We start from the raw sequence: 72,089 nt of genomic DNA, 5'->3' as shown, positions 1-72,089 counted from the left end.
TATAACATTATTATAACATAATTAAACTTAAGCCGGTCACTCCCTGGTTGACTATCACGTGACAAGATGAATACACTACCCATATGTAGGTCGTTGGTCGTCTTAATTATACATCGCCACGGCGCCAACTGTTTTATATTTTATACAGTTTATGACGAAACTTTATATATTATATTGTTATAGATACTTTAACGACTATTGCAACTATATAATTTCCACACTCCCTATTGAAACGTTTGAGCCACAATGACTCGCATGGCACCCTCGCATAAACCTTCATATCCATTAATATCTCAACCATTGCCTCTAATACGCTCTCCACCTTCTCACGGGAATGACCGTCACAGAGTCGGTAGATAAGAATTGTGTTGAGACCTGTCAAAAAGCTAATAATAAAGCTTATAATTTAGAAAAAACAAAATTATAAAACTCAATATGTGAAACGTACATACTATTATTTAGCCAAAAACCACTGATTTTATGTATTAAAATAGATAAATGATAATTATTGGAGTCGGAAAAGTTATTTACAGTGAGCATCGCAAGATTTATAGCGTCACAGTGTGAATCCATTTTAAAACAACTTTAGGGCGATGTGTTGAGTAAAAATTATATTTATTTTCTAGATCAATATATTTCAGTATAATTATAACGATATTGAGATACGCTTAAATGTATAATAAATTAATGCAATACATTTTAGCAATTAAAACGTAGAATGTTACACAAGCGTACTAAAAATGTTAACAGTTCATGTTATGCACACTATACGATGTATATATAGTATACAGAGTGATTCACCAAACATATTGTCAACCCTTTTTTGTACTTAAAATATAATGGAGTAGAGCAAATTAAAGTTTAATAACAGAGAAACAATTATTCATTCAAATGTTGGTGTTCACATCAATATTTAAAAAAAAAATAAACAATTATGTTCTCAACAAATAATAGTTTGTATCGGCACACGACACTCCTTAAATTGAATAGAAAATATAAGTGATATATGAAAATAAGTTTTTAATAACTTAAAAATTTCAAAACTTAGAATTTGAATAACTTATTCACTGTTGCAGTAAGGAAAAAATTAGGGTGATCATGCTGGGGCGAATCACCCTGTAGTCTGCGTGTGTATACGTCATAATATTATATAAATATTAAAATATAAGCATCAGTATATGCACAGAATCGGTGTTATTGGCCCCAAGCGAAATGTCGACGCGCCACAGTTCAAATAATGACTCGTTCAGAAGATAGCTGCTGCCTGGTAGGCAGGTGAAAGCTATAATATATGTATTTAATATTTAAACATAATATACAAAGTGAGTGCTTTAAAGGTACGCGCGAGATATGTTCAGAAGAACGTTGGGAGGAAAACTTTGAGGTGTGTGCAGTCTATTTTCCGGCGGTATGGATGACAGTTTTTTTTTTCAATAATAATATTCATTTTCTGGTCCTATACCGCAAGTATTGTAATATTAGTACGGATTGTCACCATATTAATATCATTGTGTGTGTTATAATATTATTATTTTGTTTTAATGAAAAATAAAATTTATTATACTAGAAATATTGCACGGACGGAAATTGCATAGTTTTTGCGGGGTGAGATGAATTTATATAATCGAAACCGTTCTCAAGTACACAAAGCTCCCGGAAAAAAAAATCGCTAGACCTTTGTTGTATATGCAGCCAACAACAATATTTTAGCACTGTACGTCACACGCAGTCACATGTACGACTTATGCTTGCACGTAGAATAGGTATACAAAACGTTTCCGTAAAAATTAAAAAAAAAAAATTGAACATTATAAGAAACTTGCATGAGTATAATATCATCTGAAAATGAAATTATACTTTTAAAGCATCGCCACAGCGACGTTAATTAATATCAAAGAAACCGCCGCGATAACACTATGACGGTATTATGCTCTCGGCAGTGTTGAAGCAGACGTTTTTGTCTTTTTGATTATAATAATTTATATTTGTCGATATTTAATGATTATACATTCTAAAATCTATAGTTTTTTATATAATTATTATTTTTATTTTTATAAACTAAATCGAAGAAAACTAATTTAAAAGTGAAACATGTATACAACAGACAGTCACAAGACCGTCAAAAGTTTCCGTTATAGACAAGCCCATTGGAATACCTATCTTTTTTCCGGGACTTTATCATATTTGTCCGTTCGAGAGAGGTTTCCGATATAATATACAGGTTCTGCTGTATTTCCAATGACATATTTATTTTCAATTTACCTACCTTCTTCAAACAATAAGCTTCTATTAAAGGGAATTAATATTATCAACTAAAATATATTCCATGCTGCGTTTACATCTTGCAGTAACAAGTTTATTAAAACATATTTAGTAATTTAGTATATTAGTACAATTATTTGATATTATTATTCAACGTTCAGATTACAACTTAGCCCCTGTGAATATTAACAGACATCGATCCAACCCATCGAAAGAATGTGTTGGTAAATTGTTGGACAACATTTGTTGTAACACTTGTGTGCAATGCCTTCCTACAATTTATGTGTATGTGTAACAAGAATATTAGACTTGTAGGAGGTCGCATATGTATTTAAATAAATAAATATTATTATATTACTATGTAGATATTTATACTGTAGGTAGGTATGAGTTTAGGGTGCACGACGAAAGGTCTGATACATTCGCATTGTTCTATTGAATTCATTGTACACAAACCTTCTACGACTCGTAGATGACTTTGCACGCAGCTAATGAAAATTGCCTTGATTTATGAATTTCATACAAATTATTTTTTTTTAACGATCTACAATACGTTAATATAATATAATAATTTAAATGCGCATATCGTTGGCGGTCTTCAATGTGCGTGAGCGTTTAAATTTTCTGGAATATTTCATGCGAGCTCGTTTACAGCGTAAACGTATAGTACAACTATTGTTATAGCACAAAACAGCCGTTTTTAATATAAAAAAAAGACACATATACAAACACAATAAAAACAGGATTTATGTTTTTTATTCGGAAATAAAAACAATATCTATAAGTAGTATTATTATCATGTATTTTACGCACTTGGACCGTATGACATAATATTAGGGGTGTATATTTTATTTTATATATATTTTTATTAATATCAAGTTTTCCTGACATGTCATCTAAACTTAATGTTATTTAAAATAAATTTCTCTGACGTTTTATAACGATAGACAACAACAATAATTAGGTAACAAAGATTGGGGAAACTTAAAATGAATACCGATGTCAAGATATTATATTATATTGATTACAATAAAATTGGTGTATAGGTACCTAATAATATAATATTATATCACCACTTACACAAGACTCGTACGTGATTTTATTTTAACATACCTATACTCGCGTATTGTATTATATTATTGTATTCCTCTCTCTCTCCCCCCCCCCCCACCACGTACGGTACTCGCCACGAATGAAATATCTGAAATCGTTTTGCGAAATCCAGCGAGCGCGGTGGGTTGTGTGACGTAAGCATTTATTATGGGTCGTAGTTAAATCCTCGCGGTGAACGTCTGGATACGCCGCGGACAAGCAGATGGGTGGGCAGCCAAGGCAGGTGGGTGGTGTATAGGTGGACTCATGGAGACGATTTCGTCGGGACGACCCATCAATTGTGCACGCACGTCTTGCGGACGACAAGGCTATTGAGACAGACTACGTAACATTTGTCAGGATTAGAGAGGAAATGCGAGTGAATTTGTATCCTGATAAATCTCAACGATGACCACCAACTACGTCGACGACGACTCGTATGCGTTTACGTGTGGGAGCTTCTCGAATAGATTAGGTATACGGAAAAGAGGACACTACCGTGCGAGGCGCGTTTTACTTATGAAAACTCTAACAATGATCGATGTAGTGCCCGTGGCCTCGGTCGTATATTATTATGATCACGTCAAAAGCGGTGACTCTCGCCCTGCAGCCACCCACCCTCCGCTTGTGCACCCGCAAACGCCCATACGGCCATACTACTACAGCATGGTATACGTCGCGGGCACGTTCAAATATCGTTTACGCTCTCCGCGTAGTCATACGACATTATTTATTACTCATTATCTCGCTCAAACGTGACGCAGGCGAAAAATCACGTCGGGTCAAGAAAGGATGATTATGTCAGTGGTCGTGGTGAAGTGGCGGTGTAGGCGCCCACCACACGCCACGAATAACAATACAGTCATAAATTGATAAACATTATAATATATTATTAAACATTATGTAATTCGTATGAAATATAATGGGCGGCGAGAAAACATAATATAGTACGCTTCCGACACTCCGTCGTCGTCCAGTTTGCATTTTTCGTACGGTGTTATTCATGGGAAAATGATCTATTATTCATTATCGTCACGAGTGGTAATGTACCGCGGCGAATCGTCAATCCGTAGAACTCGTACCGCGGTTACCCGAACGTTTACAACGCGGTATCGTTCTATTTTTTTTTCAATGTATCATGTACATTTGGGTTGTATTGTAGTAGTTGTCATTGCGATGTGCACGTAAAAAAAATGAATATAGAATTAAAATATAAAAACGTTACAATATTATTATTGTCATAAACAACAGTTTTCGAGGAACCGAGTTTTGTCGAGTGCTCACTTGTATTATCAGCTATTATTATAAACATGAATGGATGATACATATCGCGTGTGTATGGTACATATTGCACTGTGTAACTACTATTCACCCCCCACGGTCATCGCTCTTTCCGACATCACACTTTGATTAGGTAACTTGACCCTCGAACCGTTATTTCTCGGGTATTTTGAAAATATATAAGTTATTAATCAATATTTTTGGTGGTTTTTGTTTACTACAGCAAAGACAACATTTGTATACATTTTTTTTTTTTAATACACAATATTATTGGAACATATATAAATATATTCACGCTGTTGTATGGCTGTGGAGAATGATTAGAGAATGTAATGTTAAAAAATAAAATAAAAGGCACCGAGTTAGCGATCTTTGTATAAGTACAACCCTCCTACACTATGTACATTGTACAAGGGTCACTCATAAATATTGTTATGTGCATATTGATATGGATCATACGTGAGCTCGGTCCTTGGGATGAATAAGAGGATAATATTATAATTATGGATATTCAGTAAAATTCCCGATACAGTAATAATGATTAAAAAAAATACGGAATAAAGTAGAACAATAATATTTTTTTTTATGTACACTTCAATGTGCGACGATTAAAATATTTAACTCTAAGAGCAGTTCATTTTAGTTGTGTTCGTAATTCACAGGTATTGTCATTTTAAAACTAAAAGCTATGTAGTTATTTTTATAAAATAAGAAGAATGCAATCTTAGACTTAGATTAGGTTACGCCAAGAATTTAATTAAAAATTGATATTGCTAAAATCAATTATGTTTGTTTTAAAATCTATTTAAACAACCTTAAAATAACCGCAAATCACTAACCCCATTCACTGGCCTAAATATGATTTTTAAAAATAATAAAAATATATCAAATAAATTCAATTTTAACATAGTACATTATTATAAAAAAAAACATGCTACATTTGGAATATAAAATTACATACATTTAAATGTGTACGTTCTACAATATTAACAAATAGCTTTCAATTTGATTACAAAAACAAGTACCATTATTAATGATGTAATTAAATTGGTTTTAAAAATTCGACTAAACATTGTTATACAACATCGTTACACTAATATATTATATTATAATTAAAAAAACCTGTTAAGCATAATTATATTAGTTTTTACTACCTAACGTAAAGTTGTTGCTTATAGTTCTTAGCTCGGCTAAACAAAACTATATAATATTACAAAATAATTTTATTAAAACTGTTTTATAATCTTAAAAATTAATAATAGCAAAATCAGTGACAGCCATTAATTCTATGTAAATAAAATAATACGTAATAATAACACTATAATAATTAATAATGCCAATATTTTTTATAAGACGGCGCATTGTATATGCAATTTTAATACAATATGTGCTAAAAAATAAATACGATGTCATTGTTAAAAACCAAAGCTCCGAAATAGATTACAGGTTCAGAACCTAACACCTCGCTTTAAATAAATAATACATATAATACATTATTTAAATACATTACTGAATACTGAATGACTGTTAACAAAATTAAGTTATTAATTTATTTACAAATTCATACATTCAAATTTCAACACAGGTACACTAATTTTGTATCACACCCAACTCTAACACCTAAATAATTACTGACTGATTTTTAATCGTATTATCATGTTTCTGAATTATTTTAATATTCTGATATTTATCAAATCGTGTAACGTTTAATGGCATGAATTCATTAAAAAAAAATATTAATTTATTCTCACTGCTACATAAAACTCAAATACTTTTAAGTTTTTCGAGATAAAATAAAAAACAAAAATGAACAAGTCAAAACTAATTGACTAATACTGATCAACATCAGGTAAATTGTATGAAAATATATTGTTATTACATCCCTTTAAAGTTGTAATTTTTTTTTTTTTAAATGTTCTGAGTGTATTTTTTAATGATTTTTGTGATTTTAAACATCTAAAAAAATGTATGTGACCTGAATTATTTTCTAATGTAACTATTTTTATTAGAATCATAATAATATATAATATTATGATTGAATTTGGAGTAAAATCGAAAATTTTAACTTAACATTATCGTCACGTTTACAATGAATGAATAAAAATAAAAAAAAAATGCAAAACTTCAAGTTACTAGAATAAAAAATTATTTTTTAAAAAAATTGTAACATAATAAAAGACCTTTTCTTCGAAATAGGGTTTTGTCCGTGACATAAAATGTTATTTGTTGTTCTTTTTTTTTTCAGTTTTTATAAAAAAAAAAAAGTTCTAGACACTTCACCGACAATACCGTGACGTCTATCTAAAGTTTAAGCTCCTTACTATAAATATTTAATCTACAGAGATACTATTTTATGAAACACTGAGAATTTTTTTACCCACAAAAGTATTGACATGAAATTCATCTTTCCACAAAAATGTAGACATGATATTGATCTTCGTAAATTGATCTTTGTAACCCTACATCAGTTCATATGTTCATAATTTAAGATATAAAAAAGAAATCTTAATATAATCTAAAACTATTATTCGATGTCGTCCATACGTAAATAAATAGTAAGCCGGGTATGAATTAAACTGACTGGTGGGTGATACGGGAGTTGTTTTTCGATAAATAATTAATATTTTATAAAATGTTTCTTAGAGATTTCCCTTAGCGTTTAGAATACCTAACAACTGAGATACAACTACAGATACATAATACTATAAAATTACAGTCTATGAATAAAATTAAAAAACAATATTATACCATCGTTGAAAAAAATATCATCAGATAGCTTCGATGTCTCACCGAGCATGTAAAAAATGCACTATTATACTTCGTACTGCAACACAACAGTGAAGAATATTGTACAATTTCCGAGAGCATGAAAAATAAATTCACGACAAAGCCATAAAAAAAAAAGCTCGTCAGATATCCGGGACAATATACTATCAGAGTTGATGGTTTTAACCAGCAGCGACGAGACGTGGGGCGCCCGACAATTGTATAACCACAACCGAAGTGAGCCTGCAAGACTGACGCCTCAACAGACTGCACGGCTGCAGTAGTATCAATAATAATATAAATATAATGACAATTATTATAATAATATTATAATAAATTGTATAAATTATATTATAATATATAAATTCTCATATTTTTTCGTCGGGCACGTCGCATCGCGTACAATCCGTAATCGTACCTACAGATCCGCAAAGCACGTCTTCACAACGATTTGGTTCGCTCGTTTTTATTTTCACAAGTCGTCGTCTCTCAGCAGCACACCAGTCTGCAGTCACCGCGGGTGGTCTCTCTCCACTCCCAGCGGACGCGTATCAATCGATGTCTCCTCGCGCTGCTGTATGATATACACACTGGCCCGACCTCGTCATAGCGTCTAGAGCGTTATCTCGACACACCGTAATATATTATAACGTAATAATATACACCATATATTTTACGAAATGGTATAATGTACGGTGTATTATACGCAGGTAGTCCGTCAACGACGTTTCACCGGTCGTCCCGGCGGGCATAACCCCGTTTTCCTTCGCTATCTATTATTACTATATTATTATAATACAAAGTCGTCTAAATAACATTATAGTAAGGCAACGCGGCGTATCGAAGAGCATTCGTGTGTGTGTGTGTGTGTGTGTGTGTGTGTGTGTGTGTGTGTGTGTGTGTGTGTGTGTGCGTGCGTAATATGCAGTCCGTCGACTCAATCGACTTAGGCCTACCTGTAAGCCGAGGATTTCTCGATGGGCAAACTTCCATATTTGGGTAATGATGGGGACCTTTTTTTTTACTGAATTTTAGTCGTATCAAAGTCTTATGTATAGAAATTCGGCTGCTCCGAATTGGTTCCCAAACCTGTAAATTGACATCTGAATTGGTTACCGACAATCCAAGCAACACACATCCGAATAGGTTCGCGGTATTCTAGGTAGGCGGTACACATCAGAATTGGTTCCCGATAAACACTTTCGAAAAAGGCGAAATACAATCTAATAATATTATGTAATATAATTATAACATTATGCTACACTATTATAGGAAAAAGTTGGCAGACAATGTGTGAAAAGAAAATGTAAGTCGTCGTATTTGAAAATGAATAATTTAAATACAATTGTTCATAAAAGTATAGTACATAACCATGAAAATGACAATGAAAAAAAACTTAACAGACAGAAACTAAGCAAAGTTTCAAAACGTAAAGCTCAAAAAGTATTACATGACAATTACAAATACAAAAACAATGAAATAAATAGATTAGAGTTTATAAAAATGTTTTGTTCTACATTTTTACCTCAATAATACACAAAACTTAGAAAAAAAATGGACGAATTAAAAAGATATTTTATTATTATATTACATTTATTTTATATTTTGAATTAAAAAAAAAAAACCATTATTTTTATTATTATTAGTCAACCCGCGGCAACTTAGGCCATTGGGTGATTTTTAAACTGTGGGAGAAGGAACAGTAGGTGTAAACACGTGTGTGTAGTTTTTAGCAGATTTTAAAGTTGGCACCCGTAGGTATCTGCCATGCCCGGGTGGGGGATGGCGACACTTGTTCTCCGGACACCGTGACTTTCCCAAAGAAAACTGCCGCCCGTGGACCGAGGTTTGAACCAGCGCCGGTATGCGTCACAGCCGACGCCTTAGTTCCCCTATTATAATATTATTCATTCTTCTACCATGACTATTTAAAAATTCTAAGATATTTAATTTAAAATAAAAGTAGCTTTATAACAAAAAGCATAATTTTTAACAATACCTGCATAAGATTATGTGGACAGTCTTAAGTCTGTATAAAATGAAAAGGAAAATTTAAAATGCTTTGACCCTGAAACTCGGGACCAACTAGGATATACCCTTAGTAATAACCCGGAAACCAATTCGGATACACCCTTTGTAACAAACCGGGAACCAATTCGGACGTTTCGGAACCAATTCGGATACACCGAGAAATTCGTTTTAAGGCAACCGGTTTCGGCATAACACAAAGTTTTATTTTTATGTTTTGAAATTACCCTCATAATGTTTTGTCACCATCATGCATTTTTTCAAAGAGCGTTTAACATTAATTTAAGCTCTATAAAGTTTTAAGATTTTGTTTACACATTGTTAGTATAGTGTTTAATATATAGGTAGGTACACCGTATTTTTAAGTCCATCAAATAAAAAAAAGACATACAAATAGTATTGTCTGCGTTTTATAATAGGTATAAATGTATAATCAATAAATAGTCGGCTAAATAACAGAAAATAATTTCAAATCCTCATGTCCAGTAAAAACGATTATAAAGCAATGCACGAAACAAAAAAATGTATTTATTCATGCAAATTTATAATCAAAAATATTAGGATGATAATATTAGTACGTTCTGTTTATAAATAATAAAAAATGTGGGCAATTTTTTATCTGCGTATTTATCAGTTTTATCGCTAGGTTCAATGTTTTTTTCTGCATATTTTAGCATTTTTAAGAGCACCGTTACATCCAAGCGTTTTTTTAGTACACGAACTACGAGCCCTCCAAATTATTAACTTACACAAATATAACGATTTAAATATTCAAATGCATCTTTGCAGCTATTAACATTTCAACGTGTCACATCTGTTTATTTTTATTATTTGCACTTCTGACGAATAATAATTTGTAACAAGTCGTCCAACAGTGCACTTCATATCGATCCAAACATCAGTCGTGTAAAAAATGTATTAATATTTTTAAATTTTTTAATGAACATTTAAACGGGTTAACAAGAATTTCCATCTAGCTCGGTTATAAGTAATCCACGACGCATTTTACAGCGCACTACTGAGGTAAAAATCTCCGTAACTGTGTACAATATTGTGTACAAATACATAATATTATGTAGGTCAGTGGCGCAATAACTCCGTCGCTGCACTCCATGTTTCAAAAACAATAATATTATGATATACGGTAGAATCACAATTTTATTATGGAACATCTAATGTATTTGTATTACTGTAATCGAAATATGCTATGTAAGTAATAGATACAAAATCAGCTCGAGGATGATAGTATATATTGGAATAAATATGTCAACAAATTACTATGGGTAGGTCGGTAGTTATCGACCGAACGTCTTTTTTTTCTGGTTTATATTGTCAATACACGAGCTCCCGGTGGATCACATCGTACTTATACGCACATATTGTACGTATACAATGTATGAGAATGTGTAGGAGTCCTAACTCCTAGACATAATTCACATTCCATTTTCAGTTAAATGAATAATCGATTTTTTTTTTTTTTACTTTTATTCTTCTCATGTTTTTGATCATTTTATTGAAATATCCTTAGTTGCTGATCGCAATATAAAATGTATCGTTCAAAACAACCGACGTAAAAAAAAAGTTTTATTCATTGGACTATTAAATCCGAAACACGCAGATATAAAACTATTATATTGAAAACTTGAACAAAAAAATTACTTGTAATAGTTTATAGGTAAAAATAAAAATAAAATTTCATAAAATAAAAATAAAGTTTAAGTGAAAAAATCTCATTTTTTTTAATCAAAACGTAAAATAGAATTCATTCGTAGTATTAAAATATCCACGTAATATTTAATTTAAAAACGTAATATTATAATGTAATAACTTCTATATTAAATTAAATTAAATTATGCATAAAGTGTTTCAATAATTATTATAATGAGTCTATATTTTTAGAAATGTTTAATATAGGTACTAAATTTATATATTATAATATATCTGACTTTTTTTTTAATAACTAAAATAATGTATTGTTAAATGACGTATTCATTTATTTGTTCCTATTTTTTTTCGTTGACAACCAAAATGATTGATTGTGAGGATAAATGTTTTTACTATAATTGATAACTCGGACAGGGTTAAAAAAAATAAAATAAATTTCGTACACAAGAAATATTTAGGTTTATTTTGATAAATTGGTTTTGTTTCTTAAGCATACCAATAAATGGTTGATTTTTATTAACAAAATGTCAGAAAGAATTTCATATGTCTTCATAACTAATCTATTAATGGATCGTTAGAATGAGTGTTTTTATATTTTCATTTTGATCGCTATGTCGTTACTCAAAAATGGTAAATATTTTATATTAGCAGATGCCTACCTACTTGTTTAAAATTATTTTATTCTTTGTTATCCTGTTCTTATCAACTTTATAAACAATCAAAGATACAATTTTAAATATAACGTGTATGATATGAATGGTCGTTAAATTGTTTATATTTTAGTGGTGCTGCATGAAACGTATTAATCATTTTTTTCCTACCCCGAAAACTGTTAACCCGAAAATTGCGCTAAGACACGTCATTGTAAATCCATAAAAGCTCCTTTGACCCACTCAAAATCTAAAAAAAATAAACAATGTTAAAAAAATGTTCAAAAATGTTATTTACTAACTTGGTATTTATGACTCTTCTATTATTGCTAAATATCTTACTATTCCATAATGTGTGTTATGAATATCAAACATTTTAACAGCATATAAATTATAATAATATTTTATACTAACACGTGTACATTTTTAGAACTTGAAAAATATCAACTAAAGTATTTTTGAATTAAAAACGTATACAATTATAAAATTTAACACATAATAAATACTTGATATTATGAAATTTATAAATGTATAACTAATTGTTCTCTGCGATTATTTCTGTAATAAAAAAAATATCAATACGCCGACATGCATTTAGTGTCATGTCTTTTTTTAAACGATAATAATTATAGCCTAATGGAAAAACAATTAATTTTTAATACCATTTTGATAAACTACAATTTATATAACTTATATAGAGGGTAGTCACCTATAGAACAGCGAGTGAACAGGATCTTAAATATTTTGTCTTGTCACTCTCGGTTTTATAGCTAGGAGATTAGTTGTATGCGAATTATACCGCACCCGTATAATACGTACAACTACATACCGATGTACAATATAAATTATAATGAGCCATATCTCAAACGGAGTGGAAGTAAGTCGGCTCTTAGGTATACTATTATACACAACACTAATCGATTATTAAACCAGGTCATTAGATCAATATTACATAAAAGTTTCCCATTTTGTTAAATCAAACACGTCCAAATAACAAATGGCTGCTATTGCATTCAAACGCTAAGTGAACAGAAATTTAGCAACTAAGCTTAATACACATTTAAGGCAAGTAGTAATTATTTTATTAAACACACTAAACAAGAGGGTGATTATGGTGTGTCGAGCAAACCGGAAGTACGGTGAGTATACGGAAAATCGAGAACAGTGAGTGTTGATATAAAACCAATAGTCGTAAGTTATATAACAATCAACTCAATCATCGCCGAATTATAATAGTTGTGTGTTTAGTTCGCTCACGTCATAATGTCTTTCGCTTGATTTCGTCTTATAATTATTTATTTATGCTGAACTTAAAATTAGTTTGCGAGCACAATAATATTGAAAAGCCAAGCTCCCATTATTGTGCACCAAAGTGTGAAGTAAAAATAACGCGTTAAGTACATAATATTATCATAACTTTTTTAACATCTTGTGACCAAGATGTGACCAAGATGCACTAAAATCCACTCATTTAAACATTATACAACGCAATAATAAAAGTAACGCTATGGTTAAAAATCGTAAATAATTCATGAGCTTTTGAATCAATTAAACTATACATTTAAAACAAAATTGATATTACACTATAACAAGACCATGCTGCAATTACAACTTTTGGTAGACATGTAAAATTAAATTGCATAGGTACAATATAGGTAGGTATTTACATGTTAGATTAAAAATGTATATAAATACCTGAAAATTGAATAAAGTTGAAGGTTTTTTGTTTAAACTTGTTAATTTAGAATACGTAGTTTACTAAATTACTAAAAATGAGTTTTTTTTAATGTTCTGAAAAATAAATCATCTATATTATCTATACTATATTATATATATGAATATATGGCGAATTTACAATAATTTCTGGGCGTTGTATAGTTTTGAAAATTTAAGTCATGATTGAATATATTTTTATCTTATAAAATACTGAACACGATAATTATTATATGGATAACACGTTCAAGTTCAAAATTGATTGATCAATCATAATATTGAAAATATAATCTACAAATGCAAATATCTTTCGTAAAATAATTTCAAAAATTACACAAATGAATAACAACTTGTAAGTTACAACCACTTTATACATATAAGTTAGGACTGAAAGCTTTGATTGTGTACGACTCGCAAAACTAGGCTATTTTTGAGTGTTCATTAAGTTCGTTTTGGAACTTTCGAAACTTGTCGTCGTATTCCTACCCTCCGCCAATTATTAACAAACTGTCATGGAGCCGACGGCCATGTTCTTCAAATGATCTGTTCTTTTTTTTGGTTATATTCTTACGGATGTACATTAGGCCGTATCTTTTACTTCAGGGATATTTGTGTGAAAAAAATATACACATTTTGTTATAATTTTTAGAATAAATAATCTTTATCAGGATTTCTTAAACTGGAGTATGTGAGTATACTCAAATAGTTCTAATAAATTGTCTTTATATGTATATTAAAATAATAAAATAATAATATATTAATATTGATAATGATATTTTATATTACACTATAAAATATACTTTTATAAAAGTTATTGATCGTCGCCGTCGTCAAAATTATCGAAAAAGTAATTTAGAAAATTAAGCAATACAATTATTGTTATTTACTTTTGTTATGCAAAGTATTTTTCTAGAGGGAATGGCTGGAAGACCGTTGGTAGAAAAGTTTGGAAAACACTGGTTCAACTTTATATATAAATATATCAAATTTAAATATTATTGAAAAAAGTATTACGACGGTAATGCTTCCTGGTAATAAATCTAGTGCGCCGTACGCATAGCCAAAACAGTCATCGATATAATTAAATACACTTATTAATTAATTTGATGTATCATAAATTAAATTATCTTTAACGACTTATACATTTAGATCTATTGTCCAAAGCGTACAGTACATGCTCTATAGGATTTGCAAGACAAACGTTTTAACTAAATATTTTTTTTTTTAGTCAAATTAAAAAATGAGAAATGTACAATATAATTTATATTCATGTAGCAATATATGAAGTACTTATATTATAATATAAGCAGTATTTAATATATACCTCCACAATGACCAAATTTGATGTTCAATGGTCGGGCGTTGTAGAGTGAAAAAGACTCCCTCAAATATTCAGAGGGAAGTGGTTTATTATTTTAAAACCTGGGAATGACTAATGAGATTGTGTTGCCAATTTCTGTAAAGACTTTAAGCTGGAAATTGTCAGGTCACGTATACTAGAAACTACTTTGGAAATAAGAGGATTTGAGTAATTGCAGGGGACATTTTTATGGAATTTCGTGTAGTAATGGGATGCGAGTATAATATGTAGTGTCTGTATGTTGAATTTATGGTGTAACGCGTGATTGTTAAAGTCCCAATAGGGAATGTTTACTATGAATCGAAGATTTAAAGAACAGAAAGGTTGGAATAACTTTAAGTTAGATATTTTGAGAGATCCCCAGAGTTGAATGCTTAAATCAGGTCGTTAAAGGACGAATCAATTGTTTATAAATTAGGAATTTGCTTTCTGGAGGGATCAATAAGCTTTACCCCATTTTCTTTTATCAGTGTGTGGTACTATTACACCAACAATTTGTTCACGTAATTAAATAAGACATAGATATAATAAATAATAAATAAATAAATAATATTGCAATAACTAGTACAACTAATACAACAATAACTATTACATTTCAAATATTAAAATAGAAAAAAAATAAACTATTCAAATTTGAATTATTTATATTTTGAATAGTTTTAATAGTTAATATAGGTAGTAGGTATATAAATAACAAAGACACTTATTACTTACTTGGATTGTACTCTTTAGCACGCGATACCATTAGATAGCTAAACTGTGGCGAAAAAGTAATTGAGGGGTGGAAATCCAAAATGTACTATTGCCAAAATACTGATTTTTCAGAAGAAACGATTTTCTGTATCTTAACATTTCGAATAAAACAAACCATTTACAACCAGACAAATCAATTTGAAAAAAAGGTTTTTTAAATTATTTAATAATATATTATTATTTATATTTAAAACGATTCAAATGTGTTAAATATTCCAGAGTTATATTTTTAATTTAATTTAAAACTTGATTAAAATTTTTAAAATTAAATTTTAGTACGTTTTAGAATAACAATTTTACGTGCTATAGTGCGTTTTGGCATGACATAAAAAAGTACGTTTTGGAAATAGTTCGTTTTGATATAGTTAATGATTTGTTCCTATTCTTTTAAAATGAGCAATAGAACGTTTTGGCGTAAAACTGGAAAAAGTACGTTTTGATTTTCTAAATATCATTTGTATGTATGGAAAAGGTTCGTTTTGGATTAACCAGTCGTTTTGAATCGCAGATTTGACCAGGAAATAGTACGTTTTGGATTTTCATTAAAACCGACGTGCTCAATACGCATTAACTACAAATTAAATCAAATAAAGTAATAATAATGTAGTATTGTCTTATTCTGTGTAGTAACCTCGTTAAAGGGGAGTACTAAATTGTATTTTCTACCTATGTAAGAAAATCATTCGAAGGCTCATATTAGTCATATTGGTCTGAAAAGTACGAACTTTGCTTAATGTTAATCCAACGATACTTGTCAGCAGGCATAATCCAACCTAACAAATTATTATCGCCATGCGATATACATTTTGTAGCACCGCTCAACAACGACAAAACTCATTATTATTTTAAACTTTATTTAACGACGACGAATGTAATGATGATAATAATCTCTAAAGGAAATAAATATCAAATAAAATACAAATAATACAATAATATTTTAATAATATTCCAAAACAAATTAATATCATATATCATATGTATGCTATTATTTTAATAAGTAATTTATTATAACCATATGTATTGTTAATTATTATTATTATTTTATTCTACTATAGTTAATTAATATTGAACACATAAAAACGAATATAATAATAGTGTGGTTGGCCTGAGTCACTAACGTGTTCTGAAGTCAAGCATCAACCGGTGTCGCTAGTTCCCGGATAGGTGACAATCCGAGTTCTGGTGACAAATTCTCACCACACATACACCCCGTGTTCTAACCACAGTTAAATAACATACTAAATATAGCCTTAACTCAATAAAAAAAAATATATATATAAACCTATATAACAATATGTTGAGGTTAAGATTCAAAGTTAAATACCTGTATTATGCACATGGATACGTTGTTGTTATCATAGTAATATGATATGTCAGGTTATAGAATATCACCGACTACATTCGCTTAGGGTGATGTACACGAAACAATACGTCACGTCAGAATGTCCGAGAAAACAGAGGACATTCTATCTGAAAAACGACCTGAACTATGAGCTTTACGGAGTACGGTTATTCACCTATTAAACTATTCTCGTATCGAGGTGGTAAAATAAAACCTAAAGTCTTTAGTGAGATTAAAACGGCTTTATAGCTATAGCAAAAATAAACCCACCCAGTTTCGAATTTGTAAATCTATACGGTTTATACATTCTATAATAGTATGTAGATTTTTGCCATACGAATAAATAAATATTATGTAGGTTCATAATGGTCTATTAAGCTTTAATTTAATCTATGAACCAGTCTCAAACTGCTTGGTAACTTTAAATTTAAAAAAAATCAAAAACTTTAATTCATGGTAAGTGGCGTTTTTATTATTATTATTATTATTATTATAGATTTTATTTTCAAGAACTCCAAATAGCTTGAAGCTTATATAACCGGGTACACTAATTCTACAATTAACTATCCAGAATATTTCACTTATAGTTTAATATAGGTAAGTGAAAAGGCAAATTGCAATATACCTAAACATTACAGTAAAAATAAAATAGCAAATACTTTTGTGAGTTTCGCCCATAAAAATCTAACTGAATCCTGTTGAGAATTTCCTGATAAGTCCCTTGCATCTTCGAAGACACTTATTTTAGTCCAGCAAAATTATTTTCTGGAAATAACTCACCAGAAGCAGTACTATGGCCATATTATGAAATTATACGTACCAATATTTCCTAGAGGAATTAATAGACCTTCGATTAAAATGTTTAAAAGTAAAAAGTTTACTCTTACAAATATTTTCTATATTATATCGTAATAAGGTTAATGGTAACAAATAATAATAAATAAAAAATACTCAATACTACCATTTATTATTATTGTATGATATATATTATATATATGTTACGGGCAATGTGGAATACTAGGAAATGTACACATTGTCCGGTCAATATGGTTCTGCCCGGGCAATGTGAGCCACAATGTTTTTTTTACCAACTAACATAAACGAATATTTTAAAACAATTATAATAATAATAATAATTGTTAAAAAATATTGACTGACATTATTTTTATTTTTATTATAAATTATAATTTTATTATTCCTCATTTATAATTATAATAATAATAAGGAATTTTTTATTTTTTTAAACAATCATTATTAATTTTATTGAATCTTATCATATAACGAATATTTTAAAACAATAATTTCAACTATGAAATTTTGGAAACACTGTGTATAAACTTGTTTTTGTTCTCTATCGTACTGCCTATTTAAGAATCATAGATTTTCCATATGGATATGGCCATATCGGAATGATAAAATTAATAACTGTCTTGTTAAATAATTCAACGATATATTATGAAAAATAACTGATATTTATAATAACTAGTCGAGTTTTTGAACTTTACACGACACTATACTTCATTACATTGTATGTGTTTTAAAAATGGAATCTAAATTTTACGAACATTTGAACAAAGTTATCGAAACGAAAAAAACTAACAGTACTTTTATTAGCTAGAGAAGAAAACAAATTCAAAATTAATGAAGAAATATGACGTAATGACAGTACTAGGAAAAGAAAAATTAATCATGCCAATAACTGCAGAAGGTAATTGTGTAAAATTATAAGCTTTTAATGAAGAGTTATTTAAAATTGTACATGAAATACATTTACCTATTGAGCCATGGTAGAAATCACATGGAATACGAAATAAATAAAAACATTTAAAATATGACTAGGGAAACAATAACGTCATATTTAAATTTTTGCGAGACATGTAAGAGAAAAGGAAATACAGCGAAAAAAGGATTGGTAGTTAAACCAATGATTTCTTCGGAAATGAATTCGAGGTTTCAAATAGACCTTATTAATATGCAAACTCAACCAGATGGAGATTATAAACTTATATGTGTTTACCAAGATCATTTGACAAAATTTGTCATACTTAGGCCTCTAAGACATAAAAGTGCCGAAGCAGTTGCTAATGTTTTGTTGGATATATTTACCCTTTTTGGGACACCTGATATATTACAAAGCGAAAACGGACGTGAATTTGTAAATAAAATAATATCTGAACTTTGTACCATGTGGAAGAATTTAAAAATAGTTCACGGTAAGCCAAGACACTCCCAAAACCAAGGTTCAGTTGAATGAGCAAACCAAGATGTCGAAAATATGCTTGCATCATGGATTCAAGATAATAAAACAAAAAAATGGAATAATGGCTTAAAAATCGTACAATCAATTAAAAATCGTGCTTACCACCATGGTACAAAACATTCACCATATGAAGCGATGTTTGGAAGACCCCCTAAAGTTGGTTTAACGTCTTCATTACTTCCTGCGAACATGATTGCGTAATTAAAAACCAAAGAACTTCAGGTTGCCTTAGAGTCAATACAGATCCTTTCTAACGACAACAAACCTAATGAAGTAGAAGTAGAAGAAGAAGATGATGAAGATCAAATAATTGAAAAACAAACAAAAATAAGACGAACGTCAACTAACCAAAACAGGAAAGAGTCATTAAATAATCTGAAAATTCAAGCCAAAAAAATGACGGAAATGTCCGAAAAACGATTTTTCCAAGGAAATATTGGGGAGTCAGTTAGACTAGTTAGAGTAAAAATTCCTGATGTAGATAGAGCACGGAGTGATCTCAGATGTGTTCTCGGAGTGATTATGTCAAGTAATAATAATATTAAACTATATATTATCTCACTATTAACATTTTAAAATATCTATATTTCAGTGAAAGCTAACTTCTACGAAATCGGTACGACTGAAGGAAAACTGCAACAACTGTACAGCAGGAACCAATTTACGATTTGTAAAAAGAAATTTGTACAAATCGAAGACGTACCGGCAAATTCAATTTCATTGCGAGAAGCAGCCCGCTCCTTTTCTAATTTGGGAGGACAGGGATATGATCGGTGTACTTGTACACAGGGTTGCAAAACAAATAAATGTAAGTGTAGAAAAGCAGACAAACTATGTAATTCCAAGTGCCATGCTTCTATATCTTGTGCAAATAAATAGGTAATAATAAATGTATAATTTATAATAAAAATAAAATGATAATATTTATTATTATTTTTTTTTTGTTATTTTATCAAAATATTCGTAATATTAATATGATATATGAACATAATTAATTATTGTTTCAATTCCGTCAATATTATTTAACAATTATTATTATTATTATTATAATTGTTTTAAAATATTTGTTTATGTTAGTTGGTAAAAAAAACATTATGGCTCACATTGCCCGGGCAGGACCACATTTACCGGGTAATGTGTATATTACCCAGTATTCCACATTGCCTGTAACATATATATATATATATGTGTGTGTATTAGATGATTTCATTATAACAGTTCAAACTTAAATTCAACTTAAAATTATAAAATATAACCACGAAGTTAATTAAGAATAAATTATAATTTATTGCTACATTCTATATAGGTAACTAACACGTATTTTTTATAAATTCATGGTTAAAACTATTTATTCGACATAAGTTGACTAATACCTGGTGTTAATATTATTTACCATCCAATGTTTCCTATACTTGATGACAATGATTTCCATTCTTTAAATTTTTAGTAGACATATAAGTTCATTAATCATACGAATAAGACAAAGTTGACATAATATATGTTCGATCTACAAGTTTTCAATTTGTCTTGGTAGTCTCATAATAATTTCATAGAGTATATTTAACTATGTTTTATTAAAGTTCGTTTAAAATGTATTAATAAGTATACATGTATATTGTATATATATATATATGGCAATACAACTCGCATTTACTGTACAATATCGTATTCATTTTAAGTTCGAAAACTTAAATTGTAACTTACGATTTAAATTTGTTCCTAAGCATGGTGTAAAATAAATAAACCCAGATTTCTATTCAAAAGTAGTATTCACTCTCCATAATATATATGTCAACACAAACGTTTTGTGATCCGCCGGAAAAAATATAAACAAAACTTTATTTAGGATAGAACTATTGATATGCAGTGCAATGCAATGTAAATAATATATTAAAGAACTTTTTCTTAGAATATTGTTATAATAACCTCAAAATGTGTACTTTTTTACAAACTGTCTTTACCCCGATATCTTTTGAAAACCTGTTCGGTTAAAATGTTTATCACAACCATCAAATCGTCTAGTCCCCCCTACCATGTGATATTATGTTTGTATAAATCAGAGCTTTTACAGTATTTTTGCATTACCATAACAATTTATTATTGTAAAATCAAACGAACTAGGTATTAAAAAAATATAATAAATAGTTCTATAATTGCTTTTGTTTATAATATTTGTAAAACATTTGATCACGATAATAATAAAGAATCATAATAATTACAATAATATAAAAGCACGGGAAAAAGTTCTGTTAAAACAGACATCAAAGTATATTATATTGAAGTAAAATGCCGACATTTCGTTGAACCTTGAGGTATTTACATAATAGGTCTTAAATAGACGAGAAACCCCATAAAATGTTGGGAATTGTTTTTTCAACCAGATTTGTGATGAATGAGGGTACCTATATATATTTTTAGGGATTTTCCAAATTTGTGCTTATATTTACAAGTATATTAATTTAACCACTACTTACCTAGACAACCTCTGTTCTATTAAATACAAAAGTTGATCACGGTGCACCTCCAAGTATATTTTTACAAAATATGTCTTTAGTAATCTGAACTTTCAAATGGTGTTTCTTGCCATTCAAAAACATATTACGTGTTAAATTAATATCATGCTTAATAATATACATTATAGTATTATACATATTTTTCCACAGCTATGACATAAATAAATAATAACTATATTGGTGTTCCACTATAATAATACCAGTCCAAAGCATTTATCATTCCCACAAGTGACGTTACGCGTATTCCTATTATCTAGATACATATTATTAATATCCGTACATGCATTAGTTAATTATTTTGTGTTAATTTGCTTTTTCAGAGCTTGTTTTTAATAGGATCGATTGTGTCAACTCTGAATTCCTGGACAACATCAATACATGATATAGCTGCATACCCTCGTGTACCATAAGGGTGAGATGAACTTTGCGCTAGCGACAACCGAAAAGTGTGTGAGCACGAAAAGTAAAAATAATAATAAAAGTTTTATTAAGACGACGTAAATCGATTGCTTACTTTTATAATATCTTGATATTTTGGGTTTCGGTATAGGTAGTATTATGAGACCCATGAATGTTAGTTTATTTTGTTTGTATAGGTAGTCAAACTAAATAAATTAAATAGTTTGTATTGAACGTGTGTAGTAACAACTAACAATACCACATATATATGACTGAGAAAAACTTTTTTTAGAAATTTGATTGCAAAATAATAAAAGAAGATGCTGATCGACACTTGGTCAGAAATTCAACATTTTACGATCGATTTACGGGAAAATGTCTAATGTTTTGAGTTATTAAAAATACCTTTAGAATTCTTAAACATAAGCTAACAGATTTCTATTCAAGTAAAAGGCAATCCCGGTAGGAATCGTGGACCTAAATTTGAGAGTCCTACTATGTTTTCAAAAAAGGTTCCAACTTGGGACTCCCAAGTCCACCTTTAAACTTTTAAATACCAGAGTTACGATCAAGTCAGTATAGAAAAGAACTATGGGATTGAATGACACTCTTGATAATACTCAAAGTAGTCACCAATTAGTTGGAATTTTATGAAAGGTATATAACCTGCAAGAAGAATTGTTCTGTTAGGACTATAGAAATACTAAAAATTTTTTCAAAATGTAATCCAATTTGTGTGTCACTATTATAAATAACGTGTGATTATTTCAAGTTTCCAACATTCATTATTTTTATATTATTACAAAAAAAACAAACCAAAGACCGTGTTGTCAAATGAATGTGTTCTTCACTGGTTTTTCTTTCGCACCACACGAAAATCTGAAAAAATAAAATAAATTAGTTAAACGAATAGGTACAGTCTGCATTCAATTCACTATTGACAACATGGTTTAGCATGAGGTTCAGAGGTTGTCTGGATTGTTAAGAAAATAATGATAAAACATCGTATTAATAATATTATATAAACATCGTTTTCGCTAAGGATTTTATACACAATGCTGAATTTGAAAAATTTTAAATTTAAGTTAAATAATAATATAATATTATATGCTAAATTGTTATTGAAAATATTTAACCATATACAATTTGACGTGAAGATTAAAAAGATTTCCGAATCAAATTACATTTATTCGATGATCAACCGATATTATAATTCATGGGATATATTAATATTATATATAATTTATATTAACCTATCCTAATGCACTTATGTACTTATCTACCTAATGCATACCAATTAATATTACTCGTTTCAATCGTTTGCAACCAAATTATTTTAACGTGGATGGATGAATTATCGTTGTATATTTAGGTGATTTAAGAGAATAAGCGACCCAAGTAAGATTTCATATTCTCAGTTTCCTCAACAAAAATATTACAAACAATTATGTTTACGGTCGTTGTTTTCAAATTTTTTTTTTTATGTCTGGTGTAATTTATCTCAGTTCAAACCTAGATTGCATTAAAAAAGTAGCTCATTACTAAACTACCAACTCATTATTACTATTATTTCACCTTTAACATAATATTTTATATCAGTATAAATTATTACCTTTCAGAATTGTTTTCTCTTTGTACTATTTTTATTTTTGTACATGAATATTGTATGACGTACCTATCTCAGATTTTATACTCCATATTATTATTATTATTATCTTATTGTCTTGCAAAAATATATAATAGAATTAAATAGAATTATTATGTTCATTTTAAAATGAGTGGAATATTTAATATTCAAATAAAAATCAAAAATCTACACAATATTTGTTATATTTGTATTGTTTATTCAGTATATACTCATATATTTACAACAGGGTTGGTAGGTACCCTAATAATATGAGTGTCAAATATAGCTTAACACTTTTTGGTGAATACATTTTTCTTATTCAATCAAACATTTATAGATTGCCAACCAATGAATCATATTTTCCACGTTACCACTCTACCAGCCATGATGTTTGTACATAAATATTATTTTTTTAAGACAATTTTAAGGAATTACTTTACAAATTATGTGTTAAAATACTAATTTCATAAATTGTTTTGATTGGTTTACATTTCTATAACTTTCTTACATTTTAGAAAAATTAAAACAATATTCACTAGGTATCCTGACGTTGTCAGTTTTGACATGACGGCATCATAATATTATAACTATTTACTTCATTATGGCTTTCTATATGTATACATTTAAAAATCAATAAAATAATAGGTATTGTACGGATATAATTGGTTAAATGCATAAATAAAATCGCTATTTTTCTGCTAAATAAAATAATAATAATAAAAAAAAATAATTAATAATTAAATAATTCCATAATACCATGAAAATATCTAAATAATTACGTTAAATATTTATTTTATTTAAGGGTAATTGTCATTATAATTTGTAAATAGGTACCTATAACTGTGTGTTTGACGAATATTTGAGTATAAAACAACAACCTTGAGTTACCCATTTTTTTTTTTAAATTTAATAATTTATTTTTATCAAAACAACGAAATCACATACAGTGTAACAATGTTGACAATTACTACATTAGTATTATTAAATTAAATTAGTGAGCTTATTAAATAACACTTCTAGAACTGTACCAATTTTTTAATTATTGTTTTTTAGTAAATAATAATATTTTTAAAATACGGTAACATTAATAATTTACTACCAGTGTCATACACCATGTTTTATACCGTGTTTGTCTTTGTGTTTACCCGCCTATACTGGGTGATTTTTAACCCCATTTTTCAAATAATAATAATACATATATTCAAATTCCGATTTTTAGTATTTTTAAGAATTAATTTTTTTTTATTACCTAATGACCATATTTTAAAATTACTGAAAGTTTTTGTACTACTTAAGGAATGACGATACAAATTTCTATATTTCAAATGAGAACCCCCTTTTTTATTGCAAATCATTTAGCAGGTGATTTTCAAAAAAGTGTTGATGTATCTAAAATTTAAATCAAAATTCTAACAAGTGGTTTTTGAGTTATTAAAATGTTTATACTAAGGATAATAATTCTTAAATATTATGGTTATACAAAAATAAAAAACTATATATTTTAATATACAATGTAGTTAATTATACTTAGATAACTTTTACAAACTATTTATATTAATAGATAAATCTATCAATCATTTAGATGACTAGATAGATCAATTTATCAATCATCTAAACTAGCATTTCTCAACCTGGTGGTCGCATCTGTTAGAAAGAAATAACTAAACGCTGATGTAGAAAAACAAGCTTTTATTTACATTAAAAATAAGATTATTATAATAGTACTATAATTGTATGGAATTTAATTTATTTTGATTAATTTAGGTTGTGGCAGAAGTGTTAAGATATAATAAATGTTAAGTTAGTTAATGTTAAAATCACAATAAAAAAATAAATAAAAAAAAAAATAGATTGGGCCAGGTCACCAATTAAATACATGCAAAACACACTACGTCAACTATACAAAAGTCACTAAATCCAACTTAATAATTTGTATTTTAAATATAGTAAGCTATTCTTTTACAGGAGTAGTAGTGTTCACACAGATCCTCCTCTGCTGTCGGTTCAAACGGAAAAAAAAAAAAAGCTATTCTTTCACAGTGGCATATTATTCATAAGCATTCATAAATAACTACTTTTCTTAAAACAAAATCATAAAAAAATAAGCAAAAACCAAATTTTATTATACATTTGGTATACATTTAAAGTTTTAAAAAATCGCCAAAGCTGATTTTCAAAAATAATGTTTTTGGACTTAGGGTGATTAAGTGTTTTGCATGAATGGGGACGAAGTGCACTATAAACTAAGTAAAAAGTATAAATTAATGTAATATTTTATTTTGGTTTATATTCAAAAGTTTTTTTTTTTTTTTTAAGAGGGGGTTCGTGATATTTTTCACCAATTTTGGTTGTCACGACGTTAAAAAGGTTGAGAAGCGCTGATCCTACTCCCCAAAATCTACTTAACCCATTCCCTTAGGCATATTAATTATTATCCTTAGTAGGTACCTAGTTATGTAACTCAAAAACTACTTGTTCGAATTTTGATTTAGATACTTCAACATTTTCAAAAAATGAATAATTTGTTGAATAATTTAAAGTACAAGGGCTTTTTTATTTAAAAAATAGAAATTTGTATCAACCCAAGGTTAAGAGGTACAAAAAAATCTCAAGTATTCAAAACTATGGTCGTAAATGTATTTATAAATTCCAAAAATCGGAATTAAAAGTTACGTATATTGCATAATTTTAGCATAAAAATAGGGGAGCATGCTTAAGAGATCACACTGTATATATTCCTAAGCCTAACTAAACTTTAAAACTTAAATAATTAATTGAATACTCAATGCAAATTAACAATTAGACTTCTCAAACAATATTTACACAAATAAACACTAATAACACTCATTAAACTTCATAATATCAAACTTAGTTTCTAAAGAAAAATACGAGGATAAACTTTTCAACTCTTTTTATTTTGAGCTTAGTTGAAGACAAAAAGAATAAAATACATTTTATCCATCTTTTATACAATATTATATTTTATTTTGGTTCCCTAAATCCTAATACAACAAAAATAGATGTTTCAAAATTATGTTTTGAAACTATCGGTAAATAATAAATTAGTTAGTACAATATACCCTGTTTCAAGTATATACCTATTACCTATACACAATTTGATATATCTATGTATATAGATATATTTATTATGGTCATACAAATACAATTGAATCAAACACTATACCTAGTTACAAAATATACGAGTAAACAATAATTATGAAATCGTTTTTGTTTTTTTTTTGATAATTTAATAGAAAAATAGTTTATTTAATTTTAACTAAAATGATCTGCAGTGAAAAGAAATCGAGAAAAAAGATAAAAGTTAGTGTGAAACGTCAGTTACACCCAAACTGCAAATGGATTCCAATCGGAACAGGAAACCATTATAAAGGAAAATGGAATCATAGAACGATGTCCGGAGACGGAGTTTACGTCATGCAAAATGGTAATTACTTAAAACATTTAGTGAGAATGAACCATTACTGTGTGCTTATACTTGCATGGACATATGACGTACATATGTTTATAGTATAACCTAACTGTTAGTGAATTAGTTTATTCGTTATGAAAATAACATTATAATATTAGATAGTGCATATTATTTTAGTTGTAAATTTAACCTGTAAGGTTACGATGGTTGCTAAGACAATAAGAAATGTTTCGTACTAAACGAAATGTTATTATATTTTATTAGAATATTACAACAGAATTATTATTAGTCACAAGTTATTATAATATGTCAAATGCGACTATTCGGCATGTAACATTGCCGTCATTTATTATGTAAAAAAAATTAAAAAATTCGGAAAAAGTGTACCGTTTCCAAAATTCTTATCTTTTTCCACGCTATATTTATTATTATTTATTATTATTATAAAATCCAAATTAGGAATAAATATTACACATCATATCTATTTAAATAGTTATAACGATAATATTATTATACTTACCAGAGCATAAGACAATAACTAATTATAAGCTTAAAAAATGTTTTATTATTTATTATTAATGCTACAGTTAGTTATAAAAAGAACATTTCGAAATATGCGGATAAGATTTTATTCGTAGGTATTTTACTTACGCTTTCTATAACAATATAATTGAGTTCTTATAGATTTTGGATTAACACTGCTCTCGTATCACGTTATAACAGTTATTATATTATATTCATGATATGTTAAAAAGTCAAAACCTAGGCACAACCGTAAGAAAAAGCATGTTTAAGTACAAATCGATGTATAGGTACATAAAATAATTATAATAATATAATATACCTAAATAGTAATATTATAATTAAAACCGTACTAATTTATGATCAATCAAATATTCAATGTATTAAAATGCAAAAGCTATAAATTGGGAAGGGGCGACTAGCGGACGCAACAGTCCAGAACTCTCTGTCGATTTTTCCAAAACTTAAAATGTAGTTTGGTATTGATCAAATAAACCATGCAAATATGATGATAATAAACTGATTGTTTCACATTCAACGAGTGTGAAGGGACACTACCGAGTGATAAACACTTTGATTTGCTCTCGGATTTAATAAACGTATCTACTGATCGACTCGATTACGGTGCAATTTATTTTGAGTGTAGTATATAGTGTAGGTAATATTGTCAAATCGATTTTTAGGAACTGTCTATGAGGGCAATTTTGACGACGGGTTGTTTCATGGAGATGGCACTATGTACTATTCATCAGGATCCCGGATTGAGGGAGTTTGGGAAAAAGGAAAATGCGTACAACAAAATTACATATTCATCGACGGTCTCAGATTTCAGCAAAATAATTGGCAGTACTGTAAGGTGCCAGATAGAAGGTATTATTCCTGTCAACAATATTCCCATTAAAATAAAATATTTTTACATTAAAAAAATTAATATATTCTTCAGTTTTTCCACCATGACGAATAGATAATAACAAAATATGATTTATATAATATGTAGGTACCTATGTAAATTATTAGCACTACTTTAATCGTTATTAAAATACAATATTTAAATAAAAATACCATAATTAATAAATAATATATGACATAGAATTTAACATACAATCTTGTGTTTAATTACCAAGGAGACTGCAAGCTAAAATTCAATTTTACTGAAACATAAGTGATCTGTAAATCTTTTACGAAGAAATCCGATAGTACTTGTTAAAATATTTTGAATTTGATAAGTATTTACGATTTTTAGTCGTTTATTAAAAAATCTTCTATAGGTAATATGCTTCACTCATAAATAAAAATTAATATGTACACTGAATGTACAATTTATTTATAAAAAAAATAAATATTTAAACGTATTATTAGACTAAGTATACACAATATCCCGACAATTGGCGCAGACAATCGAGGCTCGAGTACTGTACTGTAGTCTGTAGTATGTGCTGCACGCATAGTCTAATTCGTTCACAATGATAATGATTAAAATATAAAATGGAATTTTTAGCCATTATGTGTATTGCTTAAACAGAAAAAAAAGCATTATTTATGAGATGACCATTGATTTCAGTCATAGTATTTACTCTGCAGTGATTAAAGCGTTTAAAAGTATTTTTGAAGTGATAAATACAAAAAAAAAATAATCAATAAATAAATTAATGGAAAAATTATTAAAAATGCATATGATGTAAATTAAATTGTTAAGTTGTTTAAACTAAAACCTATGAAAACATCCCATGAACTTAATACGTGTAACAAAAATATTGTAGAAACGCGTAACATTAAAAAAAATTAAATTAACCGGTCATTGTTCGAACATAACAATTTAATTAATTGTGCAGAATATTTTATAGTTTTTAATTGAAACGAATTAATTGATCAGCGTCGTATAAAAGTCATGGTTAATTAAATATATAAATTTATGTATAAATATATTTATATAGATATGTATATTAGATTGAGACTAATGAGACCGGGATAATTTGAGCATAAATCAATTAGAATAAATTAATTTAAAAAGTATGTTAAACACGATGGATTTATTCATAAATTTAGAGTCTTACCATCATCTCGTCATAACTTGATTAATCCGACATTTTGCCAAAGTCCGATTTTAAACGTTATTAATTTAACACGAGAGAAACGACATAAATATTAATTATATTGTTAAAAAAAAATCGCGTTTAATCGTCGCGTGGTTAGGGGTCACGTGGTTATATAATACGCGTAATATCGTGTAAACAATATTCTAATAAGGTACAAAACACAATAATATGATAATAAATTATATATCAATAATACTGTAATATCTGCCATTTGCAATGTTTTCCGACCGAGAAACAATACGACATATTATGCCTATATTAGTATTATGATTATATCAGCAAAGTACACACACCCTTGGAAGCCCCACATAGTCCTAGGTTAGGGACGTAATAAATTGATCGAGTGCCGGCCAATATTGTTTCCCGTTCGACCATAAACCATAAACCTATAGTCTATACGTTGGGTATATTATACACTATTTGGCGCTTTGCTATACCTGAGTAAATGTACCCTACACAGCCAAAAGCCCAGAACCATCGTATACACTGCAGCTGAAGCCATCGCCGTCCGAAATGTTGACGTGTTGTACGGTGTATATTATTATATAGGTAATTATATGCGATAGACAAGAATACAATATTATAATATATGTAAACTCAAACGACTATATTATTAAATCAGAACTTCGGCGGTGTTACGGAGTTGACGTCAAACTCAAATCTAAATTCTGTGACCGTCATTGTGATTGGCGCCGGCTGTTATAGCCAGTGGGAAATGTTGGTGAATCGTCCCCCGTGGAGCTTTACTTTTTAAATTCAATGACAAAAAAGACATTAGATACATTCTCTTAATATATTTGTGTTCGTGTTCAAACTTAATTAATTTAACACTTAAACCAAAGTAATGAAATGTAAAGACTAATAAAAGTACATAATTAAAATCTTTTTATGTATAATGTGACATTTTTCAATTTTTTGATGCCTGACCTAACTTAACCTACTAATGTTAATTTTTAAGACCTTTTCCATATAAAATAAAGGTACTTTTATGATAATATAGGTACAAGGTAGGCAGCTAAAAAATGTTCTAAATTGTAAGCAAGATAAATATATACGTAATTTTGATATTTTTGCTGCCGAAAAACCATAATTTCGTAACACCCACCTAATAATTCTCCCAATTACATAAGTACGTTTTTTTTTGCTAATACCTTAACATATATATACAAATAGATTATAGATACACCTCTTGTAAGCTGGAGGAATTAAATTCGTCTTATTATTACTAGCGGGAAAAAAATATTTTTAAAAGTCTTATCAATCTTGAAAATATTTTTTCGTAATCCCTACGGTAACAAATAAGCTGTCCATACATACAAAAAAAGTTTTTGAGATTAAGTATGATAAAAAAAATAAACTCGAAAGTACCTATCTATACTTTGTCGTGGGACGGATTAAATTCATTTTTTTCGAACAAAAAATTGACATACACTGTCATATTATATTAATGATGTTAGTATGAACACATATAGTTGTTTGTTATACAAACGGAAAAAAACTTAAACTTTAACTTTATACCAAAATGAAAAACACCGAAAAAATGTTTAGGTGTAACCCACCTAGCTACTGTATACCCACCTATCCGAATAATATTATAATTACAATTTATCGGCGTACTGAAAATTTCAGTTAATATTTGCACAATACTCATCACTATCGAGTATTTATCATTTTAATTTAATATTTATACTTTGAAATAATAATTCAAAAACATTTTCGAATAGAACCGTTATGCAAACGATAATATTAAATGATATTATAAATTCTAACGCAGAAAGCGGTTTGAACGCCATTTTCAATCGATCATCACCATCATCATCATCATGTCTATCGTGAAAATAATAACGTAATTTTAGATTTGCCATCGAACATACCAACGGTTTTGAACCAGCTGCTAGGAGTTATGTTACCAATCGGCAGCCCACGATCGAAGTGCCGGACGGAGCGTATGACGCCGGTGATGGATTTTACTGGCCACTTACTAACACTGTACACAATTACTGGACAAACGCGCTAATTAGGTGAGTGCCTACAATGTTGAGATTAGTTAAATAATATATAATAATTAATAATAATATGCAAATAAAAGCAAATCTCCCGACGGTTAACGAACATTTCGCAAAAAAACGGTTAATAAACGTCGTGATTATTATTACGATTATTATTTGACCTACAGCGCAGTATAAACTATTTGTTTGTTTTTTGTTCGACGTGATTCATAGAGATTATTTATTTAAAAAAAAAAATAATGGTATTTTTTTCTAGAAAAATTCTATGAAAAAATCTATAGTATGTTTTACGTAGGTACTTACTGAGTATTGACAAACGGTATATTATTCAGCAATTGTTAGATTTATATTTATATGTTTGTCATATATATACATATATATACATATGTCTCGTCGAAAGTCGTTAATTTCTACAATTGCTTATGAAGCTATAATATTAATTGAATGATTAATATTTTACATAACTAAATAAATCATCAGGTAGTATAGCTATTGTTAGTGCCTACTTAGTACCTAATATAATATACGTTATATTGAACGTGTTAGTGAGGTGCAAATTGACTTTAAATTGAAACAAATGAACAACGCATACGTATAGTCATTAATATGGACGGTGTTAATGATTTATTTATTTTTGATCGACATTGCTGAAAATTATCAAATAACATATAATTACCTATACTACGTAAAAACAAAAATGAACCTAATTAATGATGTACTTACCACAGTGAGCTATACGAGTAGTGTCGTTTCATATTATATTATATAGGGTCCCGACGGTAGAAAGCAGTAACTGGATTATTGAAAACTGTCATCGAGGTGGCAAAAGAGTGGTAGGTTTTCGACCAGAGCTGTACAAAAATTGGTATGATACTGCAAGGGAAGAAAATGAAGAAGGATCTACGGCTGCGGATACTAATATATCTTCCGAAGAAATCATTCACAGCGACCAATCTATAATGGCCGAAATCAAATCAGCACCTTGGTTTGATTTACCTCTACGAAGCATACGGTAAGCAAAAATAGTTACGAAATAAAATTATTTTAATCGAGTTATAATTATTAACAGTCAGCACGATATTATTATTTAATTTAATTTATATTCCATAACGAAACATGTTTATAAAGATGTTTGAATCTATATAATATTATTACATTTATTTTGTATCTACTCTACACCATTATTTTATTTTATTTTCATACGGCATGCCTACATATTTATTAACATACGAGTTGAGACAGAAGTATATTATTATAATTGGTCGTGAGAGTTATCAAACAGAAGGTACCTAGCTTAAAACAAGATGTATTAATTAGACAAAGACAAATTAATAAAAATAAAAAATATTCGATGTCAGTTAATGATAATATACCGATAGGTATTTGAAATTATTTTTTAATAAGTGTACAATATTCTTTAATTATATTTTTATAAATTGAGTTATGCATTTAAATTTGATCAAATAATTAAAAATTAGTAAATTTTATCATGAAAATCATAATTACAATTGTTTAATATTTGTTTGCGATAACTCGTGTAGTAAATTTAAAAAAGGACTTTACACCTTACTTGGTCATTCCCGACTCCCATCGATTCGACGCACGCATTCGAACAATATTGTTCAAATTAAACATTGAGGACTCGAGTGATGACATTCATTTATTTAATATCGACGTTTTTTTTTCCAAAATTTAAACAAAAACAACGATTTGTAACTTTTAATTGAAATTACAGATATCTATTCCATTTGACTATGAAAAATGTAAAACGAAAGTCGTGATGCAATATTATATTATATATTTTGCGCCTTTCGGTAATAAATGTAATAGGAAATACCGTAAATTCCTCAGACGTCGCAATTATTAATATCGTGTACCAACTAATACCGGAATTAACGGAATTATTTTTCAATATCCATCGCAAAGGGTTAGCTGTCTAGAAAGCCCCGTAAGGAAATAACTGTGGAAATAAATATATCTATTTTATACAACAAAATAATATAATACAAGGATAAGTAGGATACGTTGTCATATTATTTGCATTGCCAAATATGTATTTATTTATTTATTCACAATCCATTAAGTAATTATTTTCAGTGTCAGTTTTTTGTGATTTCGAAAATATATTTTCGTATTTATTTCTTAAATGCAGTTGTAATAGAACCTATGCCAAACTGTATAAAAATGCGTTTATCAAAACCACAACCATTCTATTTGAAAATTATGGTAGTACGACTAGTACCTATATATTATATTGAATATAAAATAGATACTATGAAATAATATTATTATATTATAATTATACTATTAACTATATATTATAGTATTAGCTCATAGCAGTGACAGATTTTTGTGTTTAACACTAAATTCATTAAGACGTTTAGTACGAAATTATAAATCGTATAACCACTAATTGGTATCGGTGTTTACATTATTTTTTTTAGTAACAAATTACAGTATGTGAATTATTATTTATTAATCTGATGACATAAAAAATAATCGATACATTTTGAAGTTTTTTCTCGATTATGACAGTGACAATAATTTATGAATTGTGGACTTAATGGTTAAAACTATAGTACATAAATTTTCGATTCAAAAATTTATTTTAATTTACAAAGCCTCGTACACATTTAAAAAAAATACAGTTTTTATTTAAATTAAAATAGCGTATCTCTAACTTGTTTTTTAGCTTTACAACCTCTTAGATGTATGTTTTGTGAAAAATTACCAAAAATAGGCGAACTCGCTAACTGTGCGACCTGTGGCATATACACCTGTTAAAAAATATATATTTATTAGAAATTAATTTAAAATTATTTATTTAAACTTGAGTTGAATATAAATTTGACACAAATTACACCTATAACACGATTAAAATCTATCCACAGAAAATACATAATATGTGTAGAAACTATATGGCTGAGAGATTACTACAACCATTAAAAATTCATAATGTATGAGGCTATTCCAGTAAAACCAATAAATAACTAACCGCTATCCGACTGACATTCATATATATGTGAAACATTGCTGGGCTAAAGTAATAATATACTTTCATTATTACTTTCGGCTGTGATAAAAATCAACTGTCATTATTATTAATGCTATCAACAATAGCAAAATATTTCATTGATATAATATTCAGTACTCATACACCAGTAGACCCTACTATAGTTTATATTGTGTTACACTTCATTTTTTATTACCCGCATTACAATAAATCAAACCGTTTTAATGAATGCTCTGACTCAATTACTGTGGCATCGAACGATTTAGCATAGTATAATAATATGTAATTAATTTAATGTAAATTTAACAATACCTTTACGGCTTTAGATATCTATTATATATCACTGCATATATTAAATACAATTAGTTTAATAAACCTACAAAAGAACGTAGTCAAAAAACATTGTTGAACCTTGAATATATTGTTGTACAACAAATGCGTACTCGCAATTATTGTTTATAAAAAAAACACATTTATCATGGTACGATAGTTTTCAATAACGTGTACGAATCGTCATGCGCTTATATTTTTTAAACAGTAGGTACCTACGACTGTTCAAAATTATCTACTCGTCATAAAATATGTATTTAATCCAATTCAGAACCGATTTATTGATTGCAACACCATTATCATATTATTTTGTATATGGTTTAGTATACCTAGGTATATTATGTTTGAAAGCGTGAACTCCTAACTAATGCTAATAATATCACTAGTACGTCTAATTCAGAAATACAGTAATATTACAAAGACAAAAATTAAACTCGTATAGTTAAACTGCTCAAGCGCGTTTTAACCGTGGTTATAGTTGAATGCTCCAATGGTACCGGTATACGCGTGATGTGGCAAAACATCATGTCCAATTATACGTTAATGGTAAATGGTGGAATACAGAGTGGTCCATTTAACGTGCTAAATTTATTTAATCAGTTTAAGTTTTGAAAGAGTGAACAAATAAAAAGTTTAATAAGTTTTTATTTTATCGACAGTTAAGTTTTTATACTTTCATTAGAACAGAAAACACTTAGGTACTTAAATAGTATAATACTCTGATGCAGAAAGATCGTCTAACAACTAAGAATTTGTTGACAGACATAAAAACAAGTAACTATAAATGTTGAAAGTTTCGATGAGCAGAAAAGTGAAGGGTAAATAAATATATGTATGCCCCCAATGTCCCATGAGCTTTAAATGATAATAAGCCATTACGTTTCATGAAAATTGTTCTGCATAAAAATAAATTTAAAATATAATTATAGGAGTTTCACCAGTGGGTGGCTTTTCCGCCATATCTTCTAACAGTAGCCTTATTGTAATGTAATCATTTAAGCTTATTATACAAAATATAAACAGATTAAAATCAAATAGAGTACGAAAAAAAAATTATTATTCGATGTAATGTAGAGTGGTTAAGATTATAAGTTTGTCAGACACTGCAGTGGTTTGTTAGAAACAACCATTTGATTTTTTTTGAAAAAAATTCAATGGCACAATAATTTTGCTGTATGTAGTAAGTACATATAGGCTTTAATATAGAAACTGAATTGTATATAAAAAATGTTTTAATTTATACCGGGAAAACATACACCTCATTTTAATACATTGGTCGACAGAAATATAATAGTATTATACTATTATGACTTATGAGTCTAAAGGACATTTTTATTTTATTTTACAAATGTATAATATGGTTTAGTGCATTATTTAGCACCAATAACGTTTTAAAATATTCGTACAGAAATATGCAATAAAAATTATGAAATAGGCATAAACCTTGACTGACTAATGATTTTCATTTGTGAACTATGAACTGAAAAGTTTGAGAGTCTAAAAAAACCGAAAGTACTGTAATATGTTTTCATGAAAATCCCTCATATAGAAAATATTCGTTGTGACAGTGTTGGGAAAGTTCCTTTTAAAAAGGAACTCGTTCCCGTTCCTCGTTCCTACTGTAAGAAAGGAACTCGTTCCCGTTCCTCTTTCCTGTCCCGAAAAAAGAACGCGTTCCCGTTCCTTTTTAAAAAGGAACGCGTTCCCGTTCCTTCATGTTCCTTTTTTTGCAATTTGAGTGGTGGTCAATGGTGTATTTTGCGAACAATTTTTAAGTCAGAAATAATCGAACCGAGAGAGTTAACCGATTATTTCTGACTTAAAAATTTTTCGCAAAAAACACCATTGACCACCACTGAAATCGGTTAACTCACTCCTTTCTAGGAGCACCGATTTTTAACAAAAATGATTTGTCTTAGATTTTTTTTGTTATAATTCAAAAGTTGTATAGCGTAGACTTGAAACTTTATATATATACATTCATATTGCATAATTGCATAATATTATACATGTATATTACTATAGTAGTATAGTATACAGTGTATAGTGTGTACTATACACGATACACCACACATAGAGATATGCTATAGGTTATAGGCTTATAGCCCATAGGAGTATAGGACATAGTATGATACAACAATCTGTTTTTTTTTTTAATTCAATTTATTTGAAAAAATATTTTTATACTGACATTTTGTTTTGTTTGAGAAGAACTAATTTGGCGCGCGGAACCGGAAACGACCCGGAACACGACACGTAGTCGACCGACGGCGTCGCGGCTCAGTTTTGGCGCGGAAACACACTATATGCGCTTCATAAAATATACTGTGGCACTCAACGTGTTAAAATTTTTTCATTATTTGAGGAACGGAAATTTTCGTTCAAGTTCCTTCAAAATAGGAACTCGTTCCCGTTCCTCGTTCCTATATTTTAAATGGAACGCGTTCCGAGCTTCGTTCCTATAAAAGGAACGCGTTCCAGGAACGCGTTCCTTAAGGAACGCGTTCCTTCCCAACACTGCGTTGTGACTATCTATAGTGACCAACAATAATATAACGATACAACATACAAAATATACTTTATTTAATCTACTGACACAGTCAACCGAGAAGTGCAATATGGGGTGTATTTTGAAAAAAGATTGAAAAACCCTTTTTGTCAAGCGCGCACCGAAATTTTAGTTTTCGATGACGGTTGAAGAGTTCGAAAGCAACCTTTTTCCGTCCAGCGGACGGTAAAGTGGAAATCCCCTTAGTGCCGGGTGGTAAAATGGAAATCCCAAATAGGGTCAGGCTGTAAAGTGGAAATCCCAAAAAGTGTAGGGCGTATTCCCTGCACAACGCAGAGGCGTGACAAAAAATAGTATGTGTGGCTCGTGCGGGAAGGAAATTTCAGTCTTCGATGAAATGCGGACCTCGCCTACGGCTCGTGCCGCACACGTCGCCAGCGACTGAAATAGCTCACTTTCCGCCCTTGCCAGTTGCCACACAATAAACTATTAATGATTGATTTTATGTTGATGGTTTAAAAACGATGAAATATTATTTACAATGATATGTCTTATGTCTGGGGGTTAAAAAAAAATTGTGTGTTATGAAAATAAAAATCTTTCTGTGGTGCTAGAAACTTCAAATTTGAACCATAGCATCTTTATAGTGATCACGTGCAAAGTATTTAGGAGCTGAAATTCACCCCCCCTTTATCCTTTTTGAACATTGACAAACGCAACAATTTATTTCGTACTTTTTCTATCATATTACTTACAATTACTTGTTAATTATCAGAATTCTTCTTTCTATTTAACCCTTACCCTCATTATTACTCATTTCCAGGTCGGTACATGAACTATCTACGTTGAATCAACCGTCATCGACATCGTCGTTGGTGGCGGAGAGTTTTAAACTAAGTCGTTGCCAAAGGACGTTGATATTGAATCACAGAGTGGCTGAAAATTATTGCAATTAATGTTGAACGTATTGACAATTGCAGGATCACTGCCAACGGTGACACCTAAATATAACAATAATAAAAACAAATTCCAGATAAATAGTTTTCTATAATTATTGTACTAATCAAGAAATAAATGTCCCAAGATCTTAAGTAAGGATTAAAAATTGCGTTTCGAGTTTTTATTTCTTATTTTGTTGATGCTTCTATACGGATAAAATTATTGCTATGGTATAATATTGTAGGACAATATTTTATTGTTACAATAATATTAATATAATATTTAACTAACAGTTGCGTATATAATATTAAAGTCAATATTTTTAGTTGGGATTTATATCGAATACCAAGTCATGCACGCATAGTTTTAAATTTAAAATTAAATTTTAGAAGGATCTTGGTTTCAACGATTTGGAACCTAAACAAACCAGCATTATAATATAATATAAAATTTTATAAAATTTAAGTTTAATGGATTTAACAAGTATGAGATATTATTATTATTATGGTTAGTGTTGTCGTAAGAGCGTGCACGATTATTTATCGAAATCAGCATGACAGTTGTATTCTTCACTAGTTCACTATATAATATAAATAACACACTATAATAAGCGACTGCGAAAAGTGTGTTGTTCGGTTCACTGTCGAGGACATAATAATACAAATATTGAAATACAATATTAATTTGATCTAGATTTCTAGTTGTATTAAAACAATATTTCTGCCCTAATATTTATTTTACACAATAAACCGTTTGTAATTTGTATCTATAATACATAGGTGATAGGCTTAAAATAATATGTTTATACTTTTATAGGTATCTACATAGGCGATCCACTTAACACTTCATATTAATTAGGTACGCTAAGGTTTTTATTTATTTATCATCCTCTTATACGATGCACATAGTAATCATATCTGTAATAATAGTATTAAAGTAAATTCGTCCTGTACCAGATGATCCATTATGAACCTAACCTAACCACAGGCTATAATAAATAATAACAATATAAAATAACCAGACTGACAAACCGTCTCCGCTCAGAATCGGTTTTTTTTGTATATTATGATATTATATAATTGAATTCAAATTTAATACAACCATTATGGCATTATACAGCTGCTTGTAGCCTACTGTACAGTAAAGCAACATCCACTTATCCGCTTTTTTATTTCATATTTCGAAGAAGAATATTATTTGGAGTATTTAAACTTAAAAATCTATAAACATTAATTTTCGGCCAAGCAGTTGATTAGTTATAAAATATTATAATTTAACTTATAAACATTTTAAGTCTAGATTAGCGGAGTAGTGACTATAGTGGACAATATTTCCCCGTACCAATCAACTCCGATCATCTAAACTTTAAATACATATAACTAATGAACTACATGTTAAATTGTATCTTTATAGCTTATAGTTGGAAATATCCTAAATAATATTCAGCTGCGAAATATGAAATAAAAAAAGTATAATTTTATTCAAAAAGATAAACAAATAATCACGATAAAAAAAGTAAAAATATATAAATGTATTTTTTTAAATTACATCAAATTATTGGAAAAAAATATTTTCAAATAAGTATTGAAACTTTTTGAAATAATAAGTGTAGACACTTAGATAATGGATAATCCTGTATACACTATAGCCAGGAGGAAAATGATTTTGAGCCGCACGCACGTGGTCCAACTGCATCAATAATAATATTAATAAAGTATATGTACAAAGAATTTTTCGGTTAAGTTCATATTACGAATGGGACGCAAAAAATTTAAATATAGAAGTTTGCCAAGACATATATTTATATTATAAGCAATTAGGAAAGTATAATATGTTTAAGTAGGAAACATATTTTATACATTTATATGGCGTATATTGTTATTAAAAAAAATTAACAAGCCGTTTTATAATATAAACACTATAGTCACTACTGACCTTGAGGTCGTCCATGTTTCGCGGTTCATACATTATATTAATGTAAAAATCTTCTGCCACCATACTATATCGAATCTCGTCAGAATTGTTATGACTTAAAAGGTATGTAAACACTGTGATAAACACAATTTAGGAATTTTTTATGGGGAGGGTCCAGATCATTTTCGGAACACAGAGCTGTAGAGAGCTCCATAAGTCCATGTAAAATTGTTGAGTTTTTAATCATTTAATATATAAAAATCTCGTGCACGGTTTTAATGTACGAACTCCTCCGTAACGGCTCGACCGATTCGGATAACATTTTTTTTGTACATTTGGTAGGTACGAAAATAAGTCGTAAAAAATTTTTCACCCTTTTAGCCTCACCCAGGGAGTTGCTCAAACGGGGATTTTGAGATTTTCTGTGCCAATGTAAATACTGCGCTTGCCCAAAATCACAATGTAATACTGGCAATGTAAATTTATAACAAAAAAAAAATATTTATTGAAAATTTTAACAATTGAGGCGACGAAAAGTTTTTACAAAATCCCTCGTACCGTATTATAAAATTTGTTTTTCTTAATTTTGTAAAAACACAAAATTTAACATGTACGAGACACGAGTCAATGGGAGAGATCCGGACCCCATGGACCCCCCCCCACCGTAAATACGCCACTGACGACACGGAACGTTACGTAAATAATATGTGATATTGAAATTGTTGAAGTTTTCTATTTCAGTATTTACGGATGGTCTTAGGTTGGAACCACTCGTTCGTGAAAAATAGTATTTAATTTTTTTTGTGTGTATGGATCAGAAAATATGCAATCAAGCGTGTAGTTATTTTAAAGAGATCATTTTCAATATTATTTCTCAACAAGTTTTCTATTTTATTTTTTAACTATCCTAAATGCAAAATAACATAAAAAAATCCCATTTTTAACATTTTTTGTAAGCCAAGGTCTCCACAGAAATATTCTTTGAATGCAATAATTTATTATTTCTCTATCTTAAATCGTGTACCATACTAACAATTTTTTCACCATTAAAAATGTATAAGACATTATACAAATTATATTTAATGAAATTCAACACACATAAACAAAAATATTTTCTAGACATTCCTATATTGTTTACACTTATTTGGACTCATTTATTTTATTTTATTTTTACCGTTCGTTTAGATTAACTTAGGAACTTAGGTGAATTTTAAGTTAGTGAATTGATTTTTCAATTTTATTTCAAATAAATATATTCAACTATAAATACAGAAAAAATAAAATCACTATAAATACTAACAATTCATTATTAGTATAGATTTTAATCGGTTTTGATTAAACTCTTAAATCATTTTTATGCATGTCTTTTTTTCAAATGTATCATAATTTTTATTTCCATTCATATTCAGTGATACCTAGTAAAAAAATATACGATTTTCATAATTATTTTGTTTGTATAATAAATTATATATGTGTTCGCCAGAGGCCAAACGTATTAAATGTACATGGTAGGTACCTGGTTAGGTACATGCGGATACGTCATCCAAGTGAGCGCAGAGACCATGTTTAATTCTCGTCGGATTGTAATATGATAATATGGTTAATGGTTATGGTATAAAATATGTATAATATTACCTACATTATTATACACAAATAATAATTGATTTGATTTCTGTTTACTCAGAACACAGGTTTTCCGTTTGCACAATCTGCACGAATACGAAAACAACAACCTTTAATGCAAAACCGGTTTCGTGCCGCAGTCGTGTAAATTAACAGATTTTAATGGTTTTTATACATTGGTAGCGTATATCTTGTGACCATAATAATAATAATAATATTATCACGATAATAGTGGCGTCATATGGGACGATCGCGAGATCGTCTCAGTGTAAATTCGTGATCGAACAGCTAACAACAACGATGTCGGTGTGTCGACTGTACGTCGTATTATTCCGTAAGTAGATAAGTAATTAATACGATTCATATTAAAAACAGTTTTATAACAGTGGTGGTATTCAGGGGTGATTCAGTGGCAGGGTTTTCTACGGTATTTTGTTTGTTGTACCTTTGCAATCATATTTTATACTTAATCGTAGTATTAACTTCCCAAACGAATATTGTTTTAACATTATAATATCTATATTATCTACCTATTATAGGTATAAATGTTGTATTATGATTTTTTTTTTTAAATTATTGATGAAGCCCTCGGCGACACGGCCATTGGGTGATTATTTATTATTTATTATAATGATGTACAGATGATAATAATAATAATAAACTTAAACACTGGTCGAAAATACAATAAGATAGTACCTAATGTTAAATCATGTTGAGAAGATTGGCGGTGATGGTTAATTTGATTGCAGTGGCAATTGAGTTGGGGTCCTGGTTGAATGCTGTCAACAGTGAATCCGGAAGCATAATATTTTCTCTGATCTGGGTTTAATATGATATTATGGTACATAATGATTATTATTTATTCATTTACGTATAAAAATGTGATTCATCCGTGTATTCATAATATTATTTAGAAAACGTTATTATCATTATCTGTCATTAATACTAATTATACGAGTACCTACAGGGTGCGGCATTCGATCGCTAAGTGCATTGTTCATAGAACATTAGTGCCCTATTGATTTTATTCGCAATGTCGTTACTAGAACATCCAACTAGAATATATTATTATCATAATATAGGTGACTAAAATATAATATTGAACACATTTTTCTTTTATGATATTATTTAAAATCAACACGATTGAGATGTACATAAACAAAATGCGAGTTTTTGTAACAATTATTCTTCAACAGTTAATTGAAAATGTATCTTAAAAATTATTTTTTGATATTATACATAACACAGTAAAATATGCTTCATATAAATTGTAAAATATAAATAATATAACATGTATATTAAAATACAATGACCAAACAAATTAATCTATACAATTTTTGGTTCACGGTATATCATTGATTCTACTGGAACTCTTTTTATCAGAAAAAAAGGAACATCGTTGTCGCCAGTACGGGTAGATTTAAAACGACCTATCGATTCCGTAAACTTGGAGATGTACATTTAGCCATTTAAATAACTCAAGGTTGAGCAATTGTTATTTTTTTTACCAAAAAAATTACCTACTCGTCGAACAAGAAATAAGTGAACATGAGGAAAATATAAACTTGCCAAACCAAACTAGCAAATCGTAATTTCTTCAATCGTTTTTAGATTCACATTATTGGTAATAGTATAGTAATATACTGTTTTATTTTATTTATACATATAGCTTTATAATATATTATATAACTATTACCTATTCTACGAATTATAATATAATATAAATTTATCGACAATACTGACTTTTAATATTTCTTGTTTGCTCATCACTATATTCTGGATATTTTAGTGAAAATAACGACGCGTAGGCTTGACTTTGATATATATTGTCCTAAGCTAGTCAGAAAATTCAAATTCATCATCACATGTCACTGACTACTGTCGAATTTTTAATAATATTTTAACAATAATTAATGTTTAAACACAATATACCTTAATAATTTGAATGCAAATGTATTTTTTGATTAATTTACAAAGTTAAGGCTTGATGGCCACAGATAAGGTGGTGGAATCGAAGGGTTGTTTTAAAACCACCACTGTGCTCGGAATCAATACTACATATGGGCGGAATCAGTGGATCCCTTTCTTGGGATTAATGGGTAATACCTAAAATCTTACAAACGAGGGTTCTCGCTTTATTAACACGATGACGTGTATTTTTGACGAAAAGACTGCAGTAAGTGTTCGATATAAGTATACCTACATATTTAGATCGAAACGTTTTGTTTGGTGTTAACATTTTCAATATATTTCCGGTATATCCTAGCTGTAAATGACAATATAACATCATAATAATATATTAATATTACATCGATTTTCAAAATAATTTTCGAACATTACTTACCTATGAATTCAATTTATTCGATTACAAGTTATATATATTATATCCGTCACTTACGATAGAACAACAATGTTCTACACACGGTCAGCAATGCAATCGGTCGAAAATTCATCAAAAATAAATAAATAGAATAGGTTGACTAACACTTTGTACTCGTGTGAAACGTTGAAACAAAACATTATGATATTTTTTCAAAATAATAACATCCTAACTTATGTATTCTAACGTACTTATTATTATTAAATATCATTATTTATACAATACTGATGTATTATTATGTAAATGTATTAAACGTTTAAACGTTATCTATCAATAGCTTTCTATCAGACATCAGTCATATTTAAATAATATGATCCAACACTGGTAGAGTTAGAGTATTAGTAATGTAGCTTTTTTTTTATAAATAAGCCAATATCACAATATTATAACAATTTAAAATTGAGTATAAATGCATTTCAGTTTAATTTAAATTTTGAGAAAACGTACTCATTGGAGACAAATAATAATATTATAATCGCATTAAATTAACATTAAATTAATATCATTTACTTCGGTCGAATACTCGTATAGCTTTATAGAAAAAGTAATTTAATATAAGAGGGGAGTGTCAGTGAATTCACAGCCGTACACTGCAGTCGCTCGCCGATGCCAATATTTTAGATGATAATAATATGGGAAGGGAGGAAACCTATTGACTATACAATTGTAGCTGTTTTCAAGATCTGTCATAAATTGAAAATATCTCAATACCTAATTATTTGTATTCTCTGTAGTTGATGATTTTTTCAAAGATGTGATATTATTATGATTTTCCAAACGAATAATTTTCATTGATTTCTTTCAAAGAAAATAAAATGTAACTGGTGAATTCGCAAAATAAAAATGACTGCAGCTATTTTTTGGCTATATTCATTAGGGTTTTTAGTTAAAATTCTAAAAATAATAGTCTTTAACGATTAAGTATACAAATAATAAAAAATACATCATTAAAATATCTTATAAATGATAATTTAATAACTTATATATATATAAAAAAAAGACAAGGCGTAAAAATAAAAATAGACTGCATAATCGAAAATCCTGTATTGAGTGTCTAGAAAGTTTCCAACGTTTTTCCCTGAGATATATGAATTAAACTTTTCCAAACTTTCTAGACAATTGCAGTCCATGAGAAATTACGAATAAAGTACCTACATTATAAATTATAAACACCAAATATTTGTTAAGTGCCGTTCGAATCTACAAACCTATGAACTATAATCACTAATATTAAATAATTATAGGTAAAACCGTTTAATTATATTTAACGATATTAATACTTAATAACAAAATAAAAATTAATATTAAAAATATATATATAGGTAGGTAGCAAAGTAACGTCCAAGTGAGAGGAGCTTATAAAAAATAAAGGTTTTAAAAAAAAAACGCGTTTTTAAAAACTGTCACAACTCCATCAGGTTTACCAATTCAGTAGCCCTAGTTTAGAAATATTTACAATGAGTAATTGTTTAGTTCGATATTATACTAATGAACGTGATAATTATTTCTATGATTATTATAATAATTATTATGATTATCAAACCTCGACAAACATCAAACGTGTCAAGTGTACACAAGGTTATTTTCAGTCATTATTACAAAAAAATGACTGTATTTCATGATTAAAAAAAAAAAAAATAATTTTTAGAGATACTGAAGGTCAAGAACAAAGAATCTACTATTCAATTATTGATTAATATGTTTGTATAAAATTTCAAGAATAACCTCTTAAAATTATAATATTATGGATAAGTACAAAAAAAAAATTAAAGGTCCGTTCACATAAATCCATAACGTACAAAACATGTATTCGCAGGCAATTTCCATAAAACTAGATACCTACCAATATCATTAATGAAAGCCCCTCAATACTTCGTACAAACTTGTTAATTACACATACATATTAAACAAGCTTCTGCACTTAGCGATTGAGTGGCCCGAGTTCCAAAAACAGTATGTAAAAATAATGCACTTGAAATATATTATAGTTGAACTTTTGTCTTGAAGTGCCATGTGGTAAACAAAAAAATATTTACAAATATTATCAATATAAATATTAATAGTATTTAAATGACTAGATTTTTTTTTTTGTTAAACGAATACCCATTATACTGTTAATGGTGTTCAGATGTTCAGAACATGTTATGTTTATAATTTAGATAAACTGTAATTCAATATATTTTATTATATTATGTATTTGACATAATAGTATAATTTATATTAAATGAAATTGAGTAGGCGTATTAAAACATAAAAACAATTGACGTCAAACATACTGTCTATTTGATACGTCATCCGACTAACATTTAAAAATAAAAATATATTATATTTTTACTTATATGGAGATTTCTTGAACGCAATTAACTTGCCGATAATTTGATACTAAAAAAATGTACCTATTATAAAACTTAATAACAATTATAAAATACGAGTACCTAAGACACATTTTTTTCAATCCATGCGAATTATTTACTTCAGTTGTTTTTTATACTTGAACTTGATTAACGAGTATGTAATTATCACTTCTTTAGTTCAAGCAAATACTACCTATATTTATTAAATATTCATATGCGGAATTTCGGTGGTATATTCAGGTACCGATTGATTAGGTACCTAAATATAAATTGCCTAATAGGTATATTTACTATATTTAAAACCACTTTTGGCATGCTTTTGGTATTACTACATTATTGATGTTTATTAATTATTATTTAAATCGGTGGATGGCACATGAGCTAATACAATTCTAGATTGCCATATGAGAGAAAAAAACTCTAAACTGATAATATAATATTATATTGGTACCTGAATCATAACCATGGTTATCTACTATTAGTAGATATCCGTGATCATACCTTAAACCAGTTAACCTTTATAATATATTAAGTATGTTATATAGTCGTATAATTTTAATTAAAGAATTATCAATTTTTAGTATGTTTTGGACTGACGACTTTATCCGTTTACGGTAAAGTACCGGCAGACGATGTCGTATTTCCCGAATCACTGAGTTCAGGACATCGACATTCATCGTGGAACTTTGAAAATGAACGACCGCCATCCAGAAGAACTATAAGACAAGGAAACCGTCGTCCGAGACCACCGATGCCAAACGACGAAGATCCATTTGCTGGGCTTGAACCCCAAGGTAATAACCGACCATCTGGTGGAAACCAAGGCCAATGGTCCAATCAAAGACCTAACCAACAACAGAACTTTGGTAATCAAAACCAATGGAGTACCAACGGTAATAACCAGGGTCAAAACCAATGGGGTACGAACGGTAATAATCAGGGTCAAAATCAATGGGGCACCAACGGTAATAATCAGGGTCAAAACCAATGGGGTACGAACGGTAATAATCAGGGTCAAAATCAATGGGGTACGAACGGTAATAATCAGGGTCAAAATCAATGGGGCACCAACGGTAATAATCAGGGTCAAAACCAATGGGGTACCAATGGTAATAATCAAGGACAAAACAATCAAGAAAACAGACCACCTACACAGCCGATCACCAATCAAGGTAACAGACCACCTACACAGCCGACCACCAATCAAAATCCAGTGCAAACCAGCACGACTTCGTCAAACAGTGATGAGGCAAGTGAAGAACAGAGAAACATGTGCAATGCGACCTGCAGGGAAAGGATTACAAACGAATACAATCCCGTCTGTGGGAGTGATTCTCAAACATACCAAAACAGAAGATTTTTGGATTGTGTCGCCAACTGCGGTATAAGTAAGTATTGTTCTTTTATTTGTAACTCGATCAATCAAACCAACTTAAGTAACTATAATATTTTTTATTTTATTATACTTGCTTGGGATGGAAACTATTTATCTATTTATTTATATTACACAAGTGTGCTATTTTGTAGTAGGCGTGTACAGTATACACTATAATATATTAATATTGTATTATACTTTCAGTTTACTTCAATTTTTTTTGAGATTCAATTAATAGTTAAACATAAACCATTGAACTAATGTATAAACCATTCTCGAGTTCCTCAAACATGAAATCCCTAATATTTTAAATTATTCATTCGTAATACATTTAATTTGTAACTCTAATATAGACGATTTTCTGAAAAAAAATTCCGAACTGCGTCTAAATTAATTTATTTCTCGGAAAGCTTATATTATATTTGTTTATTTATTTGAACAAAATGTATGTGATCATTATTATAGGTACACAATTCACGCTATAATACTTACGAACGTAAATTAATAATATACAAAATATCATGTCTTATACATGCAATTAAATAATGTCAATACGCCATAACCCAGACAGCAAATGTTTGCTTAAAAATATTATTATAACTTTATACTAATATTATTCGTGATTATAATATTATTATAGTGTTGTTATAATATTATTATTTTAAAATGCTGTATGGTGTAATATTATTACGTTTGTTTTGTTTTACAGTCACCGAATTCAGCTACATCGGGACTTGCGTGACGACGACCCAACGCATTACTCGCGCATGATGGGATTTCAAAATTTCACGACTGCTTCTGATACAAATAGATAAACGATTGATTTTTATATAAATATGTATATTTTCACCGCCAATATCACAGCACAAATTATTGTGTTTTAATGTTATATTGTATTTTAAGATTATTTATATATGGTTGACGTAATACAATAATATTATATTGCATCTCATAATACGATAACTACTGTTTTACTCACAATAATAAATTATTTAGTACTTATACGTACGTGATAAAACGCAATTGTTTTTAAAGCAACTGAGTTTTTGTGAGATAAAGTTGAACGTAAATAATAATTTAATTGTGTTAAACGAAGAATATTGGACGGATCACGACGACGAGAGTCTGGAAATTCGTATAATAGTGCGGTGGTGGTGGCGGTCTGAAGAGCAGTTTAGAAGCGGTCGTGCAAAGAAAATTCAACAACAATGGTCGTGTAATAGGTTAAATTATATTCCCAATGCAATATAGGGTCGGCCGACGGCGACAACAATGACACCAGTGTAATTCGTTTAACTCGGTTTCCTCCGAACCAATCTTTGAACTTCAGATTTTTTTTCTTATCAAGGTCCTCTGTATTCCACCTCCTCGCTCTCAAAGTCCAACGATACATAACATTATTTGAACGTGTGTACGCAAAACCGTGCCGATCACTCACACCGCACCTTGGACCCACTTTACCAATCCCGAATCTCCGATGTGGGTGTATCGATGACGATCTGAGGTTGTAGGTCACCCCATATTGGCGAAAGCCAGCACTGTAGGAACGAATTTATACGTATACATGACGTACTATGACAAGGTGGTCTGACGTTTATGATTGGTGGGTCAATTTAAGCATCATATATTATAAACACTAGGGGGGCCGCTAAAAGAAAAATAATATTTTTGTGCGTATTTTATTTTATAACAAACATAATATTATAATATTATAATGTTTTCACATTATAGAATACTTCAGAATATGTATTATTATTATGTCGTTGTTAGTCGGCGATATGAGTATAATATGACCAACTGCCGCCACGCCAACTCCCACCGCCTTATTTTTTTTTTTTAAATTCATCACACTTATACATTTGAAATACTAATGCCCGTATGCATGGTCAATTCATGTGTCACACAAGACATATTAAACTATGTCTTATGAGACACATGAATAGACTATACAGACGGCTATATAGTTATTAAATATATTATGTACTACATAATATTATATTATATTCTAAGAAGGGTCAATAAAAAAGGCTTTGAGGACCGCGGGTCGGACAACCCTGACGTATGATATTTAAGTAAAAATGTGACGGAATACTGTGTAACTGAACATAATTCCCTGCCTCCCCCCACTATCACAAGTAGGCACGCCACTGCGTTCACCCCTTATGAATACAATACAACTGCAACACTATCATAAGGTATACGACTTATTGCCATGTTGTACATTGTCCATTATAATTTTTTAATATGATATCAAAGCGATTAAATTGGCAGTATAATAAGATTGACTATTCATTTTTATTTTTATAAAGTTACGAATTTTTGTTTTTATAAATCAAAATTTACAATCATTAGTGAAATCATTATCTTGCCTTAACTGGGTACTATACTACCACTATATTATTATACAAGCTACACTGCTGCAGAAGTTGTTCAGATTTATTTGATGTACATTTATTTTAAGTTTGGTCGCAATTGTATCGATTCCGAACCAGAGTATGACGTACGGCGGATAAAGAAAATGGAGTGGAGTACAAAAACGAAAATATGACTGATTACTGATTAGTGATTGGTTATTCATTATAATCTCCATTCTATTCGATGTTCCAATAATCACTTTACTGTATTATTTTTAAAATGCTGTACTTCTGTGAATCACTTGATACTATAATAATATTAGGCACCTTTGCTGTGAAGAAAATCCTAATTCGCTTACAAAGTTTTTGTAAAAACGAGCATTGCTTGTACCCGATCCACGCGCCAATGCATTTTATTCGAGACGAACGTATTGTTAATATTGTTTTCGAACAAAGACTCCTCGACGACGTCGTGATGTACGCATACGGAACCCGTCTCGGACGATAAATTTATTGGCATAACCTTGCGACGGGTCAAAGTCATTTTTAACGAAGCGTGCCACAATATTCACATCGTGACGAACACAAATCATTTCCAAAACGCATTTGCCTAGTAGACAGACGAACGAGATAAAAAAAAAACAAACACAAACACACACAAAGCACATCCTTTGTATATAAACATAATAATGTGTATGCATTGCAGTTTTGTTACATAATTGATGGACAGAAGCCGCGACGGCGGTGGAGGGACGACCAATTATATTGTAGCGGCAAGTACAATATAGGTATGACCTTTCTCACGTCGGTCGGTCAACAGGAAAAATAAAATAAAGTAATACATTTATGGGTAGGAGAACCGTCTATATAAGAGAGCTGCACTACGTCGTCCGGCGAACAAAACGTTTGGTCCCGCTAAGTGCACGATAATCATAGACAAGACGTATAAACAACGCAAACATACATCATGAAATCTTTAACGCTAGTCTTGATAGTAGGTAAGTCGATATCATTTGTATTATTATTATTATTATTATTATCAACAATAGTATAGTTACCTATTGTACCATATTAACTAGACCGCTAGAAACGAGAAGTTTCACTCAGAAATGAAATGCATAATATTGCTTATATAGGTATGAAACGTTTTCGTGTTAGATCGATTTCAATTTTAAATTTACAACTACAAATTACAATATAATATAGTATAATAAATTCACACGTGCAACTTTCAACGGGTTATAAACTCTTGGAACAAAATACAAATTAAAAAAAAAACATTTATACCCTACTCAGTGTGTGTGAGTGATGTAAAAAGTTTTCACCATGTTAAAAGAACTTCACCGTGTTAGATTACATTTTGTTGACAGCACGATATTATGTATTTTAATTTCAACACATTCAGCTGCTGAAAACATTGAAGACAATATAGTTTAATTAATCGAGATATTTCGGTATGAAAGTATAAATAGTGTTCAATCCGTCTATTATAGGCAGCTAAGTGTGTATTAGTTATACCTTATACCTATGTTTTAGTCCATATCGCGAAACATATTAAATTAAAAAATGTTTCGCCTTTGAACTAAGACTAATTGTTAATAAGGTTCCTTTCTGACATGATAATTATATAGGACCTGGTGACTACAATAATACACTAACACAGTACATAATATTATACTATCAGTTATTTCATTCTTCCGTTTATGTTTGTACTTTGAGCCTTATTGAATTTTAAATTATAAATGTCAGCGGTTTTTTTAATAACTTTCTTAAGATAATACCTGTGTTTAGGATCATGGTTGTAAGTACTCATCTACGTTCTATCATATCAAATTTTATTTCTGTTTGGCTTTAAGCCCTCGACAGACAACAAAAATCTATATAATTATGATATTGAACATTCGAACTCTTTGCTAAAGATAATATTGGGTTCCATAATTAAATTAAACAAACACAATTAATTTACCAAAATGATTTGCAATTATATAGTAGGTACTAAATTATATTCCACATGCTTATAGTTTGTACATTTAGCATATAAAAATAGAGTTTTCACTTATCACTAAAAAGTAATACATAATTAGACATATTATACATTTTTTTGTTCGATTTTTTTTAAACTTAATATTTTGCTCAATGTGTGACCCAAGACCTAAGATATTATTTATACGATCACCCAGTGGTTGTGTATAATATATTGTGTTAACCCACGCTGTGCGACGCGCAATTCTTACCCATGGAAGCGGGGTGGCGCGACGTGGAGTAAATACATATAAATACGCTTATTTTTATACTGTTTATGCTCTACTATATCGTTGTAAAGTTACTCTTATCTTATCTCTTTGAATCATTATTGGATCATAATTATAATTGAATAAAATAAAAAATATAAAATAGTTTTCTCCTGCTCGTTAATTTAATATTATTTATTGTAGGTGAAGGAATATTTTTTATTTTTGGGGAGGCGTGAACCAAATAAATTTGGGGAGCCACTGAACACTATTTTTTGATAATAACCAACCATATTGTTATACTCAATATACCTACTGTTAAAAGAAAATAGGCAATGACTTACATACTTTTTTTTCCCAATATAATTAAATATATTTTTTAGTCAGACGACAGGCGTGTTCAGAAATAATTTCGAGTCTAAAGACACTAAACCAGTACATCACTTTCGCATCTTATTATTTTATAGTCACACGCATAGATAGTATCAGTTTGATAAAAAACAAAAGTTAATAATATTCAAAAACGAAACTTCATAACAAACAAATAATTTTTTTCGGGACCGAGCGTATGAAAATTTATAATTTACTACACATTTTGCGAGAGATAAGAGAATCATGTTCTATCACAATATGCTGGTATTAACTATTAACTCAAAAGTGACAAAAATTGAGCAACTTTTTTCTTCACTGAATAATAATATTATGTAGGTATATAATATATTAAAATCATATTTGAAAGTAACGCAATAGTGATGAAAATACAAAATAATATATCGCTATACGACGAGTATTGTTGTATAATATGACATCTTATACTACTATTAACCTTAGTCTTAGATAGCGACAATGACAGGACTACACGAGTCGATATTCAAATAATTTAATAAACGCGGCCGTGCTATGCAATATTTTATTTCATTTTATGTTACCAATGTGAAACTCTGCAGTGTGTTTATTATGACAATACATAAGATTACTTTATTGTTTTTTTTTTCATAACGCTCGTTAATCCAGATAGTAAATATGGTTTTGAAATGCATGTTTAGTCTAAATAAAATAACAACTTCAATTGTTTTGATATAGAACCATTTTAATTTCTCTATTTTGTAGTGAAGCGAATTAATTTTTTTCCAATTCAAGTAATTATAATTAGTTTGTCACTAATCTTTCCCTAAATACAATCTCTTATATTGATAATACAATAATTACGATGTGACATTTTTCCAGCCATAGTTTCACATTTATAATGTATCATAATTTATCTAATGTTTGAAAGACTTTTTCACTTCTTGTTCTCTAAACTGAAAAATACTGTAATTGTCTTGTACTATGTATCAATTGTTCAATGGTTCCAGCTCCATGACAGCTATTCATAAAATGTAAGTGGTTACATAACTCATAATAACATAATGCATAATGTGATTATATAGTGCATTATTCCCTTAAAGTTAGGTTCCGGATAGAAACATGTATTTATACGTGTCACAACGTGTCTTAGAAAAATACAAAATTCTAAAAAAACACCAATAATTTAACGCCAATAACAATTTAAACGTACCGGATTTTCATTTTATTTTTTTTTATGAACATCAAAAGCGTGTCTTATACTCTCTCCTACAACAATCTTTGGAAAAGACTTATCGATTAACCTCGCACAAATAACGTCGTAGTACAGCTTAACTGGGCAGTAATCATAAATATATATTGATGCAATGTTGTCAGTTAGTTTTCCAATAGTGTACTAATGCTATGCCCTAAAAAATGTTAAGAGATATTTAAACGACGAATACTTTACAGGAACCTATTGGTAAAACTAACATACACACACACACACACACACACACACACAACCTAATAACCCATCCAATAATCATACAAAAATAACAACAGTTATCTGCACAATATAATTTTGTATAGGTCTGACCGTCGCGTTGGTGTCAGTCAATGGCAGTCCAGCCGGTGACAAGAAGATAGGCACTAGCCACAAGATGAAGACGACCAGCACGACGACCACGCTGTCGCCAGCCCGTAAATGCAAGTCCGAGTGCCCAGACGATTACAACCCGATTTGTGGATCCGACGGGGCCAAAGTGAACTTGAGCTTCGGCAACAAGTGCGTCATGGAGAAATACAACTGCGAGCACAACACGAGTGAGTATAAAGGACAATAATAGTCGACGATATTAATGGACTATAATATATTATTATTTTATGTACTTCAGCCCCCACATAGGTACCTATAATGGTCAGCAAAAGCTTAATGCAAAATCGTGCCTGAAAACCGTTGTGCGCCGTGGCCTAAACACTCAATAAACACCTCGTTAACGCAGAAAGCGAACAAAAACCTGGTTTTCAATTATAGGCTCTCCCACAGATCGCTGAAACAGTATTTTCGCACCGAGCAAAATACCATTTGTTACGTCCCATCAAATTTTTTTTTTTTATTATTATTTCTCCTCCCCACTCTGGGAATCGATCGATTTCAATTCGTCGCGGCACCCTTCAACGATAACCATCGCGTTGCGCCCGCAAAGCTAAAACACTCGAATTCCAAACGCATATCATACATAGGTATATATGTACTAACGCAAAACTGCAAAACTAATTGCTGTCGCGTGTGAATATAATATTATTATGTCCGGGGAAAATCCACTATATAGCGTGCTCGTCAATCGCCGTGCGTTTCGATATAGAAAAAAAAAAAGAATGAAATGCGTGCGCCCGTTTATTGCAGAATTTTATATTGCATAATATATACAAAAAAAAAATATGTAGGTAGGTTGTAGGTAATATTATTATCATACACAACCAGCCGATCATTACATATATTATTACAATGCGTGTTTGAAATGTTTAACCGCCTTACCTAACACCTAATATTTTTCGGAATGACTTTCAATTATTTTGTTCGTAGATTTATTTACATATATTTCAATTATATTTGAACGACGTTGTGAACAGTTTGCTTATTTAATAAACAAAAAAATCATACTATAGCCTATAAGTAACGATAGTTATTACGAAGATGATGCCACGCTCTGTTCTCGAAATAATTAATTCGCATTGACTACAAATATTTACCAACACGTATATCACAATAATATAATGTAGGCAATAAGTATGTATTTGAATCTCGAATGCTACGTTACAACTATACATAATATTCGAACCACGGCAGATTTCCGTCCGTTGTCCACACGCCGAGTACTTTAGCAACCGAACAATATTCTACTCAGTTACTAATATTATTGTCGTTCCGTATCGCGAGTGCGTGTATAATAATTTCTTGTATTAATAATCGTAATCTGGAACGGCGCACGAATCGTAATTGCACCGATTAGTTAAAGTGTTACGTTTGTATATATAATAATAAAATGAAACCAATTAAAGCGAACTTCTGCGAAGAGAAGACGAATCGTCTCGGTTAATCCGTCTCGATGAACCACCCCTGCGAAGACGGTATACCTACGTTTTTAGGCGTTCTCCAACATAATAATAATATAGGTACGAAAAATAGGGCGCGCCAGTGTGATATTATTATTATGACATCGTATAGGTATACCTTAATATAACGCGTACTTAATAATATAACAATATCGTAAACCACCCCAATGTTAATTTATATAAGACGAATCAACCTCCTCGTCACCTTTTGCTTTTGAAATATTTTGAACCTATTTAATTTCAGTGTTTAGTTACCGTAAGCCTATAATTTCAGTAATTAGGTACCAGCAACCTATTATATTATTAATAAACGGGTATATCTCTTTAGGTAAAAAAGCAAAAAAAAAATGAACTGTCGGTACGCCCATTTCAACTCCGTTATCATTATCGTTTTTATCTTTCAACCGATATGAATCCGCACGTGGTCGTAAAAATGTACACCCGCGCACGGATATTATACGACTAAACGGCGATACTCTAGGGCGTCATAATATAATATTGTGATGTATACCTACTCGGTTAAATGTTGAGTTGGTCCCTGTAGACACGTGTCTGTTTCGGTTGGCTTTATACCTATACCACGACCGTTTTATCCCGGACGCTTTATTTGTTTGCATCCGACTTGCCGAGACGCGTCCCTGCCAAACATTACGTCTGTATTTGTGTGTAACAGCGAGATTGTGATATTTACATCAGATATAATAGTAGCGTACAGTAAACGGTAAAATATATTATTATTATACTAACGTAGCATCGTCAACCAGCGCTTTCAGTCGGATCTGCTATTTTAAGGGGAGTGATGGACGGATCTCTTGGAGGTAATGTAGCATATCGATTTGGACTAAACTATATACGTGTATACATAAACTGATAAATTACTCTGACCAGAATAATATGTTGTGGTTGTATGGCACCCTTTCCTTGCGTACTACCAACTTCACCTATAGAACAAGTTAAAATAGGTATTTATCATAAGTCATAACACGCTTCTTATATTCTTAATATCCAAGCTACCCATCGCGACTATTCGCTTATCTGTGACGTCCTACAAATGAAATCTCTCTCCTCGTAACACAATTATGTAGCGGATTGACAGTAATTTTGTCAGTTCTCTTTAAAATGGGTATCTGCAAGATGTCTCCCAATTTTCTAGAAAGATTCTCTTTGGGATTTTCTTCATATTTTACATGAAATCAGCTTATTTTTTCTATATCTAATCACACCACTTCGTACTGCCGTGACCAACCCCTTATTCACATACTCAGAGCTTGTATTTTTATATTTTATACCCGCGTATCTATGTATTCTTTTACTTCTGTTTATCTTAAGCGGGTATTTAAATGTATTATATTTCTTTGCTACGCTGTTAACTGTCGTTTGACGTTAATCTTCCAATAAATAAATAAATATTAACAGTCGATGGTATTCTGGTCGTCTTTCAAGAAATTGCACACTCGACCCTCACCCATGTCTTTTGATATAATAACATTTAAAAAAAACTCAAGTCTGAATTCTTGAAGTCACTGAACTATTACACCACTACGTCACCAAAATTCTAAATTTTCCTATTTTTAAAATCAAACAAAATATATTACAACACTTAAATACAATATGTGCTATTAACTCTATACTTATTAAAAAAATATTAAAACTTTCATAAACTGTAACTAATAATCATTTATTGTTTCCAAAATATTTAGTTTCTATTTTTAAAAAACATAGTATACAAATCATTTTTTTTCTTGTATAACAATGACTGTTCGATAAACATAGATTGATGGTGTGCAGCGTCATCTGATAATTTATTTAGGTGTAACACATTGGGTTGTGGTTAATTTGGCCGTTACACATTTATAGAAGTAGACTCACTGGAAACCATTCGGGTTAGTTTAAAGTTTTCTTAGAAGGAGTATGGTTAATTTGGGTGCAAATCTTGAATGATCTGCACTAATTTTAAACAACAAAACCCAACTCGAAATATTGTGCATAGAGTACAATTATATGGTAGTCAGATGTTTTTGTCGGAAAATTATATTCACTTCATCAGTCACTGCTAATACGAATACACGGTAGTTTGGTGGTGGTATTTGTTGGAAAATTGTCAACCATTATTCATAATATAAAATGGCTATGAAATATAGTAATATACATCTACCTTTTCCGTAAAAATCGTTTCGTGACAAACTGACAACTGTAATAAAATAATACCTATTAAGAACAACGTTGAACTGGAGAATACTTTTATTTATTCTCTGATCCTAGAAACTATAATAGGACTGACAAACCTTTTTTTCGTCTAATATATTTACACACTTACACATTTTATTTATTGCGAAACTACGAGTCACTGAACCGCAAGACTTTATGTTCAACACATAGGTACCTCATCTTTGTCAGGGATAAAATCAAATACGTTTTCGACTTAATAAAAACTTATTTCTTTATGAGGCACGTTATTTTTACTAAAGTCTCAAATGAAATACATACAAAACTATGTTCGATAGTTACGTACAATATTATGTTGTTTATGATTATTTTCGAAAAATAATTTAATTATGTGACTTGTTTGTAAAAAAGTATCAACTGAAATTTGAACACCCATTTATACATACATTATTTTTTAGAGAAAAAGACGACGCCTAACATTACACACCAAGTTAAACTGGGGATAATCTCAACCTGATGTAACAAGTCTAGGATTAAAAACATTTAAAAACACAAAACTATGCATGCAAATAATATGATAAAAAAATTACCAAATATATGCATAAAAAATAATAAATGGGTTCTTAATTTAAAAAAAAATATCTGAAATATTGAGATGTATTTGTATTATTAATTTTCAACTAGGTATGTTCAATGTGTGTGATGTATAAACTCTATACAAAGTAAATGGCCTAAAGGATTAGTCAAATGATTAAACTTGAAATGGCAACGGTCTATGTATTCAAACGAAAACTTATCAACTATTTTTATTTACCAATGAAACTTGATACCTAAAAAATATATTACTATTTATTACTATGCAAAATTTAATTTACAAATAAAAAAAAAGCCAAAAACCATATTTTCGAGTGGCTAACGTTGGCAATAATAAATTTCCTGAAAAAAAAATTATATTATTATAATTGGAGGAATCGTTCTATAATACCTATTCAATTTCTTTTGTAATTCATTAAAAAATATGCATACCTAACGAATAAGTTTTTAAAAGTTTGAGCTGATATTAAACAGTGGGTTTAAATCTATAGTAACAGGAAACGCCAAATTTAGTATTTTCTTATTACTTTAATGATTAAACTTCTAGGTTCATCAGAACTTTTGATAAGTTGTATTTATTAAAAATCGATGTATTTTTATTAGAAATGGCCGGCGCAAGAAAATAAAACGTTTGTGTATTGTTTCGTTCCGAAGCCGGTAGAAGAGGTGTTTCGTTTGTGTCAATTATATTACGAGTAGATAACATACGTAATTTCATAGATGTAGTTTATAAGCTACCACACTAGAAAAAAGAAAAATATTAATTATTCACTGTATATTCACTTTACAATACGGTAGAATTATTAATGCTTAAAGTTTAAACGACGGTCATTTTACCGCACAACAGATTTCATCACTTTAAACTTTAAAGTTAAAACATTTTCATACAGTAAGGACAATGTAACCGAGTGTAACCTCTCGATTGATATTTCACCACATGTCATGTTATTAAAGCTTTAGACCGATAAAATTATTGTATAACATGCTTTTGAAATTACTTCCTACTTTCACACCTAATATAATATAATATTTTGTTTTTTTTAATACTCTCGAGAACACTCAAGGGCGTTATTCTAATACAACAGCATAGAAGGATAGGCTAGGACTTTTTAAACACGTACTAACAGAGTTGACAAAACACGTCGTTATGAGAGCAGGTTAGGTAAAATATTATGTAGCCATGTAGGTATACCATATTATTATGTTCTGATAACCAGGAGATAACAACAACTATAGGTAGGTAATGCATTTCAGCTGATTATAAACTAAGAAAGTAGTGGGTATCTAATGATTAATGGCGATGACGAAGATAGTAATTAGGTATATAATTAAAAATTAAAAAATGATTCTTATAATATGTATTCAAAGTTATTAAGCCCAGGAGACAAAGTGCGTATGAAACAGTGAGAGCCCATAATATAATATTTTATTTATAATGTAAAAAAATTAAAATATTTACTATTATTAACTCGGATTGCAATGACAAAAGTGATCTGGAATTTTTAGATTGTTTACATAATTATTGTGTTTCAATTTTAATTCTAGTGCCTTTATACAAAGTTAGAATTTTAAACATTGATAATTGCGCAACCAAAATAAGTAAGATATAAGATTCATTATAATTTATAACTCACTTAATATTACGGGAGCTACTCAAGTTTATCCATAGAAGTCCTTATAAAACCATAAGTTTATTTATTTATTTTTTAATTAAATAGGATTAAAACTAATTAACCTACCCTACACTATTTTACGAATATTATTGATTTTCAACCCGTTCAAAAATTATAATTCAGTATTACCAATATTTTCAACTATATAATTTTGATTAGAATAACATTGATGGTCAAAATTATTAACGTCGTGATATCATAATAAAATCGAACATGACATTTTTCAAACAACTTTTGAATCACTTAAAAATATTTATCGTTTTATTTATAAATGTAATTTTTTTCTTAAAAAAAACTAAGCACTTGATCGTAACGAAATTTATTTTTACATCGTTCACTTTATTTATTTTATATTATTTTTATTGTTGTTATGATTATTATATACGTATAAAATGAAATTGAAAAACGGAAACACAGTCTAAAATGTGTTTTCTTGAAAAATTCACACATCGTTTTAAAGCCAATTACTCCTTCATTCCACATAGAATTGTGAAAATTTAAAAAATAAAACTTCACGGAAGACAAACAAAATAATATATTTCAATATAGTGTCTATACAAACTGAATGAGTCCATTATGTAAACATCGATTTTTGAACAATAGCAATCTAGATTGTGGGAACTGGGAAGTGTTCATTGTTTTGAAACACTGGAAAACAATGTTGATATTTTATTCTCGAATAAAAAAATTTAATAGTAACACGGTATGTACCATTAAATGATTAATACTAATTGTACGTTATGAAGTGTGCAATACAACTTTACAATTTTATAAAAAACTTTTTTTATAAAGACGTAATTTAAAATATTTGAATATAAAATATCAGTTGGTATACTCAATAGCCCAAAATAGTAATATATTAACTTTGTGTCATATTTATAAATGTATTGGTTAAAATTAAACGATTTACCAATTATAAATAACGTAATTAGTTTAAGAAATCCCCATAAACTTCAAAATAGTATTAAATTTAAAAACCATTTTTTTTTAAATGTATTGTTGTATAAATTGTAATCACTTTTAGATACAATAATATATCGAATATAGAGCATAAAGCGTCTACCTTCGACTAGATACACGACGATTTAATAGTTTCGAACACTTAATTTCAAATTTAGAACGAAAATTATATTATAACAGGTACCTGCCTATAATAATATTAACATATTATAATGTGGAAACTGCAGTGGTCGTTATGCATTCGTTGCAATAGTGTAACGGAGCAACTGAAATCCACTTTGTTCTACAAAGCATGATTTTGTCAGAAATTCTACTGGTCGTGTTGTAAGTTTCTCGAAAACTACACTGAGAAATTTCACAAATGACTTAAATGTAGCGCATGTGTCAAATTTCTAATAGAGTTGTTATATGAAACTTTTGAATCGGTGTTTCTAACGAAAAACGAGTTCACTGACGAAACAAACAAAATTCATATCGCTACAGCATGTAACCCACAATAGCTTCCTCAGACCAATACTTATATACAATTATTACATTGTTATTTTAAATTTTAAACACAAGTGCATATTTTTTTCATTAACATTTTACTATATTTTATACAATATAAATTGTTAAGTTCCAAGATCTTTCAACGTCTATAATAATAATATAATCTGTATTGGACTTACTTAACAACGACAAAAAAACTCGGCAAAACATTTTAATTGCTTAACCACAAAATGTGGTTTAAGCATGACGATTTATGAACCGATATCGTATCGTGTATATATAAATGGTGTTATATAAAATGATTCTATACGCAGATCGACCGATCGCTGCAGTATCAATTGCGTGTGGTTGTAGTAGACAGATCAAAAAACAAAAAATCAATCTTTTTTAACTGTTCGCGACATTCTCCGAGTCACGTGATGTCCAATCAAATCGTAAAATAAACCTTCAAGCATTTCGTTTGAGAGAACTTGTTGTGTGTGTGCGTGTATAGTTGAAAATCTATTGAAATCTCAGAGATTGAGCTAATATTTTTTAGTGCAAATAAATTGGCGAGCTGAGAAATAAATCCGAAAGGAAAAACCCCTCGATGTTAAAGCGCGACCAAACCTATTTGGGGTGGAAAGTTTTTAGTGCAACGAGCAATATAGCTTAACCGTATTGTTGGCCATTCGATATACATAACCGCGAATAAATTATGAAATACGCTCGGGGCGTAAACGTTTAGGTGCATCTCAAAACTTCAGTATATAAATGTTTATAAACCGTATCTACATCCAGTATACGCGTATTATACCTTACGTATAACATTATATTATTATATTATAATGTATAGAGACCACCGATAGATCCACCGTCACCGCAATGATCGATAGACGTTATTATTATTATTATGCCCGAAATAATAATATAATGTTTCAACGTACCTATAATAATATACGCGATATATACAAAATAGTTTGACCAGAACTTACTGCGTGTTACGATATTATTATATTAAATTGGTGTACGAACTAACTCGTAAGTCCACGCGGATTGTGCATTTTATTTATTATTTATTTTTTTTTTGCGCGCTTATGTATTAATTTTTATGTTGCAGAACTCACGATGAAAATGGAAACCGAATGCCCCAACAGCAAAGGCATCCGTCTTGCTTAACTGCACACACGTCCTAATCAACTACAGCACTGTGAAATATATATAAAAAAAAAATGTTTATATATAATTTATAAATAGGTATATATCGGCAAGCAGCACGTGCAGACATCGACGAGGATAATGTACCGTTTGCAAGAGAATTCGTCAATTTATTGAATTTTTTTTTCCTCAGCAGAGCCGCCCACACACGTACACCGCACACACACACACACCTACACACACGCGCGAGCGGGTATAAACCACCTATCACATACACACAAACACGTCATGCTTACGTTATTTTAATATTTTATTATCCATCAATTTGTATTATCACCTACCTATTGTGTTATTATTGTATTTCTTCGTCAGACTCCTTATAAAATTATAGTAATATCTCGTGTACATGAGGATCGTACCTACGTATATAATAATAATAATAATAATATATAAAATAATTATTTTAACTGTAACGACGTATTTTATTACACCACAATGCCATCGTATACTGTACGCCATGCACGATTATTATAATAAGATAATATAAAATATGTAATAATTACCATTTAATAATTAATACTGTGACCGTCGCTATTGTTATTATTTTTATAATTATTGCTTTTTGATAATATACAATTCCACCGAAAACATATTAGAATATACATATACCGTACGTCTGAATAAACGAGTACCTACCTATACCTACCAAGATAATATAATGACATAATGTTATCCAATAGGCGAGAGTTAGATTGAAATTAATAATTACCAACATCGTTAATATTGTTCGCGTGGTCGCTGTTGGCTTGAGGTGTACAATCCGTCGTATGAAAATTCTGTTTGCATTTTTAACACGTATACTTTTGTTTATATGTGAAAAAAAAATGATGGTGGAAATATATTAAGGTCAATCCATAATAATTTAGTTAAGTGTCTAGAATCACTACTGCATGGGCCTCAGACATTTACTATTATTATAGTTTACCAATAACATAACTGCGGTGCCGTGTTACCTAATGTTTGATCAAAATAAAACCGCCAAAACAATCAAAGGGAAACTTTGAATCGTTGAATTTTGTCTATCGTGTCGTGAAGAAAACCATCAAAAAGTCCATAATTCTTCGTGATTGCGGAAATATACCATTTGTATACTAGCAATAAAAGTAGTATACAACTCCATTTTCGTTTTCAACAAGGCCTAAAACACATTCAATGGCTTTCGTATGCGCAACACAACTTTTGGATTAATAAAGTTTTCTCGTTCCGCTATGGTACCCTTTGCCATGATTTAACACATAGTTACACATTAGTGTAAAAATATATATAAATAGGACTTAATGTACGTTCAATTTCTCCTGTAAAGCTCGATATTAGTTTTTATCAAACGAAAAAACTACTCCCAAGTCGAGAGGTGAACACCAAAGATCGTCGCGAATACAGCAACCATAATAATTTCCCATTATGCTCAAGAAGTTTTTATCGGAACCATCGTGTTCTACTCTCGCGAGTTCAGTCGCAAGCGTCTAACGCCTGTTCGTTATATTCCTTTTGGTAAAACCGTCGGCCACAAGATCTCGACATAAATTAAGCCAACGCACAGTATACCTACCTATGTTCGTGTACGGCCTACTCCAGCCCCTGAGTAAACTTGTTTGGGATTAGGTGACTCCAATAATAGCGTATATAGCTTGTTGAACTGATTGGCATAGTATATCACAGTTAGACGCTAATCCGTTTAGATAGCTAACATTAACGGCGTTGATGACAGTATAATTTATATCGAGCTACTCAGCTACAATGCGATAATATCGATAACTAAATATAGGTAAGTACAGATGTTTCTGAAGGAGTAAAACGAAGAAACGGTCATGCTAAAGACAACGACGACAACGCAGCGAATACAAAATCATTGAGGTGTACATGATACTTTGTCGTGGACGGGCTCTTGAGATATTTAAAAAAAGTATCAACAATGCATTTATTTTTTACCCATAAACACGAGTTACAAATACAAAGTGTTTGGTTAAATAAAAATAAGATCATAATATTATATAGGGTGATGCGTTTAACGTAAAATGCTTATTATTTCAAAAACCATCGACATTTTTGAAAATATTTTTTTCTTTGATTATTTCAAATCGTTAAATTTTTTTTAAATACATATTTTGTATGCTATTTGTATCGTTATATTTTGTTAATTATATTAATTTTAACGACAATATGCATTTTTATTTCCTAGTTTGAATGCAAAATATGGAGTAATTCGATACATATTACTACAAAATTCGAATTTTGGACGTTTATTTTATAATAAAGTATAAAATATGTAAGAATTAGATGAGTTGAGTGGAATTTTACAGTGGTAACCCGCAAAATGTTGGTGCACTACTTCGCTGATCAAAACTTTAAATACTTATAACTTTACTAATAAATTACTTGTCGGAAAGATAGATTTTTATAGATCGGAATACACCGAATAATATGATAAACATAAAAATAGAAAAATGTGGTTTTGTTACGACTTATAGGTATTTAAAAGAAATGTTTTTTTATGAAATTTTCTAAAAAAAAGGTATTGTTCAGATATGGGTTATGGATCACCACCACGTATATTCTTCATTTTTTTACCTCTTTACATAATATAACATACTAAAATATAACATACTAGATACATACAGGATACATACAACTGTATCTAATACACGAATTTGATTTTTGTAAATAATTATTAATTACCACAGTTACATATTATATACATACTTACCAACAAATAAAATTGCTAAAATTTTAAATACTTCAATGTTATTCATTTAACTTTACATAATATAGTTACTAGTTATATTATAAACATCAGTGTTGGGTAGTAGTACTTAACGCAAATTTTTTTTTTTTTTTTATTGAACTTAAGCCCGGTGACTATGGCCATTAGCTGTTGTAAGGGTAAGGTTGGTTTTACGATTGTTTTTTAACGGTTGTTACGGTAGGTAGCAAAGACGTGTATGTGTGGCGAGGTTATTAACTACTATGAACCCGGGTGGTCACCCATCCGGGAGCTAGTAGCTGTAGCCGTTACTTACTCCCAGTCGCATTCCGCGACTGGTAGAAGCCAACGCACCACGCCAAGCCTAATGCAAATTTAAAAATACTGTAACGAAATTACTTTTGCAAGGACACTGTAGTAATTTCATTATATTTTATTTAAATTAACGCATTTGTAACGAAATTACTTTTTGAAATTAATTTCTATGGGGTACCGTGTTATTGTCCACATTATTAAAGTAACGTATGAATGTAGAATGTATCACAAAATCAAGGGACAAAAATAAATCGAGTAAAATTAAAAATAAATTAAACTTATTTACGATTCTGGAACTTGAAAGTTTTAGATAATAACCAATAATATTGTTAAAAATCCCAGGAATTAATACTTATACATTTCGTTTATGTACCTATAACATTTAGTCATTAAAAATATTCCTATCAATGTTATATACACTTATACCTATGATATACTGATATAGAATTTATGTAATAGATAACACAGGCACACAGCTATAACGTATGTATAACATTATATCATTATAGTCTAACTTATTAGTAGTTGTTACTTGTTACTACTTACTTAATAGTCATTATGGACTGTTTTTAATACATTTTTTTTTTAATAGTACCATTGTTTGTAACGCCTTACTTTTTGAAGGAAACAGTAACGTAACGCGTGATAAAAATAATGGCGGGCAACGCGAATGTTGTTTAAATAAATATATTTAATGTAACGATGGTAACGTAATTTTACTACTTTTCAATGGTGGTTTTACCCAACACGACACAGTAATAAATAAATAAACTTACCAACATTATTATATTGTAGTTTAACACAAAAAAACACTTACAATTGGTGTATTATAAGCTCTTTCACGACTATATTTTATGTCGTTGTCATTGTCGTCGCGATCATTGTGTCGCCCCTTACAACGAGATGATACCCAATTATTACAAGACGCTGTATATTTGTCACGGTTGAATCAGTTTACTGCACAATATTACACTTATTCGTCTTATCAACTTGTTTATCAGTCACTTGGCAACAGACACAGGGCCGTTTTCATGACGTCTCGAGTATTTTATTATACAGTGACGTGGATTGGGTGGATGGTAAAACTTAAAAATAATATTATTTGTTTCAATAACATGTCTTATCATTTTTATCAACTATAATATTATAGACGATATTTTAGAACAAAATAAAAGCTATCGTGGTTTTTTCTAATCATTATTATTAGGTATTATTTCTTTTTTAATGATTTTGTTGAGCATATAACCTATATCGGTAGTGGCTAGTGGTGAGTAATTGAGTATCTACTAAAGTTTAAAACCACAGCCGTCCAAACTCGGACGTTGCCAAGCCTTTGTACGACGGATTCCAAACGTATCTACTCACACTAATGATAATATTTATTTCAGCTCACACTAACACACTGCGTTACGTGTGTAACACATTGCCTATTCAAATCCCCTAAATAAATCATCCGCTTTCAATCCTCTTGAAATAACATTTTCGGCACGCCCCTGTACGGTTTACAATATATTATAAAAACGAGATAAATGTATTTTTTACTTCCGCCATTAATTATTGTGTTTAATAGAGAAGACGTATACCTGCCTACTATTTGTATTTGGTATCAATACAGAACAATAAAATATTAAAATGTATTCGTACGTCAGGAATATAAACACGTATTATTGTGATAAATTATTTTATAAAAATATTAATATATTTATCACGGTGTCACGTTATCAATCGATGTTTAAAAGTGATGTATGCAAGAATTTAAACAGTTAATATTGACCCATAAAACATTACCTAAATTATTACCTAAAACTCATTCAAATATTATATACATGCTATGAGCGCACAACTCGGTTAATACGAGAAGTAGGTTACCTGCTAAATATAATATATATATATATATATAATATGTATATTATATACGTACCATCAATAGATGATGAAAGGCCGGGACATAATATTTCATAGTTTAACGAGACCCTCGTGATAAACTCTATAATATTCATTATGTCTTATAAAATATATAGTATAATACATACGGAAATGAGTCTGCGAACGGTTTAATAACGTAAGTCTCGGCTACCCGCGGCTCTCATTGTAATTGTATGTGGCTCGTGAGTAAAATTTATAATTTGTATAAAAACCGCCATATAGATAGTATGGACTGGAAACTACGGGTTAAAATGTTGTTTGTTTGTTTGATACCTCGTTAAATTAATAAGCCTATAACAGTTATGAACTTAAATTTTATATGACTACCTATATACATATTTGTTAAAAATAAATAAGGTTTCTTCAAATTGAAAAATTTTATTTTATTTAGATATTAAGATATTAATCCTATAATTTACTTAGTATTAGTAATAGTAGTACTACTAATAGTAGTTCTACAAGTATTAACGAATAATGATAGGTTATAAAGTTAGTAGAAATATTCCTCCGGCGAGCCTGATGAAATAATATTATTAGCGCCGCTTTTTAATCTCGAATTATTTTAGTTTTTTAATATTTATGTAATTCTATTTTTTGTCTTATTTAAATTTTAAAGTAGGTACTATAATAAGTGACTACTAAATGTTCTGTGCACCAAGAAAAAAAACCTGTCCAGACAATATTAATACAAAAATAAATGCAAACGCTATGTTGCCCGTTGGAAATAAATTAACATTGACATACGCCTTTGTTGTATTGTAATTTTCGAACCAATTTTCGATTTAGTCTCGAATACCGGAATACCTTACCGTTATTGAATTTTATTATAATATTCAATAAGTTCAAAAAATCAGTGTGTCGTACAAAAATATTGGTCTGCGTACAGTGCGCGTGCAGTCAATTTTTATGGGAGGAGGTGGTCATTTTATGTAGATTTAACCACATTAGATATTTTTGATCTGTGGTAACGTGGTATAATAACTACGCATAACATAACCTACGCTAAATGTTTAAAATATCAAAGACGGGACTAAAAAAGTTAATGGAATGGGGCTATTTCTTGTCAATACATTCTGCCTACTACCCACTTTATATTATATAATTTATATAATACCTATACAGTGTGCAATTTATCGAACCCATAACATACTAAATAAACAAATCAATAAATAATTAAATATTATGATTAAATTATTAATAATATTTATTTGATTGATTATTAAATAATAAGATAATATAATATAACCTTTCAGTTATTAATATCAAAATTAAATATTTATATTAATTATTGGAGTCTTCTTCCTCTTTGTATTTAGTGGGCATTACACGGGTCAATAATTTAAAAAATATTTTTTGAAATGTATAAAATAGTGATGTTACAAAATCTTTCTCGGCCAATGGTGTTTTTTTGTAAATATTTTGACTTTTATAGGTGTCTACAGTCTACAGTAAGTTATCCATTGAAGTTTTAAAACTATTTTATTTTATCTCGCTGCTATCGTCGGATTGTAGATGAGATAATTACTTTTTAATTGCATTTACTCATTCAACAAAATACTTAAACCTAATAAATTTTTTTTCTATATAATTAGGTACCTTCTAATTGTTTAAAATAATATATATTTTTTTAATATTAATATACAAAACACTTGTTTAATTTTTTGAAAGAATGGTTGGTTTCCCTCTCACCAAGTTTATGTCCGATTGCACAGGTATGATATTATTATAATACCGTATAGGTCATAACATAACATTATGTACATGGGCATGGTAGAGTGAGTACTGGGTATACGTATAATGATATATGTACTTGACAATAAATAATAATAATAATAATAAGTAGGTAAGCGCCTGTACAGAGGAAGGAAAAATTATTTTAACAAATTCAATTATAGTATATTTTGAGGGGGGTGCTTGTTTTAAACAGTCGGTATTATTATATTACAATATAACATTGTAATATTAGAGTGCAGATGCACGAAACACTTTCTACTGTATTTTGGAGGGTTGCTGGGTATATATTTGTATAATATCGTGATGTTTCGGGTCTGGATTGGGTCTCCAAATCTGTTTCTGCCCGCGGTAGATACCTACCGAATTCTGTGAATATTTTTCCCGCTGAAAATGCATTAAAAATAATAACATAATTCTACGAAACATACAGTGCGCCAAAACGATTCCCACCGTCGCCTTTGTTTGGATTTTAACTACAACAATAGTCGGGTCACCCTTTTCGTTTTTAATTAAATCCGAACGACAGGTAATTTAATCACAATTAGTATATAATATTTAGTATGAATCTAGATACACGCACAACGATTAAACAATTAAATTGAAAGTTTGTGCGGTTTCGCGGTGTGGCGTTGCGGTTATATTAATGTCATTTTTGTTTTTTGGTCTCGCGAATAATATTATAATAATTTTAGGTATGCTATGCATTTAGGACTTGCGTAATTTGTCGAATTTCCAAAACAATCATTGTACTTTTCATTGTATTTGAAAACCGATTTTTCAATTGAATAGATATCAAAAAATTCCGAATAAGGGCAGACGAGTTCAAATACGAATCTCGTGCTAAATATTTGCAAGAAAATGTTGTTGAAAAGACGATTGTGATGGAGAGCTAAGTGAAATAATTTGGCGGCCCCATCCATTTTTTTCTGTAATAACCAGGGTTCGGGACTTATAGCCCTAAAAAACATTAAAATATTCACTCATAATATTAAATATTGACCTGGGTTTTTATCATAGTAAAAATGATTGACGTGTAAGCTCGGCCCGAATAAAAATATACGTATACTATTTTTGAGAACCATTTAGCATTACTCAGAGGACACCATGAGGAAGCGATCCATATCGTCCTCCAAAAATTATTTTCATATTATTATTCATAATATGAAATTCGTTATGTTAATGTAAAATTGTGTAAAAATGTATGGAATATGTTTCAGTATTAAAAAATATAAGTAAAATGTATTTGCATTTTGCAGATTAAATATGTCGTGCTTATTATATTTTATTGGTCAAAATTATCGGGCCAAGTTTACAACATACCTTTTTTATGATCTAAAATTTCTGGGCCGAGCTTACAATAAAAAAGGCCCAGTTTACATTTGGCCATATAATATGCCCCCAAAAAACATAAACATGTTCACGAAAAAGAGGAGTAATTGGATGTCGCTCTGCTGTACAGTAGGTTACAAGTGGGTCAATGTATATTGGATTGTATTAAACTTAAATTCAATGATATAATAATATCATTGTATAAGAAAAACGATTCTGATCGGAGACTGTTTGGCAGTCTGGATATTTTATATTGTTATTATTTATTATAGTCTGTAAGTTGAATTAATATTATAATTTTTTATTCGTTTCTATGGTGATGAACAAAGTGTCGGAAATTATAGTCCCAAAAAACTACCTACTCGTATATGACGCTTTTCAATAAACCAACTCGTACAACTAACTACATGTTTTCGATGGTCGATCACTGATCAGTGATCACATAAGTGTGCAATATTTTTCTGATCTACCTATACAATATTATAAATTATAATCAATTATTATCCATGAATGAAAAATCGTTAAATAATCGTCAATATAGCAAACAATTTTAAAATATGAAATAACTAATTTCTAAAATATGCAAAAACCTCGAAAATATTCGAAAATATCCAAAATAAAACGTTGTATTTAAATTCTCTATACTTTGAAACATATTTGCATACCGCACTCTGCTATGTTTTACGACATCTACGATGGATAATATGCAAATTATAGGCAGATCTAAGTCACGAACATTTCTAACCCTGATACCTACATATTATAACCAAG

At 29.6% G+C, this 72,089-nt stretch overlaps 3 protein-coding genes and 1 pseudogene across 3 annotated transcripts; all 4 read left to right on the top strand.

The window, feature by feature from the left end:
- The first annotated feature begins 19,097 nt into the window (after positions 1-19,097).
- Positions 19,098-19,624, top strand: LOC132944750 (KRAB-A domain-containing protein 2-like; annotated as a pseudogene).
- A 7,369-nt stretch (positions 19,625-26,993) lies between these two features.
- LOC132945547 (MORN repeat-containing protein 5) lies at positions 26,994-38,576 on the top strand. The gene is made up of 5 exons (XM_061015324.1): positions 26,994-27,156; positions 28,347-28,533; positions 31,616-31,780; positions 32,538-32,780; positions 38,444-38,576. Exons 1-5 carry the CDS (start codon positions 26,994-26,996, stop codon positions 38,574-38,576), a joined length of 891 nt encoding a protein of 296 aa, XP_060871307.1.
- A 3,695-nt stretch (positions 38,577-42,271) lies between these two features.
- LOC132944369 (putative uncharacterized protein DDB_G0286901) lies at positions 42,272-49,160 on the top strand. The gene is made up of 3 exons (XM_061013675.1): positions 42,272-42,430; positions 47,412-48,218; positions 48,915-49,160. The coding sequence occupies exons 1-3, from the start codon at positions 42,397-42,399 to the stop codon at positions 48,974-48,976; spliced, it is 903 nt and encodes a 300-aa protein (XP_060869658.1). The 5' UTR covers positions 42,272-42,396; the 3' UTR covers positions 48,977-49,160.
- A 2,240-nt stretch (positions 49,161-51,400) lies between these two features.
- LOC132944370 (uncharacterized) lies at positions 51,401-63,721 on the top strand. Its single transcript, XM_061013676.1, has 3 exons — positions 51,401-51,557; positions 54,708-54,941; positions 63,216-63,721. Exons 1-3 carry the CDS (start codon positions 51,527-51,529, stop codon positions 63,272-63,274), a joined length of 324 nt encoding a protein of 107 aa, XP_060869659.1. The 5' UTR covers positions 51,401-51,526; the 3' UTR covers positions 63,275-63,721.
- The last annotated feature ends 8,368 nt before the right edge of the window (positions 63,722-72,089 follow it).

This window comes from Metopolophium dirhodum, chromosome 5, assembly GCF_019925205.1.
Source record: "Metopolophium dirhodum isolate CAU chromosome 5, ASM1992520v1, whole genome shotgun sequence".
NCBI classification, from domain to species: Eukaryota; Metazoa; Arthropoda; class Insecta; order Hemiptera; family Aphididae; genus Metopolophium; species Metopolophium dirhodum.
The sequence above is the reverse complement of the archived record's forward strand: the minus strand, read 5'-3'. Positions and strand labels throughout refer to the sequence as shown.

Excerpts from the sequence above, each read along its gene's own strand:
- LOC132945547 (XM_061015324.1), top strand. The coding sequence starts at position 26,994 with ATGATCTGCAGTGAAAAGAAATCGAGAAAAAAGATAAAAGTTAGTGTG. Across the intron at positions 28,534-31,615 it reads TGTAAGGTGCCAGATAGAAG|ATTTGCCATCGAACATACCA; the intron begins GTATTATTCCTG and ends ACGTAATTTTAG. Across the intron at positions 32,781-38,443 it reads TTACCTCTACGAAGCATACG|GTCGGTACATGAACTATCTA; the intron begins GTAAGCAAAAAT and ends ACTCATTTCCAG.
- LOC132944369 (XM_061013675.1), top strand. The coding sequence starts at position 42,397 with ATGTCGGTGTGTCGACTGTACGTCGTATTATTCC. Across the intron at positions 42,431-47,411 it reads ACTGTACGTCGTATTATTCC|TATGTTTTGGACTGACGACT; the intron begins GTAAGTAGATAA and ends ATCAATTTTTAG. Across the intron at positions 48,219-48,914 it reads TGTCGCCAACTGCGGTATAA|TCACCGAATTCAGCTACATC; the intron begins GTAAGTATTGTT and ends TTTGTTTTACAG.
- LOC132944370 (XM_061013676.1), top strand. The coding sequence starts at position 51,527 with ATGAAATCTTTAACGCTAGTCTTGATAGTAG. Across the intron at positions 51,558-54,707 it reads AACGCTAGTCTTGATAGTAG|GTCTGACCGTCGCGTTGGTG; the intron begins GTAAGTCGATAT and ends AATTTTGTATAG. Across the intron at positions 54,942-63,215 it reads CAACTGCGAGCACAACACGA|AACTCACGATGAAAATGGAA; the intron begins GTGAGTATAAAG and ends TTTATGTTGCAG.